Here is a 57,001-nt window from a genome sequence, read left to right on the forward strand (position 1 = left end):
CTTTTCTTATATTCATATAAGATGTGCTCTACATTAATGCAACCGATGGTTCCCCTCCATTTTTCATAGCATCCATCTCTTCTGTGTGCTCTGCTCCCTGCCGAGTATTTCAATCTGGCCGCTGTTTTGATCGCACTGACCATTCTTTTCCCCTTCGCTTTGACTGGTGCCTGGCCCCCGGGGGAGCACCCGGCACACCAAGCCGCCCAGGCTTTTTAACCTGCTGGAGAATACAGTCACACAGGCTATCTGTGACTGTTCTCCCTTGGGTACTCCCGCCGGATATGTGCAGTCCTGCTGGAAGAAGCCTACGGTGTCAGTGGGTGGAGTGGGCGTGGCCTCGTTCCAACGTGCAAGCGCCGTGGACGGGACAGCGCGCGCATCACTCAGGGGGCAAACTTGCTTTCGGTCTCCCCTCCCTGTCCATCAGCTGTTGCAATTTGGTGCGCCAGCTGATTTGATAGGGACTATTACAAAAAAAAAAAAAGAGCCTCCGTCCGTTCGGCAGCTTTCACAATTCTGTTGTTGGACGCCGTGACGGACGGGTGGATAGACTCAGCTCAGTGTAAAGGTTACCTTTTTTTTTTTCTTTTTTCTTTTTTTTTTTTTTTTTTTTAGTACATTAATAATAACTTAATTTTATTAACGATTACTATTTTTCAAAATACTGTTAGTATGATTACACTTATTATAATAATTAAACTTCATTAATAATTACTATTTTTTTCCAAATTATTATGCCCACACTAGCTACAGTAATTACATTTTATTAGAGTTTATTATACTTATATTCAAATTATTTATTTTTAAAAAATGTCATTGTTTTTTATTAAGCCTGTATAAAATTAAATACTACCTGATTGTTTATTAAAATATTGATAAACGCTATATGATGATACTAGACCTATATATTTATGAACCTGGTTGCTATATAGCTATAGATATGGATATAGATATGGATATAGCTATGGATATAGATATAGCTATAGATATAGCTATAGATTTATTTATTTTTTATTTATTTTTTATGGATATATATGGTTGCTATATGGCCAAATATTTAAAATGTAATATCAGTCTGATCGATCTTTATAAAAACACAGACCAGTAATATATGATGTTATTAGATCTATACATTTACATAATATTTAATTTGATCGCTATTGTGAGCTGCCTGGCCATAATGTTTTTGGCCTGCCGTTGAAAATAAATATAAATATGTCCCCATAATAATGCTATAAATGTAATCTTTTTAGGCGCTGCCTTGCTTGCCAATATTACCATTGTAATATCTGCTGAGTTTCCGATATTCTTTAGATTCTATACATTTTTGGATGTTTTGAGAAAAAAAAATCTTTTCTGCTTATGCACCTACTCTTTATAAATGAAGGAATTTCTTGCACATAGAATCGCATGCGGAGAGAGGGGACTCTTTTTTTTTTTTTTTTCCCCTTTCTCCCTGTGATGAATTTCAAATACATTTTATTTTATCCCATTTAGGACCGACTGTCTTGCCCCAGTGCTCTCCCCGGGGTGGGGGCTTTAAGTTCCATTTGTCCATCTGCAGTAGGGGGTTGGTCCTCTTCTTTACACCTTGCGGCTTTTTTCGGCTATTCCTGCCGGGGCGACCGTACTAGAAGGCTCCGAAAGGGAAAATAACCATCGGCAACATCCACCCTGGTATTCTGTCGTGTTTTTAATTACAAGTTCTGTGGAATGTCTATCCAAAACACTGTTCTGAATATGTAAGTGCTTATTACAATAGTGAATTATGTACAATGTACAATATACTGTATGTATGTCTTTTTGAAGATAAATAATCTTCTTTAATATATAGTCTTTCTTTTTTCAATAGACCTTCTCTTATACCTATACACAGGGCCGTCTTGACATGTGAAGGACCTAACCCACAGTCACTTCAGCCACCCGTTAAACTTAATATTTAACCCCTCCAAATCCCCCCACAAATGACATGACGAGATTTTGAAGTAAATGGCCTTGACGGCCTTTTATTAACAATTAAGTAAATAACATTTTAAATAACTCTTAACCAACTTTTATATACTATTAGGGTCTTTTGAGGGAAATACCCACCACTGGTCACTGCGCCAAACTTCTTTTAACTTTAGGCCTCCGGTCGCAAGCCCCCGGACCTGGAGACGGTACTCAACTTTCGCAGTGACCTACCTTTTACCCCTTCCTGGTTAACCCCTCGTTAACCGGAAGGTACCTGATAACCCCCATCCACAGATGGGTACCACCCATGTTAACCCCATCCCACAGATGGGTACCAACCATGTTAACCCCCATCCCACAGATGGGTACCAACCATGTTAACCCCCATCCCACAGATGGGTACCAACCATGTTAACCCCCATCCCACAGATGGGTACCAACCATGTTAACCCCCATCCCAACAGATGGGTACCAACCATGTTAACCCCCATCCCACAGATGGGTACCAACCATGTTAACCCCCATCCCAACAGATGGGTACCAACCATGTTAACCCCCATCCCACAGATGGGTACCAACCATGTTAACCCCCATCCCACAGATGGGTACCAACCATGTTATATCTGCATATAACATCCATATTCTCCTCCTCCAAAGCCCCAAACACTGCACAAGCTGTCCTTACTGCCCCTATTATAATTAACCATACTCGGGAGGGTGGGTGGGAATCTTCTCCTCCGCCGCTCACTAATGATGTCACTCCCCTTCCTTCCTCATAGCTTCCTAACTCGAGCGCCTCCCCTGCTTCGGCCACTCCCCCTTTCTTAAAGGGGACAACTTTTTCTCTGAAAAGCATGACTGTGCTGTCCACACCTGTCATGCCGTCCCTATGCCAATCCTTTCCTCTCCTTCTGCTCCGGGACTCTCTTTAACGCAGGGCAAAAGGGGCAGCTGCCCAGGGCCCTGTCATTGTTGGGGGCCTTGCGCTGCCCACCTTTTGAGCCCTGCACTGCCCGCCGGCTACTTGCTAATGTCACTTGGAAAAACAGAAGCCAGGGCTGTCTTTAATATTGATTGGGCCCTGGGCAAAAATTCTCATGGGGCCCCCAACGCCAAAGCCCAACCTGCCCCCCCCCCCCATGCAATTTCGCTCTCTACCTGCTCTGAGATATACAATAAATAGCAGCTAGACTCTCAAAATCGGTTTACTGTATCAGATCAGGCATGAATGAAAGGATTCTACACCAAGCCTCAATGTAATGAGAAGATTTGCACTGACCACCAATGTAACTGAGACATTTAGCCTGCGTTCACATTTGTGTGTCAGGAACGCAAAATCTACAGCTGCCCTTTAGCAGATACACAGTAATGCCATCAATTCTTAATGACACCCTCATACATCCGCTGACATGTGCCTTGGTACTGTGTGATTTTGAAAAAGGGTTAGGGACCTTCTTCCGCATTTCTAGCACATAGAGCAGCCCATTGAAATGAATGTCCTGCCCCACACGCGACCTACCTCTTTATCCACCCTGTCTACACCTTTGCATCATAAAACCTGCTAACCTCTGCACCCCAAACCTCCCCCATCCTCTCCACACCAACCCTCCGCCCCCTTTAACTGTGCCTGCCTACTCTGCTTATCTTTGGACCCACCTTTGGACCAGTGTAAGATCTTCTGAAATGGGCCGAGATTTTCCTTGCCTGCCACAAGATGTCCTGGACCCCAGGGTATTTGACAACGAATCGCTGCACAACCAAGTTTAAGACGTGTGCCATGCATGGCACGTGCGTGATTTTGCCCTGTTTCAATGCGCTAAGCAGATTGGCACCGTTGTCACACACCATTTTACCAACTGTCAAATTGAGTGGTGTTAGCCACTGATCTGCCTGTGAATGCAAAGCTGAAAGGAGTGCCGGGCCAGTGTGGGTCTTGGCTTCCAGGCACAACAGACGCAGCACAGCATGGCAACGTCTCACCTGGCATGTCGTATAGGTTCTGGGGAGCTTGGGTGGCGCAGCAGAAGAGACGCTAGCAGCGGAAAGGAGGAGTCAGCCGAGGAGAAGAGGGAGGAGGATGGAGTAGGAGGAGGAGAAGAAGAGCCAGGCCTGCATGCAATCCGTGGCGGTAAAACCAAATCTACATGGGTGCCACAGGTTACATGCTTGACGGCCGTCAGAAGGTTCACCCAGTGGGCAGTAAAAGTGATATACCTTCCCTGCCCGTGTTTGCTAGACCACGTGTCTGTGGTCAGATGTATCTTGGCACCGACACTGTGTGCCAGAGATACATTCACTTGCCGTAGAACATGGCCATATAGCTCTGGGATGCCCTTCTCTGAGAAATACTTCCTTCCTGGGACCTTCCATTGTGGTGCTCCAATGGCCACAAATTTTCGAAAGGCCTCCGAGTCCACCAGTTTATATGGCAGTAGTTGGCGGGCTATGAGTTCTGACAAGCCAGCCGTCAACCGTTGGGCAAGAGGGTTATCCAGCGTTATCATTTTTTTTACGCTCGAACATTAGGCCCACGGAAGCCTGCCTTTTTGCAGAAAAACGTGAGCATGGCGTGATGGAAGGTGGAGTGGAGGACAATTGTGAGGAGAGAGAAGGAGAAGTAGAAGACCAGGCTGGACGGTGAGAGCCTGGAGTGTGGCTTTGTGTGTTCCGTTGCTCCCACTGGGCTCGGTGATGGCTGCTCATGTGCCTTCTTAAGGCGGTCGTCCCTAGGTGAGTGTTGGGCTTACCGTGACTAATGCGTTGACTGCAAAGATTGCAGATGGCAACGCTATTGTCAGCAGTGGACACGTTAAAAAAAGCCCACGCTGCGGAGCCATGTGCCGGTGTCCTGGGAGCGCCAGATGTGACCGTACATGGTCGATGACTCGCTCCTGATACATTAGCAGTCTGCTTTGTCCCTCCTGTGCAATGTAAGTTATTCCTGCTTCTCCTCCCTATCTGCTGGTCCATATCTCCCTCTGAACTCCCCTCCTCTTCCTCTCTTGTGGGCACCCACGTGACATCACTAGACACGTCGTCATCGACGTCACCTTCCCCACCGCTATAAGTAGAGATCTCGGAGTAGGCAGCAACACCGGGGGCCAACCTCCTCCTTGGGCTGATCTGGGTACTGTCGTCAGACTGCTGAGTAGCGGTTGATGCTACCTCCTCTTCCTGATCCAATACCAAGAGTGGCTGCGCATCAGAAATGTCTTGATATGGAAAATAATTCCTGTGACTCAAGCGGAAGGTATGTGGTGGTGGTGGTGGTGTTGTTGGTGGTAATGTCTTTGGGGGTGCACATAGCAGAGAGTGAAGAAGAGGGTGCAGATCGAGAGGATGAGGAGGGTGCAGAAGAGTAAGGCTGAGTGAGCCACTCAACCAAGTCTGGTGCGTCCTTTAAAGTAATTGAACGCACCTTCTGCAACTTCCCACTTTGGCTCAAGCCTGTTGTTCCTGCCCTACCCCTACCACCCCTGCGGAAGGGCCTGCCTCTTCCTCTGCCTGTCATTTCTTAAATGACCCTGTGACAAAATTCTCAGTCCCTATACTGATGAAAGACTGCTGCAGTATAGGGCAGCAGTCAGCAGTAGTGCACCTCAACCCTATGTATTGTGGACCTATACCAGTCCTTACGGAATAGCAGACTGTACCTCACTCAACCCTATGTACTGTAGCACCCTAGACCAAGTTACCAGTCCTTATAAGGACCTTTGTGGAACAAGTAGGTTGTTGTGACTGATTAGCAGACTGTACGTCAGTCCCTATACTGATGGACTGCTGCAGTATAGGGCAGCGGTCAGCAGTAGTGCACCTCAACCCTATGTATTGTGGACCTATACCAGTCCTTATGGAATAGCAGACTGTACCTTACTCAACCCTATGTACTGTAGCACCCTAGACCAAGTTACCAGTCCTTATAAGGACCTTTGTGGAACAAGTAGGTTGTTGTGACTGATTAGCAGACTGTACGTCAGTCCCTATACTGATGGACTGCTGCAGTATAGGGCAGCGGTCAGCAGTAGTGCACCTCAACCCTATGTATTGTGGACCTATACCAGTCCTTACGGAATAGCAGACTGTACCTCACTCAACCCTATGTACTGTAGCACCCTAGACCAAGTTACCAGTCCTTATAAGGACCTTTGTGGAACAAGTAGGTTGTGACTGATTAGCAGACTGCAGCAGAAGGGCAGCAGTCAAATATAATATTCTTTCTATATTTGGAAGAAAGAATATTATACGTGTACAAGCCTATTACCATACCAGTCCTGAAAAGAACCTTTGTGGAACTAATAGTAACAGCTACTGATTAAGCTGACCCTCACTGCCTCACACACAGCTTCCTGCCTGTCCCTATATAAACTGACAAAACAGAGGCTGCTGGAACAATAACTGGAATAGCACTTTTGTGGACCTGATAGTAACAGCTAATGATTAAACTGACTGTCCCTACAGCAGACACACCGTCCTGTCCCTTTCTCTACACTGACAAAAGACACTCAGGCTGCTGCAACAATCACTAGCACAGCACTTCCTCAAACCTATATCCTGAACTACACCTAACACCTATACCAGTCCTGAAAAGAACTTTTGTGTACCAAATAGCTAGCGATTTGGGTCACTCCAATCTCTCCCTGCTCCACACAGCAACCTCTCCCTATAGTGACAGAAGAAAGAATGTAAAATGGCCGCCGGATCGGGTCTATTTATAAGTTAGGGGGAATGTCCAAGTGTCCATGTGCTGTAATGTCTCAATTGGCTGTCCTGTACCCCATGATGGATGTGTCATCATAGGTCAAAGTTCTTTTACACAGTAAACCCGGAAGTCCGCCGGGCGAACGGCGGCAATAGTCCGCCGATCGGGCGGACCGTGAACACCCGAAATTCACCGCGAAACGACCGCCGGGCGAACCGTTTGGCCATCCCTAGTGACCAGCACTGTGGGGACTGCAGATGCAGCCCACAGCGCTGCTGACACCGATCTCTCCCCTCCACTGTACCGATCGGTACAGAGAGGGGAGGGAGGAACCGGCGTCATAACATGACGCCGGTTTGTTTACAAGTGATCGCTCTGTCATTTGACGGAGCAATCACATGGTAAACAGCCGCGATGAGTTTACCGTGATCCATGATGCTCCGGGTCCTGTGCACCTGGCGGTCACGGATGCTCTCGAGTGCGCGCCCCAGGGGGTGCGTGAGAGGGAATTCTGGGAGGACGTCATATGACGGCCTCCCAGAGTTAAGCAACCACCCTGTAGCCATCATTCGGCTATGGGCCGGTTGTTAAGTGGTTAATCTGTGTAGTTTCCAGTCTCCAAATGGCTGTTGCAGAAGCATCTGCTTTCCCTTATGCTGCGTACACACGACCGGACTTTCCGGCAGACTAGGTCCGATGTTCCCCCCGACTGACTTTTCGGCGGAGTTCCGATGGACTTTCTGAATGAACGGACTTGGCCACACACAAACGGACTAAGTCCATTCGAAAGTCCATTCGTTTTGAACGTGATGACGTAAGACGGGACTAAACAAGGAAGTTCAATAGCCAGTAGCCAATAGCTTCCCTTGCATCATATTTGGTCCGTCAGACCAGCATACAGACAAACGGTTTTCCCGATTTTAGTCTGTCCGGAATTGAGTCCGTCGGATAGATTTGAAACATGTTCTATTTCTAGGACCTAGTCTGCCGGAAAGTCTGGTCGTGTGTACGCGGCATTAGCCTACTCCAGGAACATGTGAGAATGGGAATATTGATGTCGGTTGGGGACGAGGTTAAATACACGGCTCAACTGCCCGTTTGTACCGCACATCCCAACCACAAAACCAAGCCGTAGAAGTAGATGCTGCAATTACACATGCAGCAAACCCTTCCATCTCTCCTTTGCACATTAGATTTCCAACACAAAGTCAGAGACAGTTGTCAATTTGAAGGCCCCAAAAAAAAAAAAAATTGTATTACATTTTTTATTGGTAACATAAAATGTTGTATACACATAGTGAAAAAAGAAGTAGAAAGAAAACAGTTTACAAACACCAAAATTTTATGAAAAGTGAAAATTAAATTTACTACCTCAATAATTGTCATGTCTACTCTGATCAACAAAACATTATGGATTGTGGTTAGGACAAAAAAAATTAAAAAATTTTGAAAAACATTATCTACTAGTTACTGAAAGATTAAAAAAAATCTGTGCGACCCACAAATCAACCTTTTTTGTTTTTTGTTTTAGATTCTAGTTTAAATTATATATATATATAATATAATGTCGGCAGATTGGCACGTACAGGCATATTAATGTACCTGTACATTGGCCTTTAAGACGTGGCATTGTGGCCGCACATGCCCGACGCCGCACACGCCCGACGACGGCGGCACGCACGTCCGCCGTGAGTTCCATGAGTGTGATCGCGGGTCCTGCGGACTCGATATCCGCGGGGATACCCGCGATCGTCTCACAAAGAGGAAGAACGGGGAAATTCCAATTTAAACAAGCATCTCCCCGTTCTGCCTAGTGACAGGACACTGATCACAGCTCCCCCTCACAATTAGAACACATCCCTAGGACACACTTAACCCCTGCAGCGCCCTCTACTGGTTAACCCCTTCACTGCCAGTCACATTTACACAGTAATCAATGCATTTTTAATCGCACTGATCGATGTATAAATGTGAATGGTCCCAAAATAGCGCCAAAAGTATCCGATCTTTACGCCATAATGTCACAGTCACGATAGAAATCGCAGATCGCTGCCATTTACTAGTAGAAAATATTAATAAAAATGCCATAAAACTGTCCCCTATTTTGTAGACGCTTTTGCGCAAAGAAATCAATAAATGGCTATTGCGATTTTTTTTTTTTTTTTACCAAAAATATGTAGAAGAATACGTATCGGCCTAAACTGAGGGAAAAAAAATTATATATTTTTTGGCGATATTTATTACAGCAAAAAGTTAAAAATATTGCTTTTTTTTTCCAAATTTACGCTCTTTTTTTTTTTTAGCGAAAAAAATAAAAAATGCAGGGGTGATCAAATACCACTAAAAGAGAGCTCTATTTGTAGGGGAAAAAAGGACAATTTTGTTTGGGTACAATGTCGCACGACCACACAATTCTCAGTTAAAGCGACGCAGTGCCGAAATGCAAAAAAAAATGCTCTGGTCTTTGGTCAGCAAAATGGTCCGGGGCTTAAGTGGTTAAAGGAGATATATATATATATATATATATATATATATAATTTTTTTTTTTTTTTTTTATTTAAGATCAATAATTTTATAAAGAAAATACAAATCATAGCCGGGAGGTAGAAGCCTTTCTATAAATCAGTACTTTCACTGCCACACAGGGGGAAGACTGACCATTCAGCAACTCGGCAACTGCTGAGGGCCCCGGGACACTAGGGGGCCCCATCAGGTTTGCCAGCCTCAGTAAAACCAGGGACAGTATGTAAAAATCTTCTACAGTGCCTTCTCAGCCAATAGAAACATGTCTGTGAATACTATGTGTACATGTATGTGTATACTGTGTGTGTGTGTTTTTGTATACTGTGTGGCCCCATAATCTCTTATTGCCTGGGGGCCCCATAATCTCCTATTGCCCGGGGGCCCCATGAGTTGTCAGTCCGTCCCTGCTGCCACAGATAACGTAATTGTCTGGCTTTACACCTTCGGAGCTAAAGGATCGACTGCCTAAATCGCAGACACTTTTTGTGGCACAACCACGCACTGCTGTATATTTCGGTGTTTGTCCTGCAAAAAAATAAAATAAAGAAATGCATAAAAAGTTTGGTAAATTTACATTTTCCAACAAATATTTAAAAACATTAAAATTGTAATGGCAATTTCATCTCAACCACTTAAAGATCACCCCATAGCATTTTCACTGCTACAAGGTGGCTCTACTGTGCAGAATCACAAATAGAGTATATGCGTGATTCTGCACTTCAGTCTGCGGGTGGACGCACGCACGCCACTTCTGCTGCAATTATTTAAAGTGATTATAAAGTCCCTTTTAAAAAAAAAAAAAAAAAAAAAAAAACATGTTATACTTACCTCCTCTGTGCAGTTGGTTTTGCACAGAGCAGCCCAGATCCTCCTCTTCTCTGGTCCCTCTTCAGCACTCCTGGCTCCTCTCTCCTATTGAGTGCCCCCCATAGCAAGCTGCTTGCTATTCAGACACGGAGCCGCAGCCCGGCCCGGCCCGTCACTGACTTTGATTGCCAGCAGAGGGAGCCAATGGCACTTCGCTGCTGTCTCAGTCAATGAGGAGGGAGAGTCCCGGACAGCGGAGTCTGCTGCACAGCATCACTGGATCGAGATAGGCTTAGGTAAGTATTAGGGGGGCTGAGGGGGGCTGCTGCACACAGAAGTTTTTTTTTTTTATCCTAATGCATAGAATGCATTAAGATAAAACCTTCTGCCTTTACAACTAATTTATCAGCAGAAGCCAATCTGCGGGTGCCGGGCACTGGATGTCCTCCGGCACCCTTTTTTTTTTTTTTTTTTACCTGTCTGTAAAACACACAGAATGGGGATCTACATACAGTATCTCACAAAAGTGAGTACACCCCTCACATTTTTGTAACTATTTTCTTCTATCTTTTTCATGTGACAACACTGAAGAAATTACACTTGTCTACAATGTAAAGTAGTGAGTGTACAGCTTGTATAACAGTGTCAATTTGCCGTCCCCTAAAAGCAACTCAACACACAGCCATGAATGTCTAAACCGCTGGCAACAAAAGTGAGTACACCCCTAAGCGAAAATGTCCAAATTGGGCCCAAAGTCTCAATATTTTATGTGGCCACCATTATTTTCCAGCACTGCTTTAACCCTCTTAGGCATGGAGGTCACCAGAGCTTCACAGGTTGACACTGGAGTCCTCTTCCCCTCCTCCATGATGACATCACAGAGCTGGTGGATGTTAGAGACCTTGTGCTCCTCCACCATCCGTTTGAGGATGTCCCACAGATGCTCAATAGCCTCATGGGACATGTAGTTCCGCAAAAGCTGGAGGGTCATAGTTTGGCGATCCCTGTTTAGCAAAAGAACCTCCCACAGTACACACAAACACTGGCTAGGCACACATTTAACCCTTTGATCGCCCTAGATGTTTAACCCCTTCCCAACCAGTGTCATTAGTACAATGACCGTGCATATTTTTAACGTCAAGAGTGTCAGTTAGTGTCCAATTGTCCACCGCAGTATGGCAGTCCCGCTATAAGTCGCTGGATACTAGCATAAAAAAATTCATAAATTTATCCCAGTTTGTAGACACTGTAAACCAATCAATATACACTGATTGTTTTTTTTGTTTTTGTTTTAGTTTTTTACCAGAAATATGTAGCAGAATACCTTAATTGATGAAGAAATTTGATTTTTAAAATTTTTTATTGGATGTTTTTAGCAGAAATAAATATAAATAATAATAATAATATATATATATATATGTATATATATATATATATATATATATATATATATATATATATTTTTTTTTTTTTTCCTTTATATATATATATATATATATATATTTTTTTTTTCTTTATATATATATATATATATATATATATATATATATATATATATATATATATATATATATATATATATATATAAAAATTAAAATATATATATATGTGTGTATTTATTTATTATTATTTTTTACTTTTTAATTGCTGATCTTTATTTGTTTATAGTGCTAAAAAAAAATGCAGTGGTGATCAAATACCACCAAAGAAAGCGGTATTTGTCTAAAAAAAAATGACATACATTGTATTTGGGTACAGCCCCACACGACTACGCAATTGTCAGTTAAAGTAATGCAGTGCCATATCACAAAAAAAAAAATGGCCTGGTCATTAAGAGGGATAAATCATACGGAGGTCAAGTGGTTAATGCCCCATACACACGATCGGACCTTCCGAAAACAAAACTGTGGATTTTTGTTCAAAGGATGTTGGCTCCAACTTGTCTTACATACACACAGTCACACAAATGTTGGCCAACAATTGCGAACATGAGAACTCGGTGACGTACAAGACGTACGACAAGCCGAGAAAAGGGAAGATCAATAGCCAGTGCGGCTCCTTCTGCTTGATTCCGAGCATGCGTGAATTTTTGTGTGACGGACTTGTGTACACATGATCGGAAATTCCGACAACAAAATTTTGTTGGAGGAAAATTTGAGAACCTGCTAGCCAACATTTGTTGTCCGAAATCCGACAACAAATGTTCGATGGAGCGTACACAACACATGGTCGGACTTTCAGCCAACATTTCTCTTTGGAAAATCTGACCGTGTGTACGCGACATAAGGGTGAGTGATTGGGCGGGGGGGGGGGCAAAAAAATGGCTCAACCATGTATTTTTTTATATAGCCCTCAATTACAAGTGTAAACGTGGCCTAGCAGACCCGTGGTATGTACTCTACCCAAATCTTTAAAAGAAAAAACGTGGCTATAGACACATTTTAAGATGAACAGCACCCAAAATGCCCCTTACTGCTTGTAACTGTTTTTTTTTTTTAATAACATTGGTTCTGTCTGTAATACTGACCTGATGCTTTTGTGGCCTGGAGAAAGCACCTGTCCTCATCCCCCGTACACTGAATTTTATCTGATGAGTAGCAGTAGGCAGAGTCCATAGAAATGCAGGATGTGCACGCCACTCCATTGGATACTGAGCTGTCCTGCGGCACTACGGTAAAAACATAACATGGAGATGACTGTCTGGGATTAAAGAGCAACTGCATTTTAATAAAAAAAGCAAAGGGTCACTGCAGTTGGTCCGTCCAACAATGAAGATGTTAATGAAATGTTATGATGAAGGCCTACTTCAACCTTTAGTGGTTCCATGCTGCCTGTCTTTTGCCACGGGTGCTCTGGCCAGGAGGTTAGCTTGTGGGTGAGTATCAAACACTTGGTGGGGACCAAACTAATGAGGAGTTTTCTCTTGCAGCTCTTGTCCAACACCCCTGGAAGTCTGAAGACACAGAGTGGCATGAAGGCCAGAGGAGATGACTGTGTGCTCCCAACTTCTTGTCTGGGCTGACAGCACTGAAGTCTTGCCTACAGGATGACCAAACTCCTTCTATCCCCATCCTTCTCTGTCCCCCTCCCATACTTACCAACAATCTCAAAAAAGGAAAGAAAGAAGGAAAGAAAAAAGGAAATAAGGAGGGTGAGAGAAGGAAAGAAGGAGGGAAGGAAAGATGGAGGGAGAGAGAAGGAAAGAAAGAGGGATGGAGGGAGAGAGAATGAAAGGAGGAAATAAAGAGCGATGGAGGGAGAGAGAAGGAAAGAAAGAGGGATGGAAGGAGAGAGAAGGAAAGAAGGAAAGAAAGAGGGATGGCGGGAGAGAGAAGGAAAGAAAGAAAGAAGGAAGGAAAGAGAGAGGGATGGAGGGAGAGAGAAGGAAAGAAAGAGGGATTGAGGGATAGAAGGAAAGAAAGAGAGATGGAGGGAGAGAGAGAGAAGGAAAGAAAGAAAGGAGGAAGGAAAGAAAGAGGGATGGAGGGAGAGAGAAGGAAAGGAGGAAATAAAGAGCGATGGAGGGAGAGAGAAGGAAAGAAAGAAAGAAGGAAGGAAAGAAAGAGAAGGAAAGAAGGAAAGAAAGAGGGATTGAGGGATAGAAGGAAAGAAAGAGGGATGGAGGGAGAGAGAGAGAAGGAAAGAAAGAAAGGAGGAAGGAAAGAAAGAGGGATGGAGGGAGAGAGAAGGAAAGGAGGAAATAAAGAGCGATGGAGGGAGAGAGAAGGAAAGAAAGAGGGATGGAGGGAGAGAGAAGTTAAGAAGGAAAGAAGGAAAGAAAGAGGGATGGAGGGAGAGAGAAGGAAAGAAAGAAAGAAGGAAGGAAAGAGAGAGGGATGGAGGGAGAGAGAAGGAAAGAAGGAAAGAGAGAGGGATGGAGGGAGAGAGAAGGAAAGAAGGAAAGAAAGAGGGATTGAGGGATAGAAGGAAAGAAAGAAAGGAGGAAGGAAAGAGAGGGATGGAGGGAGAGAGAAGGAAAGGAGGAAATAAAGAGCGATGGAGGGAGAGAGAAGGAAAGAAGGAAAGAAAGAGGGATAGAGGGAGAGAGAAGGAAAGAAAGAGGGATTGAGGGAGAGAAGGAAAGAAAGAGGGATGGAGGGAGAGAGAGAGAAGGAAAGAAAGAAAGGAGGAAGGAAAGAAAGAGGGATGGAGGGAGAGAGAAGGAAAGAAAGTAAGAAGGAAGGAAAGAAAGAGGGATGGAGGGAGGGTATGAGTGACAGAAGGAAGGAGAGAAGAGAGTGAGCTGGGTTCTCGGACATAATGCACTTTGTTCTTCTCAGATAGAGCGAGATTCTACTACAGTTCACCATAATAAATGTTGTTCTTCCTCACCTCAATCACTAATGTGGTTGGCTTCTTTCCAAGGCAGCTCCATGCCACAACATGGGCAGTAACAGGGCAGTGAACAGCGCACCCATTGGCTGGGAGTGGTGAAGCCCGCCTCATGTTCCCTCCTCAGCCAGTAGCTGGCTGAAGTTTTCTGTGACATCCCTTGCTCTCTTCCATCACCCAGTCCTGACTACCAGCCCACCCAGCTTACTCTGTGTTGACATGGATGACACATTTGCCAACCATGCTCACACCACACTGGGTGACAGTGGGGATCTGCGGCATTATTATGGGGGATCAGAACTCCCCAGCCCAGTCCGCCCCTGCCTGGAACAATGCATATTTTCCGAGATTCTGCCGGACACCGTCAGACCGGGACATTGGACTGAATTCCTTGACTATCCCGGACAAATCTGGACTGTTGGCAACTATGCTCTCCACATGCATAAATTGTTTTTTTTTTTCCCCTAGCAAAATAATTCTACTGCCGTGACATGAATGAGCAAGTTTGGGGAGGAGGAACTTGACTGGCCTACACAAAGTCCTGACCGCAACCTGATAGAACACCTTTGGGATGAATTAGAGCGGAGACTGCGAGTCAGGCCTTCTCGTCCTGACCTCACCAATGTGCTTCTGGAAGAATGGTCAAACATTCCCATAGACACCCTCCTAAACCTTGTGGACGGCCTTCCCAGAAGAGTTGAAGCTGTTATAGCTGCAGAGGGTGGGCCAACTCAATATTGAACCCTACGGACTAAGACTGGGATGCCATTAAAGATCATGTGCGTGTAAAGGCAGGTGTCCCAATACTTTTGGTAATATAGTGTATGTGTATTTAGTTTTTTATTTGAAGGCATAAGATAGTCGCTTACTGGAAGGAGGAGGTGGGGTGCATCCGTCAGTTGCACAACACGATGTACCCATCTTTATTTTTGCATTCTGAGGAATGGTGCCACTTCCGGTAATGTCACACTTGTCCTGCGTCATACATGCCATTTGGTATGATTGAAAAATAATTGTACCTACAAGTAAACAAACTGTATCATTCTCTGCAATGAAAATAAACAAAGGTTTAATGCAAAACAAAAATGGCAACCCCCCCAATGTATACCAAGGTGCGCGTGGAAGGGCATTTGCACAAAACAAAAGTTTCCCAGCAAACTTACCAGCCAGCCAGCAAAAAAATAAAAAATAAATAAAGACAATTTGTGTGAAAAACAGAGATTTTAGTTGCACAACATTTGCAAATATATGTGGAAGCTCTGCATACTGTAGTGCAATTAGTTAGTTAGTTAAATTTTTAGGCGGTCTAAGACCCCTTTCACACTGAAGCGCTGCTAAAACACCCGCTAAAACTCCGGTTGCATTCACAGTGCTTTGGCAGCGTTTTACCGGTGCTTTTTTTAGGGGCTAGCGGGGCCGCATTTTTTAAGGTCACGTGACAACATGCCCTTAAAAAAAAAAAAAAAACAAGAAAAGACCCGTTTTAATTATTAATTTAAATGTACTGGGGCGTTTTTTTGAAGCTCCAAACATGCCCCAAAGATGCTGCTTGCAGGACTTTTTGTACCGTCCCGCGTGCCCCAGTGTGAAAGCACCTATTCAAATGAATGGGAAGCAGTTTTCAGGCGCTTTTTAAAGTGGTTGTAAACCCTTACAACACACTTTGACCTACAGGTAAGCCTAGATTAAGGCTTACCTGTAGGTCCAAGAAATATCTCCTAAACCTATACGGTTTAAGAGATATTTACAAAAAGACAGCGGCTCGCAGGCGCACTGGGCGGGCCGCAGATCGCGGTGATATGCCGCGAGTGTCGGCTCCCGTGCGCATGCGCGGGAGTGACGTCATCGCTGCTCCGGCACTGGACCCACTCACTCCGGGACCCAAGGCAGCGGCGGACATGAAGACGGAGGACCGCTTCGGGGGCTTTGTTCTCAGGTAAGTTATTCATAATGAGCTAGTATGCTATGCATACTAGCTCATTATGCCTTTGCCTTGCAGGTTGATTTTATTTTTATTATTTTCACCCATGGGTTTACAACAACTTTAAGGCACTATTTATAGCAAAATCTAAAGCACTTGAAAACTGCCTCAGTGTGAAAGGGGTCTTTATGTAGGACTGGAGCATATATACAAAGGAGAAAAAACATAGGTGTGCCTGGAGGTAGCTCATTCCTTCTTAAAGGCGCAGGAACACATCAGAATCCAGTTGCGGCTGCTCATACGGGTGCGGGGCTGCCGCCCCTCTAATCCCTGCACCTGGCCCCTAATCTATATGCGACGCATAGATGTCAATGTTTTTATTTTTTTTAAGCACTGAGGCCCTAATTGGCTTTAAAAAAGGGTGGGCTCAGGGCACAAAGCACTGCGCCCGAGCCAACCCAGTTGTGGGACATTAGCGATGTAATATGCGCTAATATCTTCCTGTTTCTCCTCGCTGCCATTCAGGAAGCGGGTCCTGAGACCCGATTGGCCGGGAGTCCTAAGACTGGGTTGGCTGTGAGTCCTAAGTCCTGATTGGCCCGGGAGTAGAAGAGACCACTGGGACTCTTGCGCCCGAACGCACCCAGTTGTGTGACATTAGCGACTTAATATGCTCCAGATGACGTCCGTGTGACGAAACGCGTAGGGCGTGGCCAGGCAACGTACACCTCGAGCTCAGGCGGAGATAGCAGAGCGGGACTTTTAAAGCTACATGCACTACCGCAATTTCAAACCTTTCGTTTGTAAGTAGTTTTAATCTATTTTTTGGAATAAAAGCAGTGTTTTAAACGGTATCCCACTATGGATGTGCCTCTTCTTTACCTTATATAACGTGGCACACTGCACTCACGGAGAAACGAGGGATCCCCAATATTACATCTGAAGGAAGCCAGAGAGCGACACAATAGCTGATATTGTGAAGGCTGATCCACCCCGGATGGGGTCTTTTTTCCGGTGAGAGCATAATAATATAATATATACGTAACCACCGAACGCGAGGAACACAACAGGAAACCATCACCTCCCCCCTTCACTCACGGAAGATTCCTGTCACTTATCAGAGACTTGTTTCACCACGTTTACTGTTCACAGTTCACTTGCATTTTTGCACATATTTTACTTTATTTTTTTATCCAATTTTTATTTAATTTTTATGGTATTTTTAGGTCTCATTGTAATTTTTTCATCTTATATAATACTATTTATTACACTGTACTAGCTATCATACTGTGCTACCATTGTGATATTCACTTTAAACATTACTTTAGAGCACTAATTTTTAAATTTTTTAATTATTAATATCACATTCACGGCTATTTCACGGATATCACATCCAGTCCTTTTTTTATGTATTTTACCCTATTGTATATCCTTACCTTTAAGGCACATGTAGATTTATTTGCACTTTATTAATAATTATACATTGTTATGGTATAGGGATAAGTATTCCATATCATGGTTGCAATTTTTTGTGTTTTTTATGCCTTTTGTGTTTTTGGGTTTAATTAACCAGCACGCTGAGAATTATATATAATACGTGTTTCCACTCATAGGTGTTCATTAGTAATTAGCATAGGGCGTGTGATAGCACATTTATGTCTGTACTTAATTGCCAGCATACTGAGAATTATATATAATAGAGCCCCCCTCACTAGGGATGAGCCGAACACCCCCCGGTTCGGTTCGCACCACAACTTTCGAACAGACCCCACGTTCGTTACGAACGTTAGAACCCCATTGAAGTCTATGGGACTCGAACGTTCGAAATGGAAAGTGCTAATTTTAACGGCTAATATGCAAGGTATTGTCCTAAAAAGGGTTTGGGGACCTGACTCCTGCCTCAGGGGACATGGGTCACTGCAAAAAAAAGTTTTAAAAACGGCTGTTTTGGTTGGAGTACTGATTTTAATGACGATTAAAGTGAAAAAAAAAAGTGAAATATTCCTTTAAATATGGTGCATGGGGGGTGTCTGTAGTATGCCTGTGAAGTGCCACGTGTTTCCCGTGTTTAGAACAGTCCCTGCACAAAATGACATTAAACGGAAATAACACCATTTAAAACTGCTTGCGGTTTTAATGTTATATCTGGTTCCTGCAATATGGTTGAAAATCATTGAGAAAAATGGCATGGGTAGCCCTCCCTGCCCATTACCAGCCTATTTGGGTCTTGTACGCATATTAAGGGGAACCCCGTACCCATATTAAAAAAAGGAAATGCGTGTGGCCCCCAGGCCCTATATACTCAGAACAGCAGTATACAGGCGGTGCAAACAAGACAGGGACTGTGTAGGTTTGTTGTGTTAAGTTGAATCTGTTTGTAATTTTCAACTGGTACATTTTTAAAGTGTAGCTCCAGTCAAAAAAACTATTTTTAAGCTTTTTGGAAAACATAGGGAAGGGTTATCACCCCTGTATAATTTGTTTTGTCGTCCATCTTTTTTCATCTCACTTCCTGTTGTCTCCTTGCGTTTGCAAGCAGGAGATGTTTGTAAGTTGGATGTTTGAAAGTAGGGGCCTGCCCTATATGCTCTGCAGAAATGGCGGAACAAGGTGTTGGTTTTGCCACAACATTGTAAGCCCTCAAAGTGACTCTTGGTGGGCGCTGGAGCGCCCTGCTGTGAACGATTATATCAAGAATTGTAATTACATGCCATTGTTGAACAGTGGTAGAAAAATTGGGCCTTAGGCTGAGGTGAATATCACGGTGTATACTGCGGTCAGGGCACGCAGACAATAACCAGAAAACAGCAGAGATAAAGGGGTATATACAGATGTATACTGTGCTGTGCTGGAGGCACACACAACTTCCAATAACTCCTGCAGATGGCAATTGGGCTCAAATAGAGAAGAGCTATGTAGGTGGATTATAGCGGTATGTACTGGGTACAGAGCACGCAGACAGCACGTACTATCTCCTAACACTACTGACTGCAAGCTCTATTATTAAAGATAGATCACTAGCTATATAGGTGAGGTGAATATAGTGGTGTATGCTGCGGTCAGGGCACAGACAATAACCACTACACAACAGCAAGATAGGAAATCAGCCAAAAACGATTGGTGTGTAACTGTGTTGAAGGTACACAGAACACCCACTGCTTCAGATGCCAACACACTACACGAGGCCGCCTCAAAGGTGGCCTTATATAGTGTGGGGCGTGCACTACACAGCCTGAGCTATGATTGGCCACAGGCAGGATGCCTGTGGCCAATCATGGCTCTCCCTGCTGCTGGCGCTGCAATTGGCCAAGCATGCGGGGTCACAGTGCATGCTTGGCCAATCATGAGCCAGCAATGCACTGCGCCATCGCAGTGCATTGTGGGCTGTGCGCGCCACACGAATTTTGACGCGAACGGACCAAGAGTTCGGATTTCGCCGAACGGACGAACAGCCAATGTTCAAGTCGAACGTACGTTCGACTCGAACACGAAGCTCATCCCTAGCCCTCACTCAGAGGTTCATAATATTAATCGGTATAGCGCCACATCTATTTCTTCTCTTTTTTTCAGCATCTTTCCACCCATTTGGGGGGAAATTAATAGAGGCTGCTCTTACCTAAACTTCTTATTTATTCCTTTATTCATTTGTATCCAACTGAATATTCAATTCTAAGGCTCCATAGCGCAACCTACACCCCACTTAATATGCGCTAATGTCTTCCTGTTTCTCCTCACTGCCATTCAGGAAGCGGGTCCTGAGACCCGATTGGCCGGGAGTCCTAAGACTGGATTGGCTCTGAGTCCTAAGTCCTGATTGGCCCGGGAGCAGAAGAGACCGCTGGGACTCGGGAGGAAGCCACGACCTGGATGGGGTAAGTGCGGGGCCGGTCGGGGGCCTGGTGGTCAATGGGTGAGTGAAGTGGCGGAGTGGAGGGAAAGAGATGATCGATTGAGCGCTGGGGATAGGGGGGTCTGACTGATAGGGGGCAACAGGCCACCCCCCCCGCCAAAAGAAAATTGAGCACCAGCTGCCATTATCAGAATCCTAGCAAAACAGGCTGATAAGTGTGCTGGGAAAAGGTTAATTTTGTTTGTATTGTGTGAAGCCTTTCCATGTGTATCTTACTTTAACCCTTTTGCTGCCAGCAGGGGGAGGGGGGATTACCCCCTGGTAATGGTGCCACCACCATGTATCCTCTGGCTTCGCTTGCCCTCCTGTAGGCCTGGGACCAACACAACCACCAGGTAAAGGGGAGGGAGCAGAGCAGAAACACACCCGCTCTCCTCCCCTCCTTGTTGCTGAAAGCAACGCGTTTCACACCACTTCCGGATCCACCCACCAGTGTCCTCGGCTAACATAGCCAATAAAGAATGTATTGCAATGCGAACTGCATTGCATTGCATTACAATTCATGGAGCACAGGGGAGACATCCAGGGTCCTTTAGACCCTGGATGTCTCATTAATAAGAACCTGTCTCCAAAAAATCATCACGTATGGGAATCTTTGTCCCCTATGTGATGAAAGAAAATGTAAGTTCAAAAAAATATATAATTATAAAAAAAAAAAAGTTAGACCCAAGCACATAAAATCCCTCAACCTCCCCCCCCCCCCCAAAAAAAAAAAAAAAAAAAAAAAAACATTTTCGAGACCCCCCCCACCAATATACAATCATGTACGAACTTAAACTAGAGTCCGGGGGATGAAAATAATGATTGTGATATACATGTTACATGGAGCAACACTGTAATCTGTATGCATATTTATTGACTACATAAGAGTGAAAATAAAACAAAGAAACTAACGCATTTTGGCCAGAGCCTCAGAGCCCCCCCAGAGCCCTGTTGCTGATGCATTTTGCCCAGCCCATGATTATGTCCCCCGATGGGCAGAGTGAAATGCATCAGGGACGGGGGGTTAGGAGGAGCTTAACCACTTGCCGAGTGCCTACCGCATATTTACTGTGACAGGTTGGCTCTATTGCTTGAAATCATGTACCTGTACATCATTTTGTGCAATAGCCACAGGGGGCATGCACCATTGTGCACTGATTGGACACAGGGGATGCCAATCAGTGAATCAGCGGGTCCGTTGGCGTTGCCGGGAGAGGCAGAACGGCGATCTGCCTATGTAAACAAGGGAGATCACCGTTCTGGGGACACAATTAACCCTTTGATCGCCCCTGACGCTAACCCCTTCCCAGCCAGTGTCATTAGTACAGTAACAGTGCATATTTTTAGCACTGATCACGGTATTGGTGCCACTGGTCTCCAAAAGAGTGTCAAACGTGTCAATTAGGTGACAGATTTGCCTGCCGCAATGTCGCAGTCCCGCTAAAAATCGCTGGTTGCCGCCATTACTAGTAAAAAGAAAAAAATGCCATAAAAATATTCCATAGTTTGTAGACGCTATAACTTTTGTACAAACCAATCAATATACGCTTATTGGGATTTTTTTTTTACCAAAAATATGTAGTTGAATACATATTGGGCTAAATTGATGAAGAAATGTTATTTTTTATTTTTGTATTATATTTTGTATTGGGATGTTTTATAGCACAAAAAATAAAAACATAGAGGTGATCAAATACGACCAAAAGAAAGCTCTATTTGTGAGAGAAAAAAAAAAGGACATCAATTTTATTTGGGTACAACGTCGCACAATTGCGCCAATTGTCAGTTAAAGTAATGCAGTGCCGTATCGTTAAAAAAATGCTCTGGTCAGGAAGGGGATAAAACCTTCCAGGGCTGAAGTGGTTAAAGCGGTAGTAACCCTTATTTAAAAAAAAGGCACTGGGCAATCCAAGTCTTAATGTGCTAGTATGCATCACATACTAGCACATTATGACAGACTTATCTGAAAAAATGAAGCCCTCCAGCAGCACGTTGTCACCGATGAAGGCGCTTCCATCTTCACCTGGTCTTTCTTCTGGGTTTGCAGGCTTCGGCGATATGAATGGCCAAGCCCATGATGATGTCACTCCTGTGCATGCTGTTTATGGCACGTCTCTAAAGCAACGTCACTGGTATGCCGTTCCCTAAGAGAGCGTGCGCTGGTGAGCTCACTGTCTGCATCTAATGTAAATATATCTTAAACGGCACACATTTAGGAGATATTCACAGTCCCTATAGGTAAGCCTTATATTGGGACATCGACACAATTCTAATCTTTTTGGCTCTATACACCACCACAATGGATTTGAAATTAAACAAACAAGATGTGCTTTAACTGCAGACTTTCAGCTTTAATGTGAGGGTATTTACATCCAAATTAGGTGAACGGTGTAGGAATTACAACAGTTTGTATATGTGCCTCCCACTTTTTAAAGGACCAAAATTAATGGGACAATTGGCTGCTCCACTGTTCCATGGCCAGGTGTGCGTTATTCCCTCATTATCCCATTTACAAGGATCAGATAAAAGGTCCAGAGTTCATTTCAAGTGTGCTATTTTCATTTGGAATCTGTTGCTGTCAACTCTCAATATGAGATCCAAAGAGTTGTCACTATCAGTGAAGCAAGCCATCATTAGGCTGAAAAAACAAAAAACAAACCCATCAGAGAGATAGCAAAAACATTAGGTGTGGCCAAATCAACTGATTGGAACATCCCTAAAAAAAAAAAATGCACCAGTGAGCTCAGCAACACCAAAAGACCCGGAAGACCACGGAAACCAACTGTGGTGGATGGCCGAAGAATTCATTCCCTGGTGAAGAAAACACCCTTCACAACAGTTGGCCCGATCAAGAACACTCTCCAGGAGGTAGGTGTGTATGTGTGTCAAAGTCAACAATCAAGAGAAGACTTCACCAGAGTGAATACAGAGGGGTCACCACAAGATGTAAACCATTGGTGAGCCTCAAAAACAGAAAGGCCAGGTTAGAGTTTGCCAAACAACATCTAAAAAAGCCTTCACAGTTCTGGAACAACATCCTATGGACAGATGAGACCAAGATCAACTTGTACCGGAGTGATGGGAAGAGAAGAGTATGGAGAAGGAAAGGAACTGCTCATGATCCAAAGCATACCACCTCATCAGTGAGGCATGGTGGTGGTAGTGTCATGGCGTGGGCATGTATGGCTGCCAATGGAACTGGTTCTCTTGTATTTATTGATGATGTGACTGCTGACAAACGTAGCAGGATGAATTCTGAAGTGTTTCGGGGAATATTATCTGCTCATATTCAGCAAAATGCTTCAGAACTCATTGGACAGCACTTCACAGTGCAGATGGACAATGACCCGAAGCATACTGCGAAAGCAACCAAAGAGTTTTTTAAGGGAAAGAAGTGGAATGTTATGCAATGTCCAAGTCAATCACCTGACCTGAATCCGATTGAGCATTTCACTTGCTGAAGACAAAACTGAAGGGAAAATGCCCCAAGAACAGGCAGGAACTGAAGACAGTTGCAGTAGAAGCCTGGCAGAGCATCACCAGGGATGGGACCCAGCGTCTGGTGATGTCTATGCTTTCCAGACTTCAGGCTGTAATTGACTACAAAGGATTTGCAACCAAGTATTAAAAAGTGAAAGTTTGATGGATGATTGTTAATCCGTCCCATTACTTTTGGTCCCTTAAAAATGGGGAGGGACATATACAAACTGTTGTTATTCCTATGGTGGTGTATAGAGCCAAAAAGATTAGAATTGTCTGGATGTCCCAATATTTATGGACTTGACTGTAGGTAAAAATCATACATGGGAGTTTACTCCCACTTTAAAGAGGAAGTAAACCCTGATGAGTTTACTTCCTCTTTCATTCCCTGCAAAGGTAAAGCATAATGGACTACTATGCATCGCATAGTAGTCAATTATGTGTCACTTACCTGACACAGGAGCCAGCGAAGTCACCGCTGTCCCCTGTAGTCCGCCGCATCCATCTTCTTGGTGGGGTCTCGCAGCTCCACCGCTGTCATTCGGCGAAGCCGCGATGACGTCGCTCCCGCGCATGCGCACGGGAGCCGACACGCGCGGCAGCTCCGTCGTTGAGAATGCCGCGCTCAGTGCGCCTGCGCGCCGCTGTCTACGGCGCATGCGCCGTAGACAGCAGTGCCTGGTTTCGGGCAAATATCTCCTAAACCATATAGGTTTAGGAGATATTTCTTCAACCTACAGGTAAGCCTTAATCTAGGCTTACCTGTAGGTCAAAGTGGTTTGTAAGGGTTTACAACCACTTTAAGGGGGAGCTAGAGGTGTGCGGCATCTCTCATCCCATCCTACTCCCCTGCTTTCTGGATTAAGCATAAAACAACTCGCATATTTATATTTCTATACGAAAAAAATATATATTTCTGATGGAAAAAGAAAACAGAAAAACTGACACCTCTGGAGTAATATAGGACCCCAAGGCCTCTGACGTGAACTATATTGAGTAACTTACCCGTGACCCGGCCTTCTATGTATATAGCTCCACACACAAAGCCATAAGGACACGTCACATTGGGGCCGGTACACGAGTCTGATGAAGAAGAACAATGTGTACAAGAGAGCGTGTATCCTAAAGAAAGAGAAAACACAAAACAGGGTGAGCATCAACTACTGCAGTCATGTGATATTTATCAAATTTTCTTTTACAATTTATTTAATTTATTTAAATTTAGGACCCCCGTTGGGGGGCTTTGACGAAATATCAGGGGTCCAAACAGACCTCCGACATTTCCCCTTTGAGACAGAGAAAGGAGATTGAGGACACCTCAGTCTCCATCTCTGCAGCCTCAGCTGCACAGAATGAATGAACAGGAATAGCTCTGTACAGAGCTTACAGTTCATTCATAAACTAATGCATAATAAACACAGTTTACTATGCCTCAGCTATGAATGAAAAAAAAACAAAAACAGAGTCAGTGATCGTTACTTACTTATTCATTATGACAAGGAAGGGGCTGGTAAATGGCACATTTACCATCTCCTTCCCTGCTCTCCATCCTGACAGATCCTCCACAACAGCTGACGGGAGAGGGGAGGGAGGAACACAGCAGCATTGCGGGGGAGAAGGGGAGGGGCTGGAAGAGAGCACACAGGCGCCCAGAGACAGCAGAGGGGGGCCAGGAGAGAGGGTAAGGGTGGCATATAGAGGAACTGATCCATCCATTTCTCTCCTGCTGCCTGGAGGGGGAGAATCAGAAATTCAGCAGCTGCATGGAGGGAGCAGTTCCTCTACATGCACGGAGCCGGGTCGCAATAGCAACCCCTGCGCTCTCTGTATGTATGCCCCTGCTCCAAGTTAACATCACACTCAACCATGCCTCCAGACCTGCCCTAGTGCGTTGGGATTTGTCCAGACGCTGACAGCATCCTCACCCACAGCCATTGGGTACATCTTGGAAAATGTGTGACCGCTCATAAAATAGCATATTTTAGGTCTTTAGCAGTGCTTTTTGAATAACTAAAGGTGTTTTTATTTGTTTAACCCAGTGTTGGCCTTCCCTTAGGCTCCTTTTACATTAGCGTGTCTCCAAAGTCACACAATTTTTCAGCACAACTTTGAAGTGACTTTTGGTGCGACTTTGATCTCACTTTTCATTCTCTGGGCCAAAGTTGCATCAAAAAGTCAGACCAAAGTAGTTCAGGAATAGGGATGAGCTTCGTGTTTGAGTCGAACATACGTTGGCTGTTCGTCCGTTCGGCGAAGTCCGAACATTTTGGTCCGTTCGCGCCAAATTCGTGTGGCGCTCACGGCCCACAATGCACTGCGATGGCGCAGTGCATTGCTGGCTCATGATTGGCCAAGCATGCACTGTGACCCCGCATGCTTGGCCAATCGCAGCGCCAGCAGCGAGGAGAGCCATGATTGGCCACAGGCAGGATGCCTGTGGCCAATCATAGCTCAGGCTGTGTAGTGCACGCCCCACACTATATAAGGCCACCAGCGCGGCGGCCTTGTGTAGTGTGTTGGCGTCTGAAGCAGTGGGTGTTCTGTGTACCTTCAACACAGTACACACCGATCGTTTTCGGACAATTTTCGATCTTGCTGTTGTGTAGTGGTTATTGTCTGCGTGCCCTGACCGCAGTATACACCGCTATATTCACCTCACCTATATAGCTAGTGATCTATCTTTTATAATAGAGCTTGCAGTCAGTAGTGTTCGGAGATAGTGCGTGCTCTGTACCCAGTACATACCGCTATATCCACCTACATAGCTGTTCTCTATTTGAGCCCACTTGCCATCTGCAGGAGTTATTGGAAGTTGTGTGTGCCTCCAGCACAGCACAGTATACATCTGTATATACCCCTTTATCTCTGGTGTTCTATAATAAAGGCATCTGCAGGAGTTAGTGGGTAGTGATGGCCGAACGGTTCGCCCGGCGGTCGTTTCGCGGCGAATTTCCGACTTTCGCCGTCCGCGGGTTCGAACGCCTTTTTCCGTCGTTCGCCCCGGCGGACTTACGTGTTTAATGTATACAAGAACTTTAACCTTTCGTGACACGTTTATCATGTGTTACAGGACAACCAATTGAGACATGACAGCTCATGGACACTTGGACATTCCCCCTAACCTATAAATACACCCGATCCGGTGGCCATTTTACATTCTTTCTTCTGTCACTGTAGGGAAAGGATCCTGTGTGGAGTAGGGACAGAGAAAACGCTAGCTATTTGGTACACAAAAGTTCTTTTCAGGACTGGTATAGGTGTTAGGTCAGCAGCCTGAGTTTCTTTTGTCAGTTTAGATAAAGGGACAGAGCGCTGTATGCTGCTATTTTAGGGACAGCTCAGCCAGATTAGTCTTTCTTCATCATCATCATCATCATCATCATTAGCTGTTACTATCAGGTCCACAAAAGAGCTGTTCCAGCTAATCGTTCCAGCCTACTCTTTTTTGCCAATTTGTATAGGGACAGGCAGGAAGCAGTGTGTCAGGCAGTGAGGATAATTTTAAAGACTTGCTGTTACTATTAGTTCCACAAAGGTTCTTTTCAGGACTGGTATCAGTGGTACGGTAATAGGCTTGTACACGTATAATATTCTTTCTTCCAAATATAGAAAGAATATTATACTTGACTGCTGCCCTTCTGCTGCAGTCTGCTAATCATTCACAACTCACTTGTTCCACAAAGCTCTTTATCAGGACTGGTAACTTGGTCTGTCTAGGGTGCTACGGTACATAGGCTTGGGTGCGGTACAGTCTGCTGTTCTGTAAGGACCGCTATCGGTCCACAATACATAGGGTTGCCGTGCACTACTGCTGACCGCTGCCCTATACTGCAGCAGTCCTTCATTGGTATAGGGACTGACGTACAGTCTGCTAATCACTAACACACAACCTGCTTGGTCCACAAAAGTTCTTATAAGGACTGGTAACTTGGTATAGGGTGCTACGGTACATAGGCCTGAGTGCGTTACAGTCTGCTGTTCTGTAAGGACCGCTATCGGTCCACAATACATAGGGTTGCCGTGCACTACTGCTGACCGCTGCCCTATACTGCAGCAGTCCTTCAGCGGTATAGGGACTGACGCACAGTCTGCTAAACACTAACACACAACCTGCTTGGTCCACAAAAGTTTTTATAAGGACTGGTAACTTGGTATAGGGTGCTACGGTACATAGGCCTGAGTGCAGTACAGTCTGCTGTTCTGTAAGGACCGCTATCGGTCCACAATACATAGGGTTGCCGTGCACTACTGCTGACCGCTGCCCTATACTGCAGCAGTCCTTCATTGGTATAGGGACTGACGTACAGTCTGCTAATCACTAACACACAACCTGCTTGGTCCACAAAAGTTCTTATAAGGACTGGTAACTTGGTATAGGGTGCTACGGTACATAGGCCTGAGTGCGTTACAGTCTGCTGTTCTGTAAGGACCGCTATCGGTCCACAATACATAGGGTTGACGTGCACCACTGCTGACCGCTGCCCTATACTGCAGCAGTCCTTCAGCGGTATAGGGACTGACGTACAGTCTGCTAAACACTAATACACAACCTGCTTGGTCCACAAAAGTTCTTATAAGGACTGGTAACTTGGTATAGGGTGCTACGGTACATAGGCTTGAGTGCGGTACAGTCTGCTGTTCTGTAAGGACCGCTATCGGTCCACAATAGATAGGGTTGACGTGCACCACTGCTGACCGCTGCCCTATACTGCAGCAGTCCTTCAGCGGTATAGGGACTGACGCACAGTCTGCTAAACACTAACACACAACCTGCTTGGTCCACAAAAGTTTTTATAAGGACTGGTAACTTGGTATAGGGTGCTACGGTACATAGGCCTGAGTGCGTTACAGTCTGCTGTTCTGTAAGGACCGCTATCGGTCCACAATACATAGGGTTGCCGTGCACTACTGCTGACCGCTGCCCTATACTGCAGCAGTCCTTCATTGGTATAGGGACTGACGTACAGTCTGCTAATCACTAACACACAACCTGCTTGGTCCACAAAAGTTCTTATAAGGACTGGTAACTTGGTATAGGGTGCTACGGTACATAGGCCTGAGTGCGTTACAGTCTGCTGTTCTGTAAGGACCGCTATCGGTCCACAATACATAGGGTTGACGTGCACCACTGCTGACCGCTGCCCTATACTGCAGCAGTCCTTCAGCGGTATAGGGACTGACGTACAGTCTGCTAAACACTAATACACAACCTGCTTGGTCCACAAAAGTTCTTATAAGGACTGGTAACTTGGTATAGGGTGCTACGGTACATAGGCTTGAGTGCGGTACAGTCTGCTGTTCTGTAAGGACCGCTATCGGTCCACAATACATAGGGTTGCCGTGCACTACTGCTGACCGCTGCCCTATACTGCAGCAGTCCTTCATTGGTATAGGGACTGACGTACAGTCTGCTAATCACTAACACACAACCTGCTTGTTCCACAAAAGTTCTTATAAGGACTGGTAACTTGGTATAGGGTGCTACGGTACATAGGCTTGAGTGCGGTACAGTCTGCTGTTCTGTAAGGACCGCTATCGGTCCACAATAGATAGGGTTGACGTGCACCACTGCTGACCGCTGCCCTATACTGCAGCAGTCCTTCAGCGGTATAGGGACTGACGTACAGTCTGCTAAACACTAATACACAACCTGCTTGGTCCACAAAAGTTCTTATAAGGACTGGTAACTTGGTATAGGGTGCTACGGTACATAGGCTTGAGTGCGGTACAGTCTGCTGTTCTGTAAGGACCGCTATCGGTCCACAATAGATAGGGTTGACGTGCACCACTGCTGACCGCTGCCCTATACTGCAGCAGTCCTTCAGCGGTATAGGGACTGACGTACAGTCTGCTAAACACTAATACACAACCTGCTTGGTCCACAAAAGTTCTTATAAGGACTGGTAACTTGGTATAGGGTGCTACGGTACATAGGCTTGAGTGCGGTACAGTCTGCTGTTCTGTAAGGACCGCTATCGGTCCACAATACATAGGGTTGCCGTGCACTACTGCTGACCGCTGCCCTATACTGCAGCAGTCCTTCATTGGTATAGGGACTGACGTACAGTCTGCTAATCACTAACACACAACCTGCTTGTTCCACAAAAGTTCTTATAAGGACTGGTAACTTGGTATAGGGTGCTACGGTACATAGGCTTGAGTGCGGTACAGTCTGCTGTTCTGTAAGGACCGCTATCGGTCCACAATAGATAGGGTTGACGTGCACCACTGCTGACCGCTGCCCTATACTGCAGCAGTCCTTCAGCGGTATAGGGACTGACGTACAGTCTGCTAAACACTAATACACAACCTGCTTGGTCCACAAAAGTTCTTATAAGGACTGGTAACTTGGTATAGGGTGCTACGGTACATAGGCTTGAGTGCGGTACAGTCTGCTGTTCTGTAAGGACCGCTATCGGTCCACAATACATAGGGTTGCCGTGCACTACTGCTGACCGCTGCCCTATACTGCAGCAGTCCTTCATTGGTATAGGGACTGACGTACAGTCTGCTAATCACTAACACACAACCTGCTTGTTCCACAAAAGTTCTTATAAGGACTGGTAACTTGGTATAGGGTGCTACGGTACATAGGCTTGAGTGCGGTACAGTCTGCTGTTCTGTAAGGACCGCTATCGGTCCACAATAGATAGGGTTGACGTGCACCACTGCTGACCGCTGCCCTATACTGCAGCAGTCCTTCAGCGGTATAGGGACTGACGTACAGTCTGCTAAACACTAATACACAACCTGCTTGGTCCACAAAAGTTCTTATAAGGACTGGTAACTTGGTATAGGGTGCTACGGTACATAGGCTTGAGTGCGGTACAGTCTGCTGTTCTGTAAGGACCGCTATCGGTCCACAATAGATAGGGTTGACGTGCACCACTGCTGACCGCTGCCCTATACTGCAGCAGTCCTTCAGCGGTATAGGGACTGACGTACAGTCTGCTAAACACTAATACACAACCTGCTTGGTCCACAAAAGTTCTTATAAGGACTGGTAACTTGGTATAGGGTGCTACGGTACATAGGCTTGAGTGCGGTACAGTCTGCTGTTCTGTAAGGACCGCTATAGGTCCACAATAGATAGGGTTGACGTGCACCACTGCTGACCGCTCACCTATACTGCAGCAGTCCTTCAGCGGTATAGGGACTAAGAGTTTTGTCACAGGGTCATTTAAAAAATGACATGCAGAGGAAGAGGCAGGCCCTTCCGCAGGGGTGGTAGGGGTAGGGCAGGAGCAACAGGCTTGAGCCAAAGTGGGAAGTTGCAGAAGGTGCGTTCAATTACTTTAAAGGATGCACCAGACTTGGTTGAGTGGCTCGCTCAGCCTTACTCTTCTGCACCCTCCTCATCCTCTCGATCTGCACCCTCTTCTTCACTCTCTGCTATGTGCACCCCCAAAGACACTACCACCAACAACACGACCACCACCACCACCACCACATACCTTCCGCTTGAGTCACTGGAATTATTTTCCGATCCATATCAAGAGGACATTTCTGATGCGCAGCCACTCTTGGTATTGGATCAGGAAGAGGAGGTAGCAACAAGCGCTACTCAGCAGTCTGACGCCAGTACCCAGATCAGCCCAAGGAGGAGGTTGGTCCCCGGTGTTGCTGCCTACTCTACTTATAGCGGTGGGGAAGGTGACGTTGATGATGACGTGTCTAGTGATGTCACGTGGGTGCCCACAAGAGAGGAAGAGGAGGGGAGTTCAGAGGGAGATATGGACCAGCAGATAGGGAGGAGAAGCAGCAATGACTTACATTGCACAGCAGGGACAAAGCAGACTGCAAATGTATCAGGAGCGAGTCATCGACCATGTACGGTCACATCTGGCGCTCCCAGGACACCGGCACATGGCTCCGCAGTGTGGGCTTTTTTTAACGTGTCCGCTGCTGACAATAGCGTTGCCATCTGCAATCTTTGCAGTCAACGCGTTAGTCGCGGTAAGCCCAATACTCACCTAGGGACGACCGCCTTAAGAAGGCACATGAGCAGCCATCACCGAGCCCAGTGGGAGCAACGGAACACACAAAGCCACACTGCAGGCTCTCACCGTCCAGCCTCGTCTTCTACTTCTCCTTCTCCTCTCTCCTCACAATTGTCCTCCACTCCACCTTCCATCACGCCAAGCTCACATTTTTCTGCAAAAAGGCAGGCTTCCGTGGGCCTAATGTTTGAGCGTAAAAAAATGATGACGCCGGATAACCCTCTTGCCCAACGGTTGGCGGCTGGCTTGTCAGAACTCATAGCCCGCCAACTACTGCCATATAAACTGGTGGACTCGGAGGCCTTTCGCAAATTTGTGGCCATTGGAACACCACAATGGAAGGTCCCAGGAAGGAAGTATTTCTCAGAGAAGGGCATCCCAGAGCTATATGGCCATGTTCAGCGGCAAGTGAATGTATCTCTGGCACACAGTGTCGGTGCCAAGATACATCTGACCACAGACACGTGGTCTAGCAAACACGGGCAGGGAAGGTATATCAGTTTTACTGCCCACTGGGTGAACCTTCTGACGGCCGTCAAGCATGTAACCCGTGGCACCCGTGTAGATTTGGTTTTACCGCCACGGATTGCATGCAGGCCTGACTCTTCTTCTCCTCCTCCTACTCCATCCTCCTCCCTCTCCTCCTCAGCTGCCTCCTCCTTTTCCGCTGCTAGCGTCTCTTCCACTGCACCGCCCAAGCTCCCCAGAACCTATTCCACATGCCAGGTGAGACGTTGCCATGCCGTGCTGCGTCTGTTGTGCCTGGAAGCAAAGAGCCACACTGGCCCGGCACTCCTTTCAGCTTTGCGTTCACAGGCAGATGAGTGGCTAACACCGCTCAATTTGACAGTTGGTAAAGTGGTGTGTGACAACGGTGCCAATCTGCTTAGCGCATTGAAACAGGGCAAAATCACGCACGTGCCGTGCATGGCACACGTCTTAAACTTGGTCGTGCAGCGATTCCTTGTCAAATACCCTGGGGTCCAGGACATCTTGCGGCAGGCAAGGAAAATCTCGGCCCATTTCAGAAGATCTTACACGGCCATGGCTCGCCTTGCTGACATTCAGCGGCGACACCATCTGCCGGTCAGACGTCTTATTTGCGATTGCCCGACGCGATGGAACTCAACCTTCTATATGCTTGATAGGCTGCTCCAGCAGAAACGTGCAGTTAACGTCTACCTGTATGAACTCTGCGAAAGAAACGGTTCTGGGGAGCTGGGTTTTTTTTCACCGCGCCAGTGGCTGCTCATGCGCGACACATGCAGACTTCTGCGGCCATTTGAGGAGATCACCAAACTGGTCAGTCGCAGCCATGGCGCCATCAGTGACATGGTACCTTATGCCTTCTTTCTGGAGCGTGCATTGCGTCGTGTCATTGATCAGGCTGTGGAGGAGCAGGAGCGGGAAGATGAGGAAGTCGCAATGCTGGATGAATTCCCAGGGGGGGCTACTCTATCTGAGACAAGTCAACAACAGGAGTCTGATGAGGAGTCAGAGGAGGATGGTGCCGGGGCGGATGAGCAGGAGCAAGAAGAGCATGCTTTAAACCTTTCTGGGATCCCTGTTGTGCGAGGATGGGGAGAGGAGAATGAAGAGGACGACATTATCCTGGATGATGAGCAGGAGCCAGGCCACCACACCGCTTCCACTTTAGTGCAAATGGGGGCCTTCATGCTCCAGTGTTTTAATAGGGACCCCCGTATAAAAAGCATGAGGGTCAAGGACCAGTACTGGGTGGCAACGTACTTAGACCCCCGGTACAAACACAAAATGGCGGAAATGTTACCGCCGTCGCAGAGGGCTGTCAGAATGCAGCACTTCCAGGCCTTGCTTCGAGAAATGCTGCATTCTGCTTTTGCGTGCGCTGGCAGAGGAGCAATTCCCACTCCCAGAGAAGGATTTGCGGGTACCAATCCAACAGCGCCTGCAAGAAGAGGCCGGTTTGAAGATGTGTTGGTGACTTCGGATATGAGGTCATTCTTTCAGCCGACCCATCGACAGGTGTCATCCGGATCCAGCATCAGGGAACGCCTAGACCGTCAGGTGTCCGACTACATTGGGTTAACGGCCGATGTGGACGCTCTGAGGAGTGATGAACCCCTAGACTACTGGGTGGGCAGGCTTGACCTCTGGCCAGAGCTTGCCCAATTTGCAATCGAACTGTTGGCTTGCCCCTCATCCAGTGTCCTGTCCGAAAGGACGTTCAGCGCAGCAGGGGGGATTGTGACCGATAAGCGTACTCGCCTAGCTCACCACAGTGTTAACTACCTCACATTTCTAAAAATGAATGAGGCATGGATCTCGGAGGAATTCAACACATGTGATCAGTAGACCATGTATATGTCTATAAACAATTTTTGGAATCAAGCACACAGACCTTCTTAATTCATTTGGCTCACTTCCCTGACCCAAAAAAGCACACCGTACTATATGCCCCTACCCTCCTCTTTGAAGAGGTTGAGCGGTGTCATATTTCTACTGGGGCTGCTTATTATGAGGGGTTCCCACCATCCCTGTGCTGTGCTGACTTCCTCCTGGGTGTTCTTATTATGAGGGGCTCCCACCATCCCTGTGCTGTGCTGACTTCCTCCTGGGGGTTCTTATTATGAGGGGATCACACCATCCCTGTGCTGTGCTGACTTCCTCCTGGGGCTGCTTACGGTGCTGCTGTCAGCGCTGTATGTCACGGAGCTGCTGTCAGCGCTGTATGTCACGGAGCTGCTGTCAGCGCTGTATGTCACGGAGCTGCTGTCAGCGCTGTATGTCACGGAGCTGCTGTCAGCGCTGTATGTCACGGAGCTGCTGTCAGCGCTGTATGTCACGGAGCTGCTGTCAGCGCTGTATGTCACGGAGCTGCTGTCAGCGCTGTATGTCACGGAGCTGCTGTCAGCGCTGTATGTCACGGAGCTGCTGTCAGCGCTGTATGTCACGGAGCTGCTGTCAGCGCTGTATGTCACGGAGCTGCTGTCAGCGCTGTATGTCACGGAGCTGCTGTCAGCGCTGTATGTCACGGTGCTGCTGTCAGCGCTGTATGTCACGGAGCTGCTGTCAGCGCTGTATGTCACGGAGCTGCTGTCAGTGCTGTATGTCACGGAGCTGCTGTCAGCGCTGTATGTCACGGAGCTGCTGTCAGCGCTGTATGTCACGGAGCTGCTGTCAGCGCTGTATGTCACGGTGCTGCTGTCAGCGCTGTATGTCACGGAGCTGCTGTCAGCGCTGTATGTCACGGAGCTGCTGTCAGCGCTGTATGTCACGGAGCTGCTGTCAGCGCTGTATGTCACGGAGCTGCTGTCAGCGCTGTATGTCACGGAGCTGCTGTCAGCGCTGTATGTCACGGTGCTGCTGTCAGCGCTGTATGTCACGGAGCTGCTGTCAGCGCTGTATGTCACGGAGCTGCTGTCAGTGCTGTATGTCACGGAGCTGCTGTCAGCGCTGTATGTCACGGAGCTGCTGTCAGCGCTGTATGTCACGGAGCTGCTGTCAGCGCTGTATGTCACGGTGCTGCTGTCAGCGCTGTATGTCACGGAGCTGCTGTCAGCGCTGTATGTCACGGAGCTGCTGTCAGCGCTGTATGTCACGGAGCTGCTGTCAGCGCTGTATGTCACGGAGCTGCTGTCAGCGCTGTATGTCACGGAGCTGCTGTCAGCGCTGTATGTCACGGTGCTGATGTCAGTGCTCTGTATTACGGTGCTGCTGTCAGTGCTCTGTATCTCCTGCACCCTCTTGTTTGCCTACCCTGGTCCCTGACCTTCCCTCTCCTCCATTGCCTTCATTAGCTCCATAGTCCTGAATTGTCAGAACAATTTCCCAAATAAAAAAAAAATGCTTGTAGTTATCGATCCCAAATTCACCTCATACATGTATTATGCTATTGTCCAGGTGGTGGGACTACGTGCTACCCCCTAATAATTACCCCGTGGCCGCAAATTCGACCTAAAGGTTTGCGAAATTCGCCTCCCATTGAAGTCAATGGAGCCCGCGGCGAACGGTCGTTTTCGCGAACGTTTGTGTCCGTTCGCGTTTCGCGTTCGCGAAACGTCCCGTCGGAAGTTCGTCCATCACTATTAGTGGGTGTTCTGTGCCTCTAGCACAATATACACTACCCAACTGCTTTTTTACCCAACTGCCTTCAGGCCATTACTATGTCTGGAAGGCCAGCAAGGAGAGGCAGACAGGCGCGAGCCGATAAAAGAGGGCAAGCAGGCTCTGTGTCTAGAGACAACAGTGCTGGTCGTGGACGCGGTGCATTGTCATCAGCACGTGGCCATGGGACACGCTTGTCCTTCTTTTCGGCAGCTGGACATGTTGAACCGCAACATGCCAACGACTTGGTAGAGTGGATGACCAAGCCCTCTTCATCCTCCTCATCCTCTCTCACCCAGTCTCAGGGTACTAGCAAAGCAGCTGCCAACGCATCGTCTTCCCTCCTCTCAATGTCATCATCAGTGACTCCTTCCCTAGACCCACCACGTCCTCCTGAGGAGTCTCCTGAACTCTTTGAGCACAGTGTTGGGTACATGCTCCAGGAGGATGCCCAGTGTTTTGTGGGCTCTGATGATGACTCTCAGCTAGAGGAAGGCAGTAGCGTGAGCGCAGAGAGAGGGGATGCTCAAGAAGGACAGCAATCTGGCAGTCATGTTCCACAAGCTGCAGCATACTGCCAGGTTTGCTACAGCGATGAAGAGGGAGGGGATGATGAGGGCACTGACTCCATGTGGGTGCCTGGAAGGAGAGAGGAGGAGGAGGAGGAGGAGGAGGAGGTACATGTCCAATGAGGCAGGATGCCCTCCGGGGGCCAGCTTAGGGGCGGTACACCGACTGAATCACACCGCAGAGCTCCACCTGTGCAGAGCGCTGCCTCTGCGCGTTATTCTAAAAGTTCTTTGGTGTGGGCCTTTTTTGAGACTAGTGCATCAGATCGCACCGCTGCTATTTGCAACATATGTCTCAAGCGTATCTCACGTGGCCAAAACATCAGCCGCTTGGGCACCACATGCTTGACCAGACATATGTTGACCTGCCATGCAGCTCGTTGGCAAGCGTACCTCAAAGACCCACACCAAAGAACAAAGCGGACCTCTCCTTGCTCCTCATCAGCTGGCATCTCCAACCCCACTAGACCTTCAGTCCTCTCTGAAACCTGCTCTGAGAGGAATGAAGGTGTAGAATTAGGTGTGTCACAGCCAAGTGCTTCCGGGAACTCTGCTAGTGGTACACCCACGTCCGATTATAGCAGGCAAATGTCCCTGCCCCAGCTGCTGGACCGGCGAAAGAAGTTTACTCCCAGCCATCCACATGCCCAGCGGTTGAATGCTAGCTTGGCTAAATTGCTAGCACTTCAACTGCTGCCTTTTCAGTTGGTAGACTCGGCCCCCTTCCGTGAGTTTGTACAATGTGCGGTTCCTCAGTGGCAGGTCCCCAAACACCACTTTTTCTCACGGAAGGCGATTCCGGCTCTCTACCGGCATGTGGAAGGCAATGTCCTTGCCTCGTTGGACAGGGCGGTCAGCGGTAAGGTGCATATTACCGCTGACTCATGGTCCAGCAGGCATGGACAGGGACGTTACCTGTCTTTCACGGCCCATTGGGTCACTCTTCTGGCAGCTGGGAAGGATGCAGGACAAGGTGCAGTAGTGTTGGAGGTTGTTCCGCCACCACGCCTCCAAAATGCTACTATTGGTTGTGACACACCTCTCTCCTCCACCCCCTCCTCTTCTTCTTCCTCCATGGCCTCTTCCAGTGCTCTGTCCTCAGAACCAGCGGTGCTCCGTAGGCGTTCCAGGGGCTACGCAAGTACGCAGGCAAAACGATGCCATGCCGTGCTTGCGCTGGTTTGTTTGGGGGACAGGAGCCACACTGGGGCGGATGTTTTGTCAGCTCTGCAGGGGCAGGCTGAGAGGTGGTTGACGCCACGCCAGCTTAAGCCAGGAATGGTGGTTTGCGACATTGGCACCAACCTCCTCTCCGCCCTCCGACAGGGACAACTGACCCATGTGCCCTGTGTAGCTCACGTCCTTAACCTGGTGGTGCAGCGGTTCTTGGGCAGGTACCCCGGCTTACAGGATGTCCTGAAGCAGGCCAGGAAAGTCTGTGTGCATTTCCGCCGATCATTTAATGCCTGTGCTCGGCTGGCTGAGCTCCAAAAGGAGTTGAACCTGCCCAAGAACCGCCTTATATGTGACATGCCCACCAGATGGAACTCAACATTGGCCATGCTGCACACGCAGCAGAGGGCCATCAATGAGTACCTGTGCGACTACGGCACCAGGATCGGGTCAGGGGAGCTTGGTTTTTTCTCACCACGCCAGTGGGGCATGATCAGGGATGCATGCACTGTCCTGTCACCGTTTGAGGAGGCCACAAGGATGGTGAGCAGTGACAGTGCATGCATCAGTGACACTGTACCTCTTGTCCACCTCTTGGAGCATACGCTGCGTGGAATAATGGACAGGGCACTTGAGGCAGAACAGAGGCAGGAAGAGGAGGACTTCCTTGCCTCTCAAGGCCCCCTTTATCCAGACAGTGTTCCTGCTGTGCCACCCATCACACAGGAAGAGGATGAGGAGGAGGAGGATGATTGTGTCAGCATGGAGGTGGAGGCTGGCATTCAGCAGCAGCAGCAGCAGCAGCAGTCTTATAGGGATGATTTACAGTCCCAAGAAACACGTGGACTTGTACGTGGCTGGGAGGAGGTAGCTGCGGATCATGTTGTCCTTAGTGACCCAGAGTACTCCGGACCGAATGCCTCAGCTAACCTACGCTGCATGGCCTCCCTGATCCTGCAAAGCCTGCGGAAGGATCCTCGTATTCTTCGGATCAAGGAGAGGGACCATTACTGGCTGGCCACTCTCCTTGATCCACGGTACAAGGGTAAGGTTGCCGACCTTATCTTGCCATCGCAGAGGGAGCAGAGGATGAGACATCTCCGGGAGGCCTTGCAGAAAGCTCTGTGCAACACGTTCCCAGAGACTGGGAGGTTACAAACTCCTGGTCCTGGACAACGTGTTGCTGAGGCATCGGTCAGAAGGAGCGGTGGAGAAGGTGGCCGTCTGACTGATGCTTTCAGACAATTTTTTAGTCCGCAGCCCCAAGGTATGATCGGTTCCAGCACCCATCGCCAACGTCTAATTTACATGGTGCAGGAATACCTAGGGGCAAGGTCAGACTTGGACACCTTTCCCACCGAAAATCCTCTGGCTTACTGGGTCTTGAGGATGGATCACTGGCCAGAGCTTGCACAGTATGCAATTGAGCTACTGGCCTGTCCTGCATCCAGCGTTCTTTCGGAACGCACCTTCAGTGCTGCTGGTGGCTTTGTTACCGATCACAGGGTGCACCTGTCCACCGAATCAGTTGATCGACTGACCTTCATCAAGATGAATCAGTCTTGGATCACCCACAGCTACCAAGCACCTGAAGCTGATGTAACAGAATATTTTTTTTTGAAATATCACATCCCTTCAAGACTGCCTATGCTGATGCTGAGTGACTGTCCTGTTATGTTGATTGTCTATCCTCTTCCTCCTCCGCTGATATGTTGGAAGAACATTTCTGGTTCTGGTTGATGCCATCAGCCCAATTTTTCTGCCCCTGTTTAACAGGGGCGTTTAAGTACAATTTTTGATGCAATGCTTTGCAGCAGGGCTAATTCCTGCAATCAAACAAGAGTATATGGGAGAGGTTGCAGTGTGGTGGCACCAGCACCAGTGCCTAAGGACCAATTTTTCTGCCCCTGTTTAACAGGGGCATTTAATTACAATTTTTGATGCAATGCTTTGCAGCAGGGCTAATTCCTGCAATAAAAACCAGTGCCTAAGGCCCAATTTGTCTGCCCCTGTTTAACAGGGACATGTAATTACAATTCTTGATATAATATTTCACAGGAGGGCCCCTTCCTGTGCCCACCCAGAGTAACGGTGAGGACTTATAGTGTTGTGGCACCAGCACCACAACCACCAAAGGTCAATTTTTCTACCACTGTTCAACAATGGCATGTAATTACAATTCTTGATATAATCGTTCACAGCAGGGCGCTCCAGCGCCCACCAAGAGTCACTTTGAGGGCTTACAATGTTGTGGCAAAACCAACACCTTGTTCCGCCATTTCTGCAGAGCATATAGGGCAGGCCCCTACTTTCAAACATCCACCTTACAAACATCTCCTACTTGCAAACGGAAGGAGACAACAGCAAGTGAGATGAAAAAAGATGGATGACAAAACAAATTATACAGGGGTGATAACCCTTCCCTATGTTTTCCCAAAAGCTTAAAAATAGTTTTTTTGACTGGAGCTACACTTTAAAAATGTACCAGTTGAAAATTACAAACAGATTCAACTTAACACAACAAACCTACACAGTCCCTGTCTTGTTTGCACCACCTGTATACTGCTGTTCTGAGTATATAGGGCCTGGGGGCCACACGCATTTCCTTTTTTTAATATGGGTACAGGGTTCCCCTTAATATGCGTACAAGACCTAAAGGGTCTGGTAATGGGCAGGGAGGGCTACCCATGCCATTTTTCTCAATGATTTTTAACCATATTGCAGGAACCAGATATAACATTAAAACCGCAAGCAGTTTTAAATGGTGTTATTTCCGCTTAATGTCATTTTGTGCAGGGACTGTTCTAAACACGGGAAACACGTGGCACTTCACAGGCATACTACAGACACCCACCAGGCACCATATTTAAAGGAATATTTCACTTTTTTTTCACTTTAATCGTCATTAAAATCAGTGCTCCCGCCAAAACGGCCATTTTTAAAAACATTTTAGGCATTGACCCATGTCCCCTGGGGCAGGAGCCAGGTCCCCAAACCCTTTTTAGGACAGTATCTTGCATATTAGCCGTTAAAATTAGCACTTTTCATTTCGAACGTTCGAGTCCCATAGACTTCAATGGGGTTCTAACGTTCGTACGAATTTGGGGTCCGTTCGAAAGTTCTGGTGCGAACCGAACCGGGGGGGGTGTTCGGCTCATCCCTATTCAGGAACTTTTTTCTGAAGTCGCAGGGACTTCTGTAATGTCAGTAGGAATGGCTCTATGCCCTTGTACACACGGTCGGACATTCCAACAACAAAATCCGTCGGATTTTGTCCGACTGATTTTTTCCGAAACTTGTGTTGCATACACGCGGTCGGACAAAATCCGATCGTACGTAACGTGATGATGTTATTTCGTTACGATGGGACTACGTTCAGGCTAGTAGCCAATAGCTTTGGTCTAGGAATTTGATCTGAGCATGCGTGGCACTTTGTCCGATCGGAATTCTCTACAAACGATCGGACAAAGTCCGATCGGATCATGTTGTCGGAAAGTTTTATAGCCCAGCTCTAAAACTTTGTCCGTCGGATATTCCGACGGAAACAGTCCGATGGAGCCCACACACAGTCGGATTATCCAACAACACGGTCCGATCAGACATTTTCCGTCGGAATGTCCGACCGTGTGTACAAGGGCTTATAGAAATTGAATTTGAAATGTTCAGCTCTCTGCTCAGGGAGCTCTGAGAACCAAGCGATGAGCAGCGTTTGATTGCTTGGTTTCTCTGTGTTAGAGGCAGCGGGGGACAAATGCAGCATTGGATCGATGGTGCATCCACCTAGGTAAGTATGATTAGAAAAAACAAAAGAACTCCATACTTCTCCTTTAAGGCACCTCTGAGGTGGCTGACGAACACAGCGATCTATCTCAGCACTATTTCGCTTTTTCTTTCTATCACATATCTCAACAGAGACAAAGACAGCATATAATCCACCGATCAAGTCTAGGAGGGATCTGGAAACCCCTTTTTACCTAGAAGTGGAAGCACAGACAGGGAGTTTAGCACTCTTATGCCCTGCACACATGAGCGGAAATTTCACCAGCAAAAGTCAGATGAGAGCTTTTCGTAGAAAATGCGACCATGTCTATGCTCCATCGGACTTTTGCTGGCGGAATTCCAGCCAGCAAAAGATTGAGAGCATGTTCTCAATTTTTCGGTCGGAAAAATTCCGATCGTCTGTACCAATTCCGATGCGCAAAATTCCTACGCATGCTCAGAAACAATGCAACGCATGCTCGTAAGCATTGAGCTTCATTTTCTCGGCTCGTCGTAGTGTTGTACGTTCTTGACGGTCGAAAGTTCAGTGAACTTTTGGGTGACTGTGTGTGCAAGCCAAGCTTGAGAGGAATTCCGTTGGGAAAACCATCCAAGATTTTTCCGATGGAAATTCCGCTCGTCTGTACGGGGCATTATTCATAAGCAAACTAAAGGCATACCTGCCGGCTTAGAGTGGTCAAGGTCCCTCCAGCATCTCCTGGTTGTTTTTGAGGTCACAAGATAAATAGAAAGGGGCAATCGCCCAAGCGGGGACACAAGCAACAATAGAAAACGTGGTAGGGCTCAAGCCCATCTCTACTTCATCCAAAGCGTAAAAAAAAAAGTGTCTAAAAAAATTACACTTTATTGATCAAAAAAATAAATAATATAACAACTATGTTAGTGGCTATACCAGCTATCTGGCAAACATAACTAATATCTAAATTGGTAAATCCATGGCAAGAAGGTAAAATAATTCACCAACATGTGCCTTTGCTCTCATAAGTGCCCTGGGATCTGCTGAAACTGAAGGACTCAAGGCAGAAGTCTGAATTTGGACCTGGCACATCTCCTGCAACCATTGCAATGTCATACCCAGGGCAGGACTTAGGGTGGTGGGGGCCCCTGGGCTTGAGTCATTTTTGGGCCCTACCTTCTATACATTACCGTATTTATCGGCGTATAACACGCCGAGTTTAGGAGAGAGTTTTAAGGAAAAAAAACTTTTAGGAGGGAAGTTAAAGGAAAAAACTTACATTTAAATGCCCATCAATGCAGCCTTGTCAGTGTAGCCTTATCACTTGCAGCTTTGCCCCAGTGTCATTTGCAGCCTTGTCATTGCTGTCTTGAAGTTTAAAAATGCCACTGCTGAGATACAGAGTCCTGTGTATCTCCGCGGCTCTCAGGTCCTCTCGGCGGCTCTCGGGTCCTCTCGCAGTCCCGAGAGGAGCCGAGAGTAGCCAAGTGTACTCCTCTCGGCTCACAGTCACGCCCAGTTCCTGTGTTATGTCCATCATAGGGCAGGACTGGGCATGACTGTGAGCGGAGCCGAGCCAAGTACACTTGGCTATGTATCTCAGTAGGGCCCGCAGGGCTCCCTATTGGGTGGGGCCCATGGGCTTGAGCAGGCATGTACTGGCCATTGGGACTACCGGGAGTTTCCCAGTGGGCCGATGGCTCGGTGGGCCACTCTGATGTAAGGGGGCTGGTGATGGGCCACTCTGATGTAAGGGGGCTGGTGATGGGACACTCTGATGTAAGGGGGCTGGTGATGGGACACTCTGTTGTAAGGGGGCTGGTGATGGGACACTCTGTTGTAAGGGGGCTGGTGATGGGACACTCTGTTGTAAGGGGGCTGGTGATGGGACACTCTGTTGTAAGGGGGCTGGTGATGGGACACTCTGTTGTAAGGGGGCTGGTGATGGGACACTCTGTTGTAAGGGGGCTGGTGATGGGACACTCTGTTGTAAGGGGGCTGGTGATGGGACACTCTGATTTAAGGGGGCTGGTGATGGGACACTCTGTTGTAAAGGGGCTGGTGATGGGACACTCTGTTGTAAGGGGGCTGGTGATGGGACACTCTGTTGTAAGGGGGCTGGTGGTGGGACACTCTGTTGTAAGGGGGCTGGTGATGGGACACTCTGATGTAAGGGGGGTGCTGATGGGACACTCTGATGTAAGGGGGGTGCTGATGGGACACTCTGTTGTAAGGGGGCTGGTGATGGGACACTCTGTTGTAAGGGGGCTGGTGATGGGACACTCTGATATAAGGGAGTGCTGATGGGACACTCAAAATGTATCTGGGCCGGTCTGGATGAAGTCCAGGGCCAAATTTTGGTCCCAGTCCAGCCCTGGGCTTGAGCCCAGTCAAGCCCAATGGTAAGTCCAGCCCTGGTCATACCAAACCTTTATATAGACATGTATAGTGCAATGTGCCAGGGCTCTGATTCTGGGGCTAAATGTAGAATGTTGCATCTGAGTTCCCAGGTCTTAGCCTTCCGGGTTGCTTTGATGGACCAATGTCCTGGTATTTCTTGGTGAGAACTCAAAACTAGTTTTAATAATTTTAGATATCAATACTAACATAAACTATTTAGAGTTCTTTCTGCTTTTTATCTTTAAAAAATGCACATATTCTTTAAAATAAAATGGTGCATTCTTTTAAGGACATTTTTAATTTATTTCCTAAAGATTAATAAAAACTCACCAGATGCTGCCAAAGATAAGAGCACCCCGAGAATTTGGAAAATTGATGCCATTATTATTGATGTCCGAAGTATCTCCAAGTTGGTGCAAGGGACAAGTGATTAAGTATGCTCGAGAGTGACTTTTTTGTATGACTTTTGGGTGTGGGTGGGGTCAGTTTGGAACCAATTATTATATTTGCATGCATTGATTTGATTTCTTTTTTGGATATTTTTCACACGGTGTGTTGTAAAAATTAATTATCATCATCAAATTGCAGCACAACCCTTCTGTTCTCTAGCTAATCGTTCCCATTATTTTGGATGAGGAAACAGATCCTCATTCCATCATATGCAAAAAAACACATTATAGATACTCTTATGGGTTAGTATCAGCAAGTAAATTTGCATCACCTAACCACGTAGTAAAAGTACTATTAAAGCATATCTAAGAGCAAAAACAAATATTTTATTTATTGCAGTTTACTACTCCTTAGATACGGTGACTGCAGGGGCAGACTGACAACTCATGGGGCCTCTGGGCAATAGGAGATTATGGGGCCCCTGAGCAATAGGAGATTATGGGGCCCCGGGCAATAGGAGAAGATTATGGGGCCCCTGGGCAATAGGAGATTATAGGGCCCCCAGACAATAGGAGATTATGGGGCCCCCAGGCAATAGATTATGGGGCCACACTGTATACACACACACACATACAGTATACACACACAGACACACAATATACACACCAGTGGCATAACTAGAACCTTCAGGGACCCGATGCAAGAAACCATGAAGGGCCCCCCTGAACCCCAGCCAGGGCCCTTCCCTCCGAGTCCGGCGGTGGAACTCCAGGGCGTGGTCACAGGATCTTTATGAGCCCTGTAGTTCCACCACTGGCATCAGTAGTTTTTTTTTATTAGTTTTTTTTAATTTTTAGGTGCCCCATTGGGGGACTGTCCCTAGGCAGGATGGAGTCCCTGTCCCCAGAAGAGATGATGTCCTTTTCTCCAGGGCAGCTCTCAACTCTGGCTGGGGAGAACAGACATCAGACTGAGCGGCAATGCATGGAGCAGGAGATGGGTACTCTGAGGAGCCGGCCGAGGACACAGGTCATGTGGGGAATGCACAACTAAAGAGAAGCCAGTGCGATAGTCGAGCATGGAGCTCTGCTAGTCACCCTCCACCTCCAGCCACCCATGTGCATGGTGCACTGGTACCCCTAGCTGCTTATGCTGCTGCCGGCCATATGTAGAGGGGGCTGCATGGGCCCCCTGCAGCACAGGGCCCAGTTGCGGTCGCGACTGCTGCACCCCCTATAGTTACGCCCCTGATACACACACTGTATACACACACACACACACATACAGTATACACACACAGACACACAATATACACACAGTATACACACACACAGACACACAATATACACATACAGTATACACAAGCAGAATACACACACTGAAAAGGTACTGGAGAGGCGGGGCAGCTATAATCTTGGGGCTTTTAAAAAAAACACAGATTTTTACATACTGCCCCTGGTTTTATTGAGGCTGGCAACCCTGATGGGGCCCCTTAGTGGCATGGGGCCCTCGGGCAGTGCCTGAATACCAGAATGATGGAAGAGCGCCCCTACTGGATACTTATAAGAACAAATACTACATTTGATCTTAGCCAAGAGAAGTGATAACCTTTGGATACAGCTGGGCCTTTTTTATTGTAAAGTCATTTAATTAGTGGTGTGCAAGTAACATTACATCTACCCAATCATATGGGGGGATAACAAAAACAGAACTTTTGCTTGCACTTAGCTATTCATACATTGAGTATTCATAATGAACAAAGTTTAATGTTTGAAAAGTACACATTCACTTTACTAGGAAACAACCTCTGAACAGGGGTGGACTGAAAACTCATGGGGCCCCCCGGGCAATAGGAGATTATTAAGCCCCTGGGCAATAGGAGAGGATCATGGGGCCCCCGGGCAATAGGAGATTATGGGCCCCTGGGCAATAGGAGAGGATCTTGGGGCCCCCGGGCAATAGGAGATTATGGGCCCCCAGGCAATAGGAGATTATGGGGCCACACAGTATACACACACATACAGTATACACACACAAACACACAATACACACACACAGCATACACACAGAATACACAGACACACACTGAAAAGGTACTGGAGATGCGGGGCAGCTATAATCTTGGGATTTTTTTAAAAACACAGATTTTTACATACTGCCCCTGGTTTTATTGAGGCTGGCAACCCTGATGGGGCCCCTTAGTGGCATGGGGCCCTCGGGCAGTGCCTGAGTGCCCGAATGGTCAGTCCGCCCCTGGGTGACTACAATATATTTTTCAATACTTCCCCCCCCCTTTATTTAACCCAGTAATTCTAAGCCCTTGGACACACGGTTGGACATTCCGACCACAAAATCCGTCAGATCTCTTTCCAACGGATTTTGTGAAAAACTGGTGTTGCATACACACGGTCGGACAAAGTTGTCGGAAAATCCGATTGTTCAGAGCGTGATGACGTTCGTTCCTTACGACGGGACTACGTTCAGGCTAGCAGCCAATAGCTTTGGTCTCGTAATTTGATCTGAGCATGCGTGGCACTTTGTCCGATCGGAATTCTCTACAAATGGTAGTTTTACCTGACCAGGCGCTTCCGTCTCAGAATTTATTCTGAGCATGCGTGGCACTTTGTCCGTCGGACTAGGCTACACACGATCGGAATTGACACATATCGGATAATGTTGTCGGAAAATGTTACATCCAGCTCTCAAACTGTTGGTTGGACATTCCGACGGAAAAAGTCAGATGGAGCCCACACACGGTCGGATTATCCGACAACACGGTCCGATCGGACATTTTCCGTCTGAATTTCCGACTGTGTGTACAAGGACTGAGACTAATAAATAACATCAAGAGAAAAAGGAAAGTGAAGGTTGTTCAAAGAGCCCATCAGTATCAAAATTACAATTCATAAAAAAACTTATATTTTATTCAAAAAGTCCAAAATGATATCACCATCTATAGATATTTTTTCAGATATAGAAGTAGAAAATGGTAATTGGCATCTATCCAAAAAGTCAACGAGTTTCGGGGTCAATGTCGCTTCTTCAGGACGTCCCATTTTCAAATAACAGCTGCTTTGTTACATGTGATTTCAATCTAAAAGTCAAATATGCAAACATAAGTACATTGTATCGTTTGGTGTCTAGAATTTACAACTATCCATTAATATTCATACTTGAAAGACATATCTAGTCTGGGAGGGGAAGAGAGAAGAGAGTGAAGAAAGAACACGTAGGAAATAAACCCAAAAACACACAAGTACTTACACCTAACAGCAATGTATAACTGTGGAGATAGTCACAGTTGGCATTTATGTGGTCTCGGTATGGGAGATCTCTGTTTTGGTTGTGATATTTCTGGGCTGCATGCCACATAACTTCCGGCGTGGTGGCCATCTTGTTGCAGGACGTGCCGCTGAAGTCATTGTGCCGGTCTACGGTTGGTGGACATGGGTTGAGTTCTGAGCGACGTTCTCCATATTTGGAAGCCAGCCATGTTTTACATGTGGTTTTTGCCTTCAGTGGTGAGAGATTCTCCCCACCTCCTGGAGTGTACCCCTCTCATTTAAGTGGGTGTACTCCTTGTGGGAGGCATTGGGGGAGGTTCTTGGGAGGCGCAGGGACTATATAGCAGAGAGAAACCCCTCAGGTGGTAAATAAATTTGGAGTGTGGTGGTGTATTTGAATAGGTTCCATGTTCCTGGTAAGTAAATACTTAGACCAGCCACCTTTCCCTGTTTGGTTTTGATACTTAATGGATGTTCATGTCTTCCAGGTGGATTATATGTAGGATTGATTGGGATGATTTTTCTCTTGTATTTGTCATAGACTTAAAGTGATATCGACGTCTCGTCAAACATGTTCTACCTTCCTTCTCTGTGCAGTTGGTTTTGCACAGAGCAGCCCCGATCCTCCTCTTCTCAGGTCCCTCTTCAGGGCTCCTAGCCCCTCCCTCCTGGTGAGTGCCCCCACAGCAAGCAGATTGCTATGGGGGCATCTGAGCCTTTCCTCGGCTCCCTGTGTCCATTCAGACACGGAACCATAGCCCTGCCCCACCCCCTCTCTAGTTCACTGACTTTGATTGACAGCAGTGGGAGCCAGTGGAACTTTGCAGCTGTCTCAGCCAATGGGGAGGGAGAGTCCTGGCAAGCCGAGTCTCCCGTGCACCATCGCTGGATCAAGATGGGGCTCAGGTAAGTATTAGGGCTGCACACAGAAGGCTTTTTTAAAGTAGAATGCATTAAGATATAAAAAAAAACCTTCTGCCTTTACAACCACTTTAAAGCACTTATCCAGGATGCAAGGAATGATGATCAATGTGCCTATCAAGGACCTTTTACATCCGCTGGTTGATAGTTTGACCCTATGTATTTTTTTTTTCTTAAAGTGGTTCTAAAGGCTAAAGCCAAAGCTCGTTTGTACTTCTCCTGTGGGTCACAGGAGTATAGATTGTTCTGCGCTCCTGTGACTCGTTTTCAGCAGACAGCGGGCTAAAACCCGCTGTTGGCTGATGTCACAGAGCCAGTCCAGGCTCAGGAAAGATAGTGATCAAATGGTCCAGATCCTGAGCTTGCCACTCCTTCCCCCTCCATAGCCCAGCACTCCAGTGAGCGTAGGGGGAAGGCAGAGAGCTGGACTGACAGTCACCCCCTCTCTAACCAGGAAGCACTGAGAACTGGATGATAAGCAGTGTTTGATCACTCGGTTCTCAGCCTTAGGGCCAGCTGGGGACAGATTAAGTATCGGACCGATGCTGCATCCACCCAGGACTGGTGCAAGGATTTTTGACACCCTAGGCCAGTGATGGCGAACCTTGGCACCCCAGATGTTTTGGAACTACATTTCCCATGATGCTCATGCACTCTGCAGTGTAGTGGAGCATCATGGGAAATGTAGTTCCAAAACATCTGGGGTGCCAAGGTTCGCCATCACTGCCCTAGGCGAAACCTAATTTTGTCACACCCGTTGGCTCCACCCCTGACCCCCACCCCCTTTGCCTTGCCCTGTGACAGGAGGTGGTGCTTTTCAGGAAGCATGGGCTCTGCTTCCTTTAGCGCTGGCTCCAGTGCTGCACTGTGCCTGTAATTACACTGCCGGTCGGACGGTCTGAGCTGCCTGAGACTGATATAGGTACATGCTGCAGCCTGCAGAACATGCAAACGCGGAGGGAAATCAGCACCCCCCCCCCATACTTACCTTAGTCCTTATTCGATCCATCACTGCGCATGTCTGCAGCTCTTCATTCCCTGACTTCCAGGTCTTGCAAACTTTTCTGGGTGCCATTGGCTCCCACTAAGCCCTTGTACACACGATCGGAGATTACGACGGAATGTGTCCGATCGGAGCGTTTTGTCAGATATTCCGACTGTGTGTGGTCTCCATCGGACTGTTTCCGTCGGAATATCCGTCGGACCAAATTTTCCGACAAAATGCTCCAATCGGACATGCTCAGATCAAATTCCTACATCAAAGCTATTGGCTACTAGCCTGAACGTAGTCCCGTCGTAACTAAATAACGCCATCACGTTCTGAACCATCGGATTTTCCGACAACTTCGTCCGACCGTGTGTATGCAACAGTTTCGGACAAAATCCGTCGGACAAAATCCAACGGACAAAATCCGACGGATTTGGTTGTCGGAATCTCCGATTGTGTGTACAAGGGCTAATGTCAATCAAAGACAGTAACGAGGAAGCAGGGACGGGGCCGAGTCCCGCTGTCTGTGCCAATGGACTCAGCAGTGGGACTCATGCGAGTATGCACGAGTGCCCCCATGGGAGGCGGCCTCCCATTGGGGCACTGGATACAGAGGAGGAGCCAGGAGGGCCACCGAGGGACCCAAGAAGAGGATGTTCGCGGCCGATAAGTATATACATATTGGTTATTTTGTTTCTAATTTACCTTTAAAGTCACTTTAATACGGTTAGTATGTTATGGCTGATGTCCATATCATAGATATCCAGGTTAGCCCTATTGGTAGTAGTTCTTTCTCAGATGTGCTTATGCAAATGTTTTGCTGGATAAAGGAAGCATAATGTTGATGAGATAAACGCAACACACCCTGTGATTGCAGATTTGCATATACTGAATTATAAGGTGAGCTAGGCTTACCTGGTAAACCCTTTCATCTATATGTATCTGGGGTGGTGTTATACTGTTGCTTTTCCAAAATTGATTTGTTGTTATATAAAGTTCTTACTATTTGCATAATACAATACTTTTATTCAAATTGCATGACAAGTTGTACCGGTTTAAACATACAGGTTCAGCTCACCCTGCACATATCCCCTAGGTGTACTGCTCCTACTATAGGTCCAAATGCAATATTCCCCACGCACGGTATCGCTCGGCTGCATGCTCGGATAAGGGTCTGTTATAGATGTTAGGGGACCCCACACCGTTTCTTTTTTATTTGGTGTATGGTTTTAATAAATTGGATGTTGATACAGTATTACACTATGTGGTGTCTTGTATTTTACATATACTCTGGCATCGAGCTCCCTTGATGGTCTTCTGATGCTGCTTCCTGGTTTACTATGAGTATTCCACCATATACCATCTGCGGCTATCAGGTATGACATCCAGGCTCCCTTTAAATCGATTGTAAGATCCAATTGATCGTTGATTTACTCCCCTGAGTAAGGGTAGTCGCTGGCTCTTTGGTAAGCTTCAAATTTTGCTCGTGTGATGGGTGTTGCATCTGTGGGCGTTCGATATTCACTTTCAGTGCGAAATTCTCCTATGGGACCTTTCTCTATGAACTTTAGTTTGATATTTGATATATGCACCTTTTGATTATACAGTATTGCACTTTATTTATATATATATATATATATATATATATATATATATATATATATATATATATATATATATGCATTATAACACTGGTTTAATGTGCCTGAGATTCCTTCTATGGATTTTTCTAATGCCGCGTACACACGACCGGACTTTTCGAGGGACTAGGTCCGTCAGACTTTCGACGGAGTTCTGACGGAGTTCTGACATAGTTCTGACGGACTTTCCGAATGAACGGACTTGGCCACACACAATCACACCAAAGTCCGACGGATTCGAACGTGATGACGTACGACTGGATTAGAATAAGGAAGTTCATAGCCAGTAGCCAATAGCTGCCCTCGTGTCGGTTTTTTTCCGTCGGACTAGCATACACACGAGTGGATTTCTCGGTAGGAACTGGGTCCGGCGGAGTTCTGGCGGAAAAATTTGAAACATGTTCTATTTCTAAAGTCCGTCAGACTTTTGCAAATTAAAAGTCCGCTGCAGCCCACACACAATCGAATAGTCTGCCGGAATCGTTCCGTCTGACTTTTGATGTTGAAAAGTCCGGTCGTGTGTACGCGGCATAAGGCCTTGAATCTGATATAATGATACATGCACAATTTTTAGTTGCATATTATTGCACTCTATTTTTCTGCATTATAATACTTATAGGCCCTTGTACACACGGTCGGATTCTGACAACCAAATCCGTTGGATTTTGTCCGAAACTGTTGCATACACACAGTCGGACAAAGTTGTCGGAAAATCCGATTGTACATAACGTGATGACGTTATTTCGTTAGGACGGGATTATGTTCAGGCTAGTAGACAATAGCTTTGGTCTAGGAATTTGATCTGAGCATACGTGGCACTTTGTCTGTCGGAGTAGGATACACATGATCAGAGTATCTCCGATCGGAGCATTTTGTCAGAAAATTTTACGGACAAGTTGGAAAACTTGGTCCGTCGGATATTCCGACGGAAACAGTCCAATGGATACCACGCACAGTCGGAATATCTGACAAAACGGTCCGATAGGACACATTCCGTCGGAATCTCCGACCGTGTGTACAAGGGCTTATACTTATAATACTTGGCAGCACAGCGGTGTAGCAGGTAGCACTCTCACCTAGCAGTAAAAAGGGTCACTGGTTCAAATCGCAACCACGACACTACCTGCTTGGAGTTTGCATGTTCTCCCTGTGCCTGTGTGGGTTTCCTCCCACTCTTCAAAGACATGCAGGTAGGTTAATTGGCTTCTAACCAAAATTGGCCCTAGTATATGAATGGGGACCTTGGATTGTGGGCTCCTTGAGGGTAGGGACCGATGTGAGCGTGCAATGCACAGGGATAGGGACAATTGAGACACTCACTCAGGTTGAACTGGATGGACTGGTGTCTTTATTCAACCTTACTAACTATGTAACTTATTTAGTGCTGCACTTTGTTTATATATTTTCAATGTGCCTGGTATTTGGGTTGTAGTGCACAGCTGCTAGTCTTTTTGTTCCAAGCGCAGATGCATTTTTCTTCCTTTTACTTCTAGTCTAATAGATATTGCTTTTGATCATGGAAATTCCCATTACTTCTGGGTACTAGGGAACATTAGACCTTCCCTTCCTCCCACCCATGGAATACTTGGCACCCGAGCGCAGTCATTTGGACAGGTGTCTACATACAGTACTGTTGGCCATATACTGTGGGTAGGTGTGGTGGCGAGGTGTCCAGGAACATTGAGACAGACACTATCATTTGTCACAATGTTATTCTTTCCTTAGAAAACCGAATAGTAATTAATTTCATGCTAAATTTGTAATTATGATTTAAAATGAATTATGATGATGCAAGGTTACTTGACGTATAGTCGCACATAACTTTTTTCTATTTTGTCAATATGCATCATCATAATGATATAATTAATCTTTATGTTCAAGTGAGGCTGGATTCATGCCATTTTCACTGCATCTAGTACATGTTGATACACGCACGTCTTGATAAATGCACCTATGTAAGTTGATGTTTGTTGACATCTGTTTTCTCTACGCGTTGTGTTGTATTGATATGAATATTTAGGTGCATTGCATTGATGGTATTGTAGTTAATTGCAGAAGCCAAAATACATTATTTATTCTTTCCTTCTTGTGTGTTTAGACCCGTTTCCCAATTGGCCAAAACAGCAAACAGTCCTTTGGGCCAGGACAAGGAGAGAGGAGGAGACGCGGAGGCCGCCGGAGGAGACGCAGGGGACGAGGCAACCACCTGGAGGGAAGCGCTGCCTAGGGGAAAGTGTGGGGCTCATCGACCGACCAGCCTGGGGGGGTGCTGGTGACCCGACCCAAACAACTGGGGGCTGGCTGTGGGTGCATTTGATGCCCCCACCCTCACCCAAATATACCACCTGGTGTAATATGAGCCCCCAGAAAATGTATGATAGATAGCAAGCAAACCCTGCTCCCTATATTAACCTTTAGGAGGATGCTGTGGCAGCTGGTGTTTATTTTAATTTTTTGGGGAGGGGTGGCATTTGCGGGTGCACTGTTGCACTGTTTGCCACCAACCCCAGAAAAAATAACCACCAGCCGCCACTGCATCCTCCTAAAGGTTAATATAGGGAACAGGGTTTGCTTGCTATCTATATTGCGGTGCAAACTAGCTCATTATGCCTTTGCTTTACAGGTTTTATTTTTTTATTTTCTGGGCATACAACCGCTTTAATACTGATGTACTGACACCCTATCTCATTTCCTGAGGCCTGAAAATGACAGTAGATATACCCCCAAATTGACCCCTTTCTGGGAAAAAGACAGTCCAAGGTATTTAGTAAAAGGTATGGTGGGTTTTTTGAAATTGTATGGTTTTGTCATAATTTTTGGGAAAATTAATAAATAATAATACATTTTTTTTGTTTTTTTTACATGCTGTTACCGGTAAAAACACAGTTATACTCATTAGATGGCATGAAAGGAAGCCATCCATTGTGTACAACTGGCATGTGACCTGCTGTGATTTCTTCACGGCGGTCATATGGTACCGGCAGCGAGCCAGTACTCCGATCAGTCATCGGCTAGGTCCTGTGGACACAGCTGGTGACAGATCAGGCTGCTGTCCTGAGAAGAGTTCATATGACATTCATTCAGGATAACAAAGGTGCCACTCGGCTGTCATTTGTCTATGGGCCAGGCGGGAGGTAGTTAAGAGGGAGAGAAAGAGGGAGAGAAAGAGGGAGAGAGAAAGAGAGAGAGAGAGGGAGAGAGAGATAGGGGGGAGAAAGAGAGATGTGAGAAGGAGAGAGCTAGAGGGAGAGAAAGAAAGAGGGAGGAGAGTCGGGAGAGGGCAGGGACAGACATATTAGGGAGAGCGGGACAGGAGAGAGAGAGCAGGGGAGGAGAGAGGGGAGAAGAGAGAGAGGGGAGGGGAGAGAGAGAGAGAGAGGGGGGAGGAGAGAGAGCAGGGGAGGCGAGAGAGAGAGAGCGCAGGGGAGGCAAGAGAGAGGGAGAGGGTGGGAGGGGAGAGAGAGAGTTAAGAGAGAGAGAGGGGAAGAGAGAAAGAAAGGACGGGAGGGGAGAGAGAGAGTTAGGAGAGAGAGAGGGGAGGAGCGAGAGAGAGAGTGGCGGGAAGAGGGCAGGAGGGGAGAGCGAGCGGGAGGAAAGAGAGAGGGGAGGAGAGACTGAGAAAGAGAGAGCTGGAGGAGATAGAGAGAGTGGGGGGAGAGAGAGAGTGGGGGGAGAGAGAGAGAAAGAAAGAGCTGGCGGAGTTAGAGAGAGGGGGAAGGAGAGAGAGGGGGAAGAAGAGAGTGGGGGAGAGAGAGTGGGATGAGAGGGGGAGAGAGCAGGGAGGAGAGAGAGAGAGAGGGGGGGAGGAGAGACTGAGAAAGAGAGAGCTGGAGGAGATAGAGAGAGAGGGGGGAGAGAGAGAGAGAGCGGGGGGAGAGAGAGTGGGATGAGAGGGGGAGAGAGCAGGGAGGAGAGAGAGAGAGAGAGGGAGGAGAGACTGAGAAAGAGAGAGCTGGAGGAGATAGAGAGAGAGAGTGGGGGGAGAGAGAGTGGGATGAGAGGGGGAGAGAGCAGGGAGGAGAGAGAGAGAGCGGGGGAGGAGAGAGATTGAGCAGGGGAGGGGAGAGGGAGAGAGGGGAGGAGAGACTGAGAGAGAGAGCTGGAGGAGATAGAGAGAGGGGGAGAGAGAGAGAGAGAGTGGGGGGAGAGAGAGTGGGATGAGAGGGGGAGAGAGCAGGGAGGAGAGAGATTGAGCAGGGGAGAGACAGGGAGGGGGGAGAGGGGAGAGGAGAGGGAGAGAAATAGTGAGGAGAGAGAGGGGAGGAGAGGGGAGGAGAGAGAGAAGAAAGAGGGGGAGGGGAGAGAGAGAGAGAGCACAGGAGGTAGAGAGAGAGAGAGATCACAGCTGTATCCAAATCACATGCAAAAAGCATTGGAGTCTCAAAATCAAGAATCACTTTAATTGATACTGAGATGCCTACACCAAAGGACAGAGGAAAATAGCAAGAGTGGTGGATGCCTTTCTTTTTTTAATATGTATAACTTGCTGCTATCAACTGAAACTGTAATCAAATATCCCCCTATTTTTCTCTTTTACACTGATAGTGAAAAAAGTATGGAAGTATAGCAGTAATTTATAAAACACTGAAATATTCTGATATTCAAATAAAAAAAATAAAAAAACTCTTTAATTTTTTCCATTTACACCAAGGGCGTCCAACCATTTGACCTTCCTGGGCCACATTGGAAGAAGAGGAATTGAATTGTGTTGGGCCACACGTAAAATATGCCAACAATAAGGAGAGCTGATGAGCAGAAAAAGTCGGGCAGATCACAATTTATTAATCACTGATATAGATAGATAGTCTGAGTAATAAAACTTCATTTTTTTTTTATATTTTTATTATAAAAAAGGGAAACATAGAACTTGTGCAATATTTGACATGTTTGACCAATTTCTGGTTTGGATGGATGAAGTAGTATATTTCAATACATTCTCAAGGTGCTCCCTTGACCACCTTGGTGTTGTGCCATGTTGAGTTAGCATGTAGGAGATTTTGAATTCCCTCTCCCTCCTGGGATCTGTCTTTGTTCTTCCCCCCCCCCCCCCCCCTGTTTTTCTGGACTTATTTTACTTCCTCTTCCTCTTTCTACCCAGTTTCCCCACCTTTCTTCCTTTCTGCCTCTTCTTCTTTCCTACCAGTCGTCTTACATACTAGCTCCCTTAATTTGGGATAACCAGCTCTAAGAAACATGATAGGACCTCAGCCACACCCGAATTTTAGGGCATTAGACTTAAGACCTACATGGTAATTTCTCCTGTTTCCATCCTCCTCCATCCTCTGGTCTCCCAGCACCTTCTCTTCACCCCATATATTGGTTGACGTTTCTTGCATGCTATGATTCATGATATTATTCACTGTCTGATATTACCACCCTGGGGGTCCTCCCCTTCTTTCAACCCCCGGTAGGCACACGAGGTATCTCCTAGTCCAGTGATGGCAAACCTTGGCGTCCCAGATGTTTTGGAACTACATTTCCCATGATGCTCAGGCAATCTGCAGTGTAGTTGAGCATCATGGGAGATGTAGTTCCAAAACATCTGGGGTGCCAAGGTTTGCCATCACTGTCCTAGTCCCATGTACCACAAATGCTTATAAACACATATGGCAATAAATGAGATTTACCGTGAAAAAAAAACACCCAACTGCTCCTAAGCTTCAGTTTAGCAGCTGTAGTGTACATGAGACCTTATGCAATCGTTACACATTTAATTGCACTACGAATGTTTTTCCTTTTGCGTCTTTGTGGACTGTGTCCCAATTAATTTGTTGCACTTTTATACATCCTGTTATTATTCCCTTTTCTAGGGGCTAATTTGTATGTGCCAATATCCTCTGTATGTCTCCTTTTCTTTTTGTCAAATAAATACTTGAACAGAAATTCTCAAAGTGCTCATCAGATATTTTGGCTCTAATTTTGCCCTTCATTTTGTGCTTCATCCTCCACAAATATAGGTGCCGGCGAAAAGAGATGACAAGAACAAGGCATGATTGTGAAGAGTGGGAGATTTTTCTTTGGGAAGATAAAACGTATTTCCTGACTGACTCCATGGCAGCATACGTGTGACTTAACCGTGCCTCCACTCCTCCCCTATAGGGGACCAATCTCTCCCATAAATCTTTGCTCCAAGCCAGCGGTCATGTTACTTTTTTGTTCTCCTCCTAAGGACTGGTTTGGTTATTCGTCTACCTGAAATTTTTT

General features: G+C 46.7%; 1 protein-coding gene across 1 annotated transcript; it reads right to left on the bottom strand.

The window, feature by feature from the left end:
- Window positions 1-9,262: 9,262 nt before the first annotated feature.
- On the bottom strand, window positions 9,263-43,995 carry LOC143933584 (phospholipase A2 inhibitor and Ly6/PLAUR domain-containing protein-like). Its single transcript, XM_077456531.1, has 5 exons — window positions 43,905-43,995; window positions 24,616-24,732; window positions 15,187-15,336; window positions 12,513-12,653; window positions 9,263-9,703 (listed from the first exon to the last, which is right to left on the bottom strand). The coding sequence occupies exons 1-5, from the start codon at window positions 43,954-43,956 to the stop codon at window positions 9,546-9,548; spliced, it is 618 nt and encodes a 205-aa protein (XP_077312657.1). The 5' UTR covers window positions 43,957-43,995; the 3' UTR covers window positions 9,263-9,545.
- Between the last annotated feature and the right edge of the window lie 13,006 nt (window positions 43,996-57,001).

This window comes from Lithobates pipiens, unplaced genomic scaffold, assembly GCF_037356315.1.
Source record: "Lithobates pipiens isolate NorthernLeopardFrog02 unplaced genomic scaffold, aLitPip1_a1.2 Scaffold_27, whole genome shotgun sequence".
NCBI lineage: Eukaryota > Metazoa > Chordata > Amphibia > Anura > Ranidae > Lithobates > Lithobates pipiens.

Bases quoted from the DNA above. Each gene is read 5' to 3' on its own strand.
- LOC143933584 (XM_077456531.1), bottom strand. From the start codon at position 43,956: ATGGCATCAATTTTCCAAATTCTCGGGGTGCTCTTATCTTTGGCAGCA. The intron at 24,733-43,904 runs GTGAGTTTTTAT...CTCTTTCTTTAG, and splicing joins CTTATCTTTGGCAGCATCTG to GATACACGCTCTCTTGTACA. The intron at 12,654-15,186 runs GTAAGCGACTAT...TTTTTACCGTAG, and splicing joins CACCCCACCTCCTCCTTCCA to TGCCGCAGGACAGCTCAGTA.